Source organism: Phocoena sinus, chromosome 12 (assembly GCF_008692025.1).
Source record: "Phocoena sinus isolate mPhoSin1 chromosome 12, mPhoSin1.pri, whole genome shotgun sequence".
In the NCBI taxonomy this organism is placed as follows: Eukaryota; Metazoa; Chordata; class Mammalia; order Artiodactyla; family Phocoenidae; genus Phocoena; species Phocoena sinus.
Genome location: NC_045774.1, coordinates 14,578,395 through 14,635,419, shown reverse-complemented (window position 1 = coordinate 14,635,419; position 57,025 = coordinate 14,578,395). Strand labels below are relative to the sequence as shown.

Sequence of the window (57,025 nt, the reverse complement as noted above, 5' to 3'; positions counted from 1 at the left end):
AGGCATGTGGGTTTCAAACTTTTCCTGTTGAGATTCTAAAAAAAATATATTTTATTAAATGCTACCTGGTACTTATATGTAAAGTTGAAACAAAATTTTCAGGAAATAGTACTTGTTACTATGGGTATATACTCTGCTAACTTTTGTTCCATTTTTTAAAAAAAATTAGCTGATTGTGGTACCTTAAATTGATTTCATAAATCACAAATGGATCAGGATCCACAGTTTGAAAAAACTGGTATTTCAGTTTTTAGTATTAGTTGCTGTTACAAATTATCCCAACACTTAAGTGGTTTAAAACAGTGAACATTTGTTTATCTCTGAATTTCTGTGGGTCAGGAATCTGGAAGTAGCTTAGTTAGGTAGTTCTGGGTCAGAGTCTTTCATGAGGTGTTTTTTATGTCAAGATGTTGACTGAGTTAGGATCTGCTTCCAGGGCAGCTTACACTCCAGCGGGTTACTAGTTCTTGGTTCTTCTTTCTGGGGCTGCTTGAGTGTCCTCACAACATGGTGGTGGTTGGCTTCCCCCAGAGCAAGCGATCCAAGCAAGAGCGAGGAGGAAACATCACCATCCGCCACACGCTGTTAGTTAAAAGCAAGTTACTCAGTCCAGCCTGCAGCCAAGGGGAGAGGAATTAAGCTCCATGTCTTGAAGGGAAGAGTCTCAAAGAATTTATGACATTTTAATAACTACCACAGTTCTATATTTTTCCTGTTTATGGATGAATTAGGATTGAACCAGAATTCTTGCTGAAGTCAATCTGTAAGTAATTATCTTAATTAAGTCAGTTTTTTCTCTGAGGGCCTTTAGTCACACTCCTTCCTCTAAAATTTGAGAAGACAGGCTCAAAGAAGTTAGGTAATTAACTAGCCAAGCCCATTCAGTCTAGGAAAACGAAACAGATTTTCTGACTTTTTGTCATGAGAAAATAATAATCTGTGTGCTGATAGAGATGAGAAAATTGGCTGATTTTTTTAAAAAAATCTTTTCTGAAGAAGTTATAGTGTGGAACTTTTGTTCTCTAGTCTTGCAGCTTGTATTTTTACATGATCATAGTTATAGTGTCAATTTATTTGGTCTCTGGATAATGCTTGATGTCTTTATGAATTTGCAGACTCCTCATACCAGCACCCCCGTCCCAACTGATTTTTAGAGGAAACGGAAAATGTACTTATTAAATGAATTTTAACTACTTTATGGTTAGCTCCATGTGCTGCCTATATTACTGACCCTGAGATTGTACTGTAACGAATTGTACTGTAACTCTTCCAATTAGCACATTTCCAGGACCTAAAAGAAGATGTTACAACTAAAAGGTAATCAGGGTGTGCGTGTAAAGGAAACTATACCATGTTTTTCTGCTGTGAATTTTTCATGGAAACTTCGGATCTAGAAGGCTTTGTTATAAGCCTAGTTTTGGCTGACCGCTCCAAGGAGTGGGGTGAGTCCCTGGCATGGGTAGCGTGAGTGAGGCCAGGATGAGTTGCCAAGGCTCACCTTGATTGTGGTTTTTTTTTTTTCCATTAGGCTTTTCTGAGTAATAGATGGGGATACAGTAAATCGTGTTACACTTCTGCTGTTACAGAATTGGATAATGGCTGCTTTTTTCTTAGACTGCTTTCTAGTTTGTCTTACCACCGGGACACCTGACAGTTCTATTCTGCCCTAAAGCACTGATTGTACTTACTTATGTAATTACTTTTCTTGGTATTTATTTATATATGTTGTATCTCCTATCCCCCTGTAAGATCCTTACAGGGACTTACTTTCATATATACTGCTGGTACTCAAGTACTTGAAGAACTGAATTGAATTTGTAGTTGAAGGACCGAAGATGATAATTTCTACCACCACAACTGAATGGAGAAATGTTTATTTTTGAAGAAAGCCTCTGGATATATGTGGTAGGTGCAGCTGGTGTATGTGTTAATCACTATCTCTGTTCTTTAGATGCCCACAGTCCAGTGGGGGAGAACACAATCATATACTTAATACACAGTTTGTTCTGTACTACACATGTGCAAAATGGTGTGCTGGTACAATGAAGTTGGTGTTAGAACTGAATCTTGAAGGGTGAGTGGATAAGATAAGATGTGGTTTTGTGACATGTTTGGGGTTGTGCATTTCTCAGCTTTACTCCATTATGCATCTACCTTGAATTGTTTTACTGTTGGCAAGTGGCCATCATAGTTTGATAAGTTGCTTCTTTCTGTGGCATGCGTGCTCTTGGTATATTATTTCTCTAGAACTGTGCTGGTCCAGTTCAGTAGCTCCTAGCCACATGTGGCTATGTAAGTTAATGTCACACTAGCCACACGTGCTTCAGTATCCACATGGGGCCAAAGGCTACCATATTAGATGACACAGATACTGAACATTTCTCTTGTCACAGAAAGTTCTGTTGGACAGTGCTGCTCCCGAGTCAGTCTGCACATTTTCACATTATCTGTAGAGTGTTAAGTTAGGAATAGAGTGAGAAAACTTAACAGCTTCCTGGCATTAGGAGAGACAGAGTGGTTGGTGTTTATGAGTAGAGGGCAGAGAGTATATATTTACAGTGGTTAAGAATATAGGCTTTGGAGTCAGATCTGGGTTGGAATCATACTCTGTCCCTTAAGCTGTTTGGCTTTGGGCATGTTATTTAACCTCTGAACCTTAGTTTTTGTTTTGTTCAAATAGGGATAATATTTATCTCAAAGGGCTGTGTGAGTATTAAAAAAGTGTATGTTAAGGGGCTTAGCACAGTGCCTCAGTAAATGACAGGATCATTAATATATTTTTAAAATAGTCACTGATTTAAAGAAATCTTTAGAGTTATCTTAAAGTAAAATTAACTTTTTTTCCTTTTGGTGTACAGTTCTGTGAACTTGAATATAGGTGCACATTTATGTAACCCCAGTCAGGATACAGGACAGCTCTGTCATTTCAGAAAACTCCCTCATGCTGTCCTTTGGCATACTAACCTCCTCCCACTCCTCTCCCTGGCAGCCAGTGATTCCTTCTCCATCACTTTTTGTCTTTTCTAGCATGGTATATAAATGGAATCATATAATATGTAGTCTTTTGAGACTGGCTGCTTTCAGTCAGCTAAGTTGAGTGGAAGAGTCATAAAAAGTTGTAACATGTATTAATAGCACAACGGATTTTTAAAGATATAGTTGTGAAATATTAAACAAAAAAAGTGAGTCTGAAATTTTGCTTATAGAATTGTGTGTGACTGGAGTTTTTAATGTTTGAAAGTGAAATTAATGATGAAATATATAGGGGAAAACTACTCCCCCCAATTGATGACAGCTGTGTGTGTATCAACTTGTTTTTCTTTGTGAAGATAGTTGATCATTGGTAGGAGAGGATCCTGTTTTTAGTTTTATTAAAGATCTGTAGAGTTGCCAGCACAGTCCTGATTTGAAAAAGGTGGTTGTTTAAACATCATTAATTTCTAAAAATGTGGTCTGAAGATAACAGCTGGCTGCTTTGCCTAGACCTTCCCCAGCTTAACCCTGAAAGCCTGGCTGCTCCAGAAAAGCCCCCAGTGCCGGGAAACCCAGGATCTAAAAGGGCCACTTGAAGGAAATTGGAGGATTCCAGTTCATCAGATTTCATTAGTGAACCATCAGAGAGGTATTTGATACTAGTTTGTTGTCCTCTGTAAGTCTTCATTTGAGTGAGTTTAAGAAGCACTCTGGTCCATTTTCATTTTTTTCTTTCTCTTTGTTGGCTGCACTGCTGCAAGGAATCGTAGTTCCCCAGCCAGGGATCAGACCCGTGCCCCCCTGCAGTGGAAGGCGAGGAGTCTGAACCACTGGACGATCAGGGAAGTCCCAGGTCCATATTTTTATGTTAGCAATATATATATATTTTTTATTTTTATTTTTGGCTGCATTGGGTCTTTGTTGCTTTGCATGGGCTTTCTCTAGTTACTGTGAGTGGGGGCTGTTTGTTGTGGTGTGCGGGCTTCTCATTGCGGTGGCTTCTCTCGTTGTGGAGCACGGGCTCTAGGCGTACGGGCTTCAGTAGTTGTGGCACATGGGCTCAGTAGTTGTGGCTCGCGGGCTTAGTTGCTCTGCGGCATGTGGGATCTTTCTGGACCAGGGATCGAACACGTGTCCCGGGCATTGGCAGGCGGATTCTTAATCCCTGCGCCATCAGGGAAGCCCTCAGACATGTTTCTTAACTAAGGATTCAAAGGGGATCCTGGGGGTTTGATTCAGCCTTCATTTACTCTCAGAATCATATATGGGTTTTTACGCAGATGGACTGTACTAACAGTTAACTCGTAACTTCACATATGTTAATTCCATTAATCCTCACAGACATTTTGTTCTGAGAGAAGCTGTGATCTTGAAAAACTTTTACGTTTGTATTATACCTAAAATAATTTTTAAAACTATATATAAAGTTGAAGCTTTTATCATAAATTTAAATACTTGAAAAATGTGTAATTTCTGACATAAGTATTGATACCTTTAAAATATTTAAATTATATATAAACAATAAAATTATAATTTATATCTTTAATATATCTTAGTGGAATGTAATACAATAAGTTGATGTCCACCGTGATCCATTTAAACATAAGTAAACGATCCAAGTGTTACCTTCCTTTTTCTTCTTGAAAACTGTATTTGTTACATTTCCCCCACAAAACGTTATCCTAATAAATTTTTATGCTTGAAGGTCTCACTGTCTTTTTGTTCTTTGTTACGTGTTTGTGTATAAGTTGAAATGTTAAATTTTAATTTGCCATGACCATAAAGCACTAAATGTTCGTGTTCTTTTTGTTGTACTAAAATTTTATAATTACACAGTTGACCCAAACAGCAAATTGTACACATTGATACTTGGAGTAAAATTTTACTGGAAATGGCCCCTCTTATTAAAGAAGGCTCTGTTGACCAGTATTTCAAATTGTCCTTTGGCTTTCTAAAGATTTTGAAATGCAGGTTAAGTATATTTAAAGGTTTTAAAATATAGTGGACCAAACTAAAATTGAAGATGGGTGAGATGCCTTCTGTACATTGTGAGATTGGGAAAATGGGAAAGGAGAACAGGCTTGATACGCTGCTTACAGGTGACAATGCAGGCACAGCGATTTTATGAAAGTGCTGATGTGGAACTTGATCTAGAAAGCTTTTTTTTTAAAGGTAGAAATGAGTTTTCTTTTTTAAAAAACTTGTTTCTTGGCTGCGTTGGGTCTTTGTTGCTGCGTGCGGGCTTTCTCTAGTTGGGGCGACGGGAGCTACTCTTCGTTGCAGTGCACGGGCTTCTCATTGTGGTGGCTTCTCTTGCCACGGAGCACAGGCTCTAGGTGCGTGGGCTTCAGTAGTTGCAGCGCTCGAGCTTAGCTGCTCCGCGGCATGTGGGATCTTCCCGGACCAGGGCCTCGAACCCGTGTCCCCTGCATTAGCAAGCGGATTCTTAATCACTGCGCCACCAGGGAAGTCCCTAGAAAGCAATTTTTTTTTTTTTTTGTGGTACGTGGGCTTCTCACTGTTGTGGCTTCTCCCGTTGCGGAGCACAGGCTCTGGACGCGCAGGCTCAGCGGCCATGGCTCACGGGCCCAGCCGCTCCACGGTATGTGGGATCCTCCCGGATCTGGGCACGAACCTGTGTCCCCTGCATCGGCAGGCGGACTCCCAACCACTGTGCCACCAGGGAAGCCCTAGAAAGCAATTCTTAAATTATCTATGCCCACATGTTGCATAGTCCTTGGTATAGGTACCTGAAATAGAAGACCGGTACTCGAGAAGAACTCTTGCGGTGCACTGAAAGACACCAGGATGGGCAACTTCACACTATTCCAGCAAATATATACATGAATGTCATCAGTGAGGGTACAGATAAATGTGTATTCTCTTGGGAGTATACCATTTAGCAGTTAAACAAGCTATAAAGTGACTGACAGTGTCCCAATTTAGAACAGTAATACTCTGGATATGTATATAACTTATAAAAAAGTCATTGTGATGGCGAGAGGGTAGTAGGTCAGGGGGATATGTGTAAAAATAAGGCAAATGAAGATAAAAAGGACTTTTTTTTTTTTTTTGCGGTACGCGGGCCTCGCACTGTTGTGGCCTCTCCCGTTGTGGAGCACAGGCTCCGGACGCGCAGGCTCAGCGGCCATGGCTCATGGGCCCAGCCGCTCCGTGGCATGTGGGATCTTCCCGGACCGGGGCACGAACCTGTGTGCCCTGCATCGGCAGGCGGACTCTCAACCACTGCGCCACCAGGGAAGAAGCCCCAGGACTTTGTTTTTAAAAAGTTACTTATCAATTCAAGATGGTAAGCACATAAGTGTTAAATTCTTTGTACTTGGTATTTTTAAATTTTCCCTGAGTATGTGAGAAACTTAAAAAAAATACTCCTCTGTGGGAAGAATATTTTGACCCAACTTGGTAGTGAAAGGATGGAAAGTATTGATTAATAAAAGGAAAGTGCCCGTGAGCAGTCAGACTCAAATTACGCCACCTAAAAATAAACAGGTATACAAAGTTCGTTTTTGCCATTCAAGCCTACTTATTTTATAAATTTCAACACTTTGGAGTTCCTGTATGGTTTTCTTAGGGCCAAGCTTGGGATTCCCTGGGGAAAGGTTAGGAGCAATGCCCAAATTCCCCAGATGCCCAGATTATCCAAAGTTCTTTAAAATATAAAATGAACATTATCCTGTCAAACTGTCAGTGTTATAGACCCAAATGCCAGATTGTTTATAGTTTTTATTCAAGCAGCAATACATTTAGAAACTGAAAAAGATCACTGTGACAATTTCTTGATTAAAAAAATTAAATACCTATTAATCTCAACAGGTGAGCATTTATTTTTGATTGTAGAGCTTCAATATATCTTGCAATGACACTTTTCCTTTGGTCGTCACTTAATCAGAAAAATGCTCGTCCCAGCTCAAACATTACCTTACAAATAAAAAGTGAGAAGTATTAATAATTTCATGGCAAATCACTGGTACAAACTAAAATGACTTTTCTAAGGTCGTGATTAATGAAAAATGCTCCCGAAGTTAAGAATAACTTTTTTTGTTATTACAGGGCATTACAGGGCAAGCTGCAGATTTGAGGCACAGGTGCTTGATGTTGGGTTGAACATTATACATTTACAGCTAGAACTTGCCCTAAATGCCATCTTTAAAAACGTGGGACTTCCCAGGTTAGCGCAGTGGTTAAGAATCTGCCTGCCGATGCAGGGGACATCGGTTTGAGCCCTGGTCCAGGAAGATCCCACATGCTGCAAAGCAAATGAGCCTGTGCGCCACAACTACTGAGCCCACGCGCCACAACTACTGAAGCCCTCACGGTTAGAGCCAGTGCTCCGCAACAAGAGAAGCCACCGAACGAGAAGCCTGCGCACCACAATGAAGAGTAGCCCCCGCTCGCTGCAACTAGAGAAAGCCTGTACGCAACTAAGACCCAATGCAGCCAAAAATAAATTTATTTAATAAATAAATAAAAAGAGCAAATAATTTAAAAAAAAAACGTGGAGGGAATTCCCTGGTGGTCAAGCGGTTAGGATTTGGCACTTTCACTGCCATGGCCTGGGTTCAATCCCTGGTCAGGGAACTGGGATCCTGCAAGCTGCGCAGCATGGCCAAATAAAATAAATAAAAACATGGAACTTTTCCAAAAATCATACTTAATGCATTTTCAAAATATTACCACAGTCACTTGAAACCTGCCTCACTTCCAAATAGACTTAACGTTTAGAACAAAGTCATGCTCTTTCCTGCTATTGTTTTCTGTCAGGTTACTTTCATAAAAGTTACCTACCTCTATGGTGATAAGGATGACAATCATCCCTTCCAGGCGCAGCGTCCTCTTCTCAGTCAGGTGATTCCGCATCAGATCTGTTAGCTCCATGCAGTGCTGAAGCTTTTCATTCATGACCTGCATTAGAAAAATCTCGAAGTATCCTGTATATTTAAACATTCACTTACGATAACAGTCGCATGCTTCAAAATTATAAGTTTGAAATAGGTGTGCAGTGAAAAATCACTCCTTCAATTCTTGCTCCCCAGCCCTCCCCAAAGGCAGCCTACCAGTGCCACTTGTCTCCTTTCTGTGAATCCACCTAGAGACGTTCTGTAATGCACAGATCTGACTGCAAGAAATACTTTGCATACTGAAGCTCTTATATTCATAAGACTTTGATGGAAGATCTAAAAGTTCTTGATTTCTAGTTTTTCGTTGCTGCCCTTGGATTTTCAGCAGTTAATAAAAGCAAACCTGAAATACTCTTAGCATGGCCTTAAGATGACAATGATTACCTTCTACTAAAACTGTTCCAAGCCCCGCAAACACAAAACTTGACCTGCTGCACACTCGCCACTAGATGGCACTGGTTTTTTTTTTTTTTTTTCCCTTTTCCTCACTGTCATGGCCTCTGCCGTTGCGGAGCACAGGCTCCGGACGCGCAGGCTCAGCGGCCATGGCTCACTGGCCCAGCCGCTCCGCGGCATGTGGGATCTTCCCGAACCGGGGCATGAACCCGTGTCCCCCGCATCGGCACGCGGACTCAACCACTGCGCCACCAGGGAAGCCCGATGGCGCTGCTTTTAATGCTTAACTGCAGAGGTTCTGCATTCTGATGCCCCACAAGCTCGCTGAGGGGTTCATAGAAAACAGAATCTTTGAAGTTAAGACTTGAATATGACCACTGGCAAGTTATACTTCCTTAATCTCTCTGTATCTCACTTTCTTTTGGAAATTACACAGTCTGGAAACAAATTTTTAAAAAGTTTTTGGATTCCCCTTGATAACTTCTGGGGTACGCAGGCTGAGAATGCAGGTATGCTCAGTGGAAATCTGAGACAAATCACAGATGCATGTTTGGGGACTGACTGAAATGTGCTAGTGCACCATATTTACTATCATTTTGCACAGAGCATTGCTAACGAGAGCGAACACGTGGAAGCACACTGATAATACGTATTTGCCCACGCTTCCAGACTTCATGTAATCCTGTAGTCACCAATTTGTATAAATGTTTAGAACAGTGCCTCTTTCTTTTCTCCCTTTCTTCGTCTTCCTGTTTCTGTTGGCTGCTTGATCTTGGTCTAGAAACATACTCAGCCTTAAGCTTGCTTCTCTCTTCGAAATGCTGACACAACCCTTTTTTACATTTTCTTTCAAGTTTGACTAAAGAACAGACATTTTCTTTCTCCACTTCTCACCACCAACTTATTCCTTAGCCCTTAGAGGTTGTAGATATTACCTCTGCTCCCCCGAAACTTCCAGATGTCTCCTAAACAGTAACACCCTTTCTTGGTTAGATTCTGAAATCTCAATTAAGCATTTGACAACACCTTGAAATGCACACTTCCTTTGGCTTTTTCTCCCCTAGGGACTAAGTTCTGCCTCCGACCATCACTCTTTTTCTGAGTCTTCTCGGACCTCCCCTGGCCTGTGGATGACACTTTCCAGAGTCCTGATCTGGTCCCTCCTGTCCTCTAGCTCTGCATTCTCTCTGCACGATCCTGCCCATCTGGTTTGTGTAGGCGCTTCCTGAACTTCAGTCATTTCCATCCCACCGTCACTGCTTCTGTGATACACATGTGCCAATTGGATTTAAAGTCAAAAAGACTTACAAATGGGGACTTCCCTGGTGGCACAGTGGTTAAGAATCTGTGCTCCCAATGCAGGAGGCCCAGGTTCGATCCCTGGTCAGGGAGCTAGATTCCCACATGCATGCAGCAACGAAGAGTTTGCATGCCATAACCAGGGAGCTGGCAAGCCACAACTAAGGAGCCTGTGAGCTGCAAGTAAGATCTGGTGCAACCAAAAAAAAAAAAAAACCCCACAAAAACAACCTTAGAAATGTTTATTTTAAAAGGAAACTACATTGCCAAAATGGAAAACCAGTATGATGTGAAATGGTGTTGGATACACAAAGCTGAGCCTGGTGCCCGGGAATTTGGTAGATTATACATTAGAGGGCCGGTCAAGAGCCACTAAAGCCAAGCTAAGCATTTCTCCTCAACTCTGAACAGAAGTGTTACTTGCTTCAACGCTTACATGTTATTTCAGGGTCCATGTGTTACCTAAGTTGATCTCTTGTACAAGTGTATGTATTCCACATTTTGAGAAACACTGGTTTAAACTTTTTTGATAAGTCCCAAGTATTAACTGCTTAATCCCGATTTCTCCTCTGCCCGAATTTCTAACCGCCTATAAAACATCTTTTTACTATTTTCCTGCCGGCACCTTAAATTTAGCATTTCTCAAACAACAGTTGACATCCTGTTCAAGTCTATCCCTCTTCTTGGGTCCCTAGCTCAAAGCAGGTCACGCTATCTTCTCGGGCACCCAGCGTAGAAGCCTTTGATCTCTATCCTGCACTCCTGGATCCCTGGTACTTCAGTTGTCATTGCTGTATGGAGTTGAGTCTATCCTCTCCTTAGCATTTCTTAATACACCTAGTAGGCTTTCATCAACTATCTGTCACCTCTTCAGACTGGTCTGTTTGGTCGTTTTGGTGGTGGTGATGGGCTGGGGGGTTTCCAGGTTTCGTTTGCACGGGCCACCAGAGTTCTCATCCTAAATAGGATGGATCGTTTCACTCCCCTGCTCAGAAGCTTCGAACGTCTTGCTATTGCCTTCTCGATGACATGAAATGACCCCAGATGGTTTAGTCCAAGCACTCTTCAGTGGGTGGCGCCCTCTTCACACCTGAAGGCGAGGTCTCTGTGACCCTTCCTGACCTCCTGCTCGCTCAGCACTCCCACAGCACCTCGCTGTTTCCCTCGTTTAGAACTTAACCTCATTCTGCCTCATAGCCACCTGCCACCTGCCCGGCACCCTCCGCTCCTGCCCCCTTGCTTTGGAGAGTTACTCTTCCCTGTTTCCAACCACGTGATGCTGCCAATCTTAGTATCACTACCCACCTGACACCAACCCCTCTCCCCTCCCCCGAAAAGCCCAAGGGGGAGACGGGGTCAGTACAAGACCCAGGCTTGGCCAACTGTGAGGCCCAGTTGCCTCATCACACGGCTGGTCAAAGCACGGACACGTGGCCCAGTCCTTTGACGCTGCCAGGCAGAGTAAAATGTCGCTCGGATATTCCCTCTTCCCACACCCCTTCCCCCCATCGCCGAGAGAATGCCACCAAGAAGGAAAGGATGAGGCCAAATGGGTATGGAGGATGCTGAGGTAAGAAACAGTCCTGGTGACCCGTCTGGGTCTGTGCAACAGACATTCCCTGTTTCACACCTGCTCCCTGTTTCTCAGTCCCGTGAGCCAGTTACTTACAGGGATAAGTAAGGTCATTCCAATTGTCCTTCTGTCGTGTGCAAGCAAGGGAGCCCCAACTAACATATGCTTCCTATGTCCTTTGGTTACAGAATCAGACGTGTTTCATGCGCACAGATGATGGAGCAGAAGAAAACGGGGACAGGGTCACAGAGGTGGTAAATGTGAAGTAGGCTCTAAATAGGCAGGTGCCAGGAAGAAAAGGTGGGGCGCCAGGGGGACAGTATTTCTAGCAGAGGAAACAGCATGGAGGCAAGTACAGCTAGATAGCGAAAAACCTGAAAGTGCCTGGAGGTAAGGTTAAAAAAAGGTTAAGTACTGAATTGTGACAGGTACTACAGACCATAGGTGGTAGGCAGAGTAATGGTCCCCCAGATATTCACATTCTAATCCTTGGGACCCACGAGTATTACATAGCAAGGGATACTTAAGACTGTGCAGGAAGGAATTAAGCTTGTTAAGTCAGACGATCTTTAGATAAGGAGACAATCCTAGATTATCTGGGTGGGCCCAGGGCAATCACAAGGGTCCTTAAAAGTGGGAATGGCAGGCAGAAGAGCTCAGCGATGCGAGATGGAAGAGGGGCTCTGAGCAAGGGCAGTGGGTGGCCCCTCGGAGCTGGAACAGCCCAGGAAGTGGCTCCCACCCAGAGCCTCCGGAGTGGGACGCGGCCCTGCCAGCGCCTTGATTTTGGCTCAGTGACTCCCAGGTCAGACTTCGGACCTACAGAACTGTAAAATAATACATCTGTGTTAAGTCAGTCTGTGGTAATCTGTTGCAGCCGCAGTAGAAATGAATACATAGCACGGTCATGTTGCAACTTTCTTCTGCAGGTAAGGGAGTCCTTTGTTCACTCTTAAAATATCTGTTCAATGTTTACTACACTGTGCTGGGCAGAGGAGATGAAATGGTGAATAAGACAGATATGTCTCTGTCTTCTGGCTACAGGGCCCAGCCCAGAGGGTGGGAGACAAAGAAGAAGGTATTAGGGTGAACGGGGGTGGGAGATGCACATCAGCCGTCAGGGCGCAGGAGGCGGGTCGGTTTGGTATCCCTCCCTGTCTCACCAGCCCAGGGCCTATCGTAGAGACTTTCAATAAATATCTGGCAATGAATGCATGACACTTAGGAGAAAACGAAAGGATGCTCTGACTGCCTGTGGAAGATGAAGGAGAAAGAGGAAACCATGGTGAGTTTCAAGTTCCTGCTTGACTGACCAGGTGGTCGTGCTATTAGCTGAGACAGAAATAGAGAAGGTTCAACTGCATTTTCTGGGAGAAGACAGTGAGTTTCATTTTGAACTCTTAATCACTGATTAATTCTACAAATATCTATGGAGCACATATTCTATGTGAGGCCTTTGCCAAGAAGCGGGAAGGGAGCCAGGAAGAAGACGATCCTGTTCTCTGATTTCACGAAGCCTGCGTTCTAGAGGGGAGTGTACTCATCACATATTTACAGGGAAAGCAGCTTCTATCTCTTTCGCTGCTGTGTTTTAAGGAAGGAGAGGGGGAATCTCACGAGTGCAGCTCCCATTTCATATAAATCCCCTTTTCCCCTCTGAATACCTGCTACTTCTACTTTTAGCCACCTTGCCCCAGTTCCTACACAGATTCCAATAAGGATGTGGAAGAAATATGTAATTTATAAAAAACAATTTAAAAGAAACAAATTTTAGCTCATAAAGAAAATTTAAAGTGGATTTCCAGGGACTGCTTGGTAATATGGACAGAATGTTCGTGTTCCCCCAAAATTCATGTTGAAGTCCTAACCCCCAATGTGACGGTATCTGGAGATGAGGCCTTTGGGGGTGATTAGGTTTAGAGGAGGTCTAAATTAACATCCTTACAAGGAGAGGCAGAGACACCAGAGTGGGTGCTCTCTCCCCGCCTTGTGAGGAGGCTACACCGAGAAGGTGAGGAGAGGCTTCTCCAAAGGCACTGAATCCGTGGTGCCATCAGATCAATACGACGCGGTCCGTGAACTGCCGCCCCCAGGAGTGCGCACCACGTACTGCAGAAGCACACGGGCAAGTGGCGCCCGACTGAAACAGACCTTTATTTTTATTCTTCCACGCTTCTCAATGCTTTCAGACAGTTCTAACTGGATGTCTTCTTGCTACTCTACTCTCAACACATCCTAAATGTGGCTCCTCCCCTCCCCCCAACCTCTCTACGTTTTGCCATCTTTCTACCTGTCACCCACAACAAACGTCAGTCATCCTTATTCTTCCTTCTCCCTGGCCTCCCAGTACCAACCAGTTCATTTGTCTTAAAGGATTCTTTTAAAAATTCATTTCTGTTCTCACTGTCACCAGTAAAGTTCTGGACCCCATGAACTCTTGCTTGAAACTTGATGAGAAACTTCCTAACAGACCACCAGGCCTCCAAACTCTCACCAACCTTATCTAGTCTGTAGAGCAAATATCAGAATATCCTTTGACATGAAAGCTGAAAACTGTCTGTACACAGGAAAACTAGAACGGGAGATCTAGAGATCTGAGTAGAAGTCAAACAAGACATTTCCCCAAAAGCAGTTAAACACATTTACTTAATTAAAAACTTCTCTTCACACAGTCATACAACTTATAGGTGACACTGTGTCACTTTCAGTAGAAGTGCAAAATACATACCTTAACTCTACGCGTAATGCTGAGGAACCGACAGGTTTTATCATAAAGTTCTTCCAGATTTTCTCTGTCCCAGTAGAAATCAGGAGTCATCAAGAAGTCTGAACTCAAGTTTATATGGTGTCTTAAAAAAAGGAAAATCTTTAATTTTTATCTTAAATTAAAAAGCATGGTCTATTTTATTTCTTTTTTGAAGAAGATATTTATTGATTGATTTATTGATTGACTGAAGTATGGTTAATTTACAATGTTGTGTTAATTTCAAGTGTATGGCAAACTGATTCAGTTACACATATATATATTCTTTTTTAGATTCTTTTCCATTATAGGTTACTACAAGATATTGAGTACGGTTCCCTATGCTATACAGTAGGTCCCTGCTGTTTACCTATTTTATATATAGCAGTGTGGCTATATTAATCCCAAACTCCTAATTTATCTGCCCCCATCCCCTTTGGTAACCACAAATTTGTTTTCTATGTCTGTGAGTCTACTTCTGTTTTGTAAATAAGTTTATTTCTTGTTTACATGGTGCTTTATAAAAGTAGTTTATTTTTATTTTTTATTTTTTTTGCGGTACGCGGGCCTCTCACTGTTGTGGCCTCTCCCGTTGCGGAGCACAGGTTCCGGACGCGCAGGCTCAGCGGCCATGGCTCACAGGCCCAGCCGCTCTGCGGCATGTGGGATCTTCCCGGACCGGGGAACCCGTGTCCCCTGCATCGGCAGGCGGACTCTCAACCACTGCGCCACCAGGGAAGCCCAAAAATAGTTTTTAATGCTGATTCTTGTAATATTTCTGAGAAATATGTAAACAAAAAATTTTCAAAATGTGCAACCAAATTAATTCAATCTTTATATTAACATTTATGAAGTAGAGAGAAAAAACCCAATTAAAAAAATTTCTAGTGACTTCCCTGGTGGTGCAGTGGTTAAGAATCCACCTGCCAATGCAGAGGACACGGGTTTGAGCCCTGGTCTGGGAAGATCCTACAGGCCGCGGAGCAACTAAGTCCGTGCGCCACAACTACTGAGCCTGCGCGCCTAGAGCTTGTCCTCCGCAACAACAGAAGCCACCGCAATAAGAAGACTGCGCACCGCAACGAAGAGTAGTGCCCGCTTGCTGCAACTAGAGAAAGCCCGTGTACAGCAACGAAGACCCAACGCAGCCAAAATAAATAAACTTATTAAAAAAAAAATTTCTAAGCTTCTTTATTAAAATTTGTTACAATATACATGCACGTATATTTGTGTGTGTGTGTGTGTGGATAGGTAATCAGATGGCTCAAAAATAAAAAAGACAGAAAAAGGTAAAAATTGACCAATCTTACTCCTATTCTTATCCCCATTTTTCCCTTTCTCCCACTCCCTGCGGGTAGCCGCTGCTAGTTTCACACACACACACAAACACACACACTCTCTATTTCTACCTTTTTTACATATGAGGCCTGAGTTTGCTTTTAAACAAAAATTTATGTTATAGAAGTAACACATAAATAGCTGTTCACTATAAAAAAAAAAACCCTAGAGAAGAACTCAGAAAACACTGGTAGGCCCGTTACCCTAACAAGTCAAATCCTTTCGGCCCTGCCAATACTCTCCTGTGTCCTTCCAGATCTGCTTCCATGCACATACGTGCACGTGTGTGTGTGTGCGTGCACATACACCTACGTGTCTGGTAGTATGTATACGTATCAAGATAGAGATGAATATGTTGTTTGCTTACAAGTAGGATCATACCATGTATAAGCTGTGACTGCCACATTTCTACTTCTATTTCTCGTCATAGATTCGCCACATTCCTTTGAATAACACATAAGCACTCTTATTGTAAAGAGACGAAAACTTAGGATAACAACAGTAAGACTCTACGAAACTATTCACATACCTAAGTATATCAAGTCCTAATTTCTGAGTCCTAGAATTAATAATTTGCTATATCAAGTTCTGCTCGCATGACCAAGAGAAGAGGGGAGAGGAGTCTGTCTCCCCCATTTCTTAGCGAGCTCAAGGCTGTAGATGTGCTGTGGGACGCTCTCATGCAGGGCTTTTTATTTTTGTTGGTGCCCTGAGTTAGGGTCCCTGAGCTTTGAGAAGGGCCTAGATGACGCAACACTGGACCACTTCTCTCCAGGGCAAGTAACTAAGGAGAATGTGGAAAAGCAACTCTTAGGTAAACTATTGACAAGGAACTCCAGTAACTCACCCCACACACAAGGGCCGAAACACTGAGAATCCTGCCTAGTGAGAATAACACCAAGATTCAGGGTGTTTCATTCCATAAATCTTGGGAAAACTACAAGAATGAAATAAACTGAAGGCCTTTTAACTTAATTTTGAACGACGTACTATTATGTTTCATCAATTTTAAGACACTCTTCTTCCCATTTTAACATCTTTGAAAGTGGGAGGCATCTTTAAAATTGATGATGTCTTACAGGTGGCAGTTGAGACTTAGTTGTCATTGCCTTAGATGACTTATTTCTCTTATTCTTTCCTTTTTATGTGTGCCCAAGAGGAAATGTGATCAATCTACATCCAAATAAGACTGAGAGCTATTTCCGTAGTGCAAAATTAAAATTCTGTGATAAAAAAGCGTTGTCTCGTATGTTAGTGGGCAGCATTTTCACTTTCTTGTGGCGTCGTACGGTGTCTCAGAGTCAGTGAAATATGGTACATCACTTTTCCGTAGCAATGAGGTCTATTCAGCATTATGATGCAGTGATATACTTTTACTGAGAATCACCCTTGTCCAAATTCTAGAATGCATCTTTCCACCTTTGAATAACACCTACTACGCTCGCTGACGTAGGTTTAACGTCAGTAATTATGGTCTCTCTTGCACATGCACAGTTTCTTCCAGTACAGTCCTAATACAGCCCACCTGCTTCTAATGGGTAAGAGTTCTCCATGCTTATAGTGAATGAAATAAAAACAGCTGCAATTCCCATACAGATATAAATGTTCGCTCTTTACTGTAGAGCTACAGGGATATTTTCTGGAGATGGTTAAATATATGAAATATTTCATTTACAGAGAAAATTTACCTTAAGGCAAAGAGTTCACCCATTTTCTGCATAACTTCTTCATGAGATAGTTTCACTTTCTTCCCAGCTTTTAAAGCCTATTTGGGAGGGGGAAAATAGATACATACACAGCTCTCCCTTCTCACTAGCATTTTCTATGATGTACATTCCTAATCTCTTAATGAAAAACCAGGGGCTCTTTTCCCTAGTATAATTATTCTTTCACAGTAAAAACAAAGTTAATTACAGTAAGCATGATTTTTAATGTATTCTGAAGTTTTGATATAATTTTAGTTGCATTTTTCATGCCACTATTTTCCTTGTAATTTGTCAAGACACTTTTTAATCGAGAAAAGTGGTCATAATTTCCTTCCTTAGAGAGGAAACATTTCATTTCCCTTCAATTCAGTTACATTAAAAATACTATACCATTAGAGAAAAGTAATTTGAATTTTAAGTTTTAAAAGGTTTCTTATTTTATCATTTTATACGTAACCGGGTTTTTTTTTTTCCTGCTTAAATTCAGTGCAGCTTTCTTAATGTTTATTATTACTTTATTGTACTTCTAAATTCATCATTATAGTGGGAAATTTGTATTTTCCCCCAATAGAACTCAATCCTTGAAAACAAGCATAAAATTTGTATAATTACCTCTGGAATCGACTGAATAGATTCAACAAATTTATCCAGTGATGCTTCCCAGATAGCCAGTTTCACTGGGGGAAAAAAAATTAACAATAGAACATTTATCATCATATTCATGTTTCTACAAAATGTAAAACTGCACAGTACCTTCACTGCCATTTCAACAATAGTTTAAGAAGCAGATGTCCAAAAAATTTGAGACTGAAATTTAAGAGTCGTTACTTATTATTACAAAAGATGGCACTAGGTAGAAAGAGACAGAAGAAAATTGAGTGGATTTCCAAGCCCTGCTCGCAGACCAAAACTACACTGGGTAGAATCCCTGATTTTCTCCTACTGCATCTCAGAAGCTGAGAGGAACGAAGGGTGGCTCTGTAGAGGGGCAGAAATCAGGCCTTCCTGACCTTCCCTCCACTCCTCTGGGCTGTGGGTACAGCTCAGAAGTCCCGAAGCCTCCTGGGTGGTATATGCAGTCCACCACAGCAGCAGCCTAGTGCAGACTGGTGGCAGGAACATTTCTTAGAGAACTTCTACAGTTCTATTCAGGTGCGTGGATCTTGCCGAAGAAACTGAGAGCCACTGTGACTCTCTGTCCCATTCCTGTGAAAAACCAGAGTGTATTTTTCTACATAGAGGCCTGTGCCCAATCACAGAAGGCTGTGCTTTCTTTCTCTGCCTGGATTAGAGACAATCTAAGACTAAGAATCTCAGAGAGAAGGAGAGGGGAAAACAAAGGTAGTGATAATAATAATAACAGCAACAACATAAAAGAATATTTTTGGAGAGGTAAGCTTTATCAATACCAATAAGGAATGAATAACTATAGCACAGATACTATATATTATACTCTATACTACATATATTTTTCTCTTGGAGGGAAAAGAAAGGAAAAGGAATTATAAGGCTTTGCTGAGTGCTCTACGAAAACATGTCAAAGTCTTTACTAAATATTTCAGCTTCCCTCGATGAAATGAAAACTATGGGATACCGTCTCTGATAAGTAGTAGTAACTTACCTGAAAGGCAAAGAGCATTTGAGAAAGCAAATTTCTCTAGAATGACGTCATCTAAATCTAGCTCTGAATTTAACCTGATTTCCCCTCTGTGAAGTTTTGACTGTCCCCTAAGAAAAAAAAAAAAAAAGTAGTTTCTAAATCGCAAAAAGTACCTTTTTTCTTTTGAAAAATAATCTTTATAATCTTTCTAGAGGTCATTTTGGCAATCTGTATCAAGAGTCTTACAAATGTTCTTATACCATACGATCCAAGTAATTCCACTTCTAGGAATTTATCCTAAGGAAATAATCAAAGATGCAAGGAAAGATTTGTGTACAAAAAACTTTCTGTGGGGACTTCCCTGGTGGCGCAGTGGTTAAGAATCCGCCTGCCAATGCAGGGGACATGGATTCGAGCCCTGCTCCAGGAAGATCCCACATGCCGTGGAGCAACTAAGCCCGTGTGCCACAACTACTGAGCCTGCATGCCACAACTACTGAAGCCCATGCACCTAGATCCCGTGCTCTGCAACAAGAGAAGCCACCGCAATGAGAAGCCCGTGAACTGCCACAAAGAGTAGCCCCCGCTCACCGCAACTAGAGAAAGCCTGCGCACAGCAACGAAGGCCCAACGCAGCCATAAGTAAGTAAATAAATAAATGAATAAATAAATACCTTTATTAAAGAAAAAAGACAAATGAATAGAGATATACATTAAAAAAACTTTCTATGGTCAAGTGTCGAATAGTAAGAAATCAGGAAAGAAACTAAAAGTTCAACAGAAGAACGGTTCATTTATAGGAATTCACACAACAAAAATGAACAAGCATGTTTTGAAAGGATATTTAGTAGAAAAGGGAAAATGACTACAATAATTTGCTAAGTGAAAAAATGCTGAATATAAAACTATGTAACTATACACAGTATAATCTGAAATCACATGGACATGGTGAGTATGGGGAGGGAGATGAGGCAGCTGTGACAAACCAAGATGTATATGTAGAGAACTCTGGAGTGACTGGGGAGGAGGGGGAAGGGAGGGAATCTGGGAGTGTAAGTATCACAAGCAAATAGGAAAAGTAGAGGCTAAACCTTCACGAGAGACGTGAGACCAGAAGACATGGACAAAGGTTGGTGGACGAGAAGACGATACAGGAAAGCTCATTGCTGTCTATTATCACTTAGCTCTCATCCCAATTAGTCTTTCTATAGCTGGTGTCTCTTCCAAATTTCCCTAAAGCTCTGCTTGTGTCGCTTCCTTTCTCAATACAAAGACTTTTTTTCCTTCTCACATTCCACTAGACCAGTACCTCCCTGCGAGAAAAGACCTTCATTCTGCCTTCTCTCCCCACCCTAACATCCCTCCTCATTTTTGCACCCTTGCTGTGACATGGAAATTGGCCAGTACGTTGCCTACCCATACATTTGACCTGAGAGTGGTACAGCAGTGGTACCCCCATTTCCACAAGTGGTTCTCTTGGAGCACCCTGTCATTATACTTTATACTTTTTACACTCAAAGTCAATGGGAAAAAAGCAAAAAGGATTTACTTCAGAGAAGACTTTACTAGAATAACTGAACAGGTTCATTCTAACGAAGGCACACCGTATTACTGATTTTGGCCGCTTAGGAAACTTACTATTTTGGGGTTATACTATCTACTTGTTTTAATTTATGGGTAGCCTGAGAAGCTATAAAAAAAATATCTATCCACTAATATTTATTGTTTCAGCTCTGTATTTGTACCAATAACTTTTTTCTTAAAATTAGTCTCCAAATTAATAATTTATCTTCTCTACTGCTGTACCTAGTTATTCCAAGCACCCTTTTCATAAACTTGATAAAAAGCTGCTTACTCTGTTTTTGAGTAGTTAAGCTCTTCATTCTCCCAGTGCACCAATGCAATTTCATAGGGGTGAATTTCGTGTTTTTCAAGAACTTGCATCACATGCTTCATCTAGAAGAAAAGCAAGATCAACCTGAAATTATAACCGACTCCCTCAGTACAGGATAATGTTATAGAGTTAATGCTTATAACATTTTTAAAATTACATTTGATACCATTTCTTCTCTTCTTTAGGTTTTAAGGAGAAAGCAAATTCATGGTGATACTAAACTAATTGGAACGATATATTCACTTGTTTTTACATTTGGAAAACACAGACAAGCTTAAGGAGGAGAACAAAACCTCCCATTATCCCACGACCAAAAGAAAACCCCTAATAACATTATGGTTTGTATTCTTTAAATCTTCAAAACAAAAAGTTTAAGTAACACACTTGTAAAAATTTAAACACAGAGGTATAGAAACTGATTCTCTCTCTGTTCTCCTGAATTTTTTTTTCACACACACACACTGTATTTTATTTTTACAAGAGATAAACTGACACCAAGCATTGTAACTGGATGACCACAACAAAAGCAACAATGATTGCAATTACCAAACACGAAACACACTCACACTGTGTCATAATATTGACATTCAGTCCAGGAATCCTCCACTGTAACAGCTCCTTTACTTTGCAGTGAAAATTGATTTGTGTATTTTTTGCCTCTGAGTCCTTGTGGGATTTTTAAAATTCAAACAGAAAGTCACAAAAATTATAATCCTCCTCATCAGTTCACTCAGTCCCATGTAATTAATTTTTTTTTCATCTTGATCTTTTGTTAACACTTTTATGAATTCATCAGTTTTCCATTAGAGTTCTGAAAATGCTTATTCATTCAGTTCAGCAGTATAGTCAGTCTCCTGAATTTCTAATCCTCTAATGTAACCACCATTAAACTTGGTGCATACCCTTCCAGACTTTTCCCTATTTGTATATGTATGTACATTTAGTTTGCTTTCTATATAAATGGGATGATACTGTACATATGAACATTTTCAATGCGATTCTCCTTCATGGAGGAAACGTAATTGATTTAACCGTCTTAAATGTCCATCCATGGGTTTTTTTCCCCATTCTCTACTATCCCGATGTCACATGTGCCAGCCTTATGCGTGTATCTTCAAGGACTTGTGGGAATATTTCTTTAGGATTTGTTGGAACAAAAGACATGCACACTTATAATTTTGATAAATGTTTCTAAAATGCTCTCCAAAACAGTTTTTCCAGCTTTAGAATCCAAAGATTTACGAGAGCATTCTTTTTTTTTGAACATTATTCATTTTTTTATATAGCAGGTTCTTATTAGTTATCTATTTTATACATATCAGTGTATATATGTCAATCCCAATCTCCCAGTTCATCCCACTGCCCCCCCTTCCCCGCCTTGGTGTCCATATGTTTGTTCTCTACATCTGTGCCTATGAGAGCATTCTTTTATTTATTTTTTTAATGAGAGCATTCTTAAAAAACACTGGGTATTGTCAGCCTTTTACATCTTTGCAAATTCAAATAGCCAATTTGTACATTTTTCTTACATTTATTGCTCATTTATATTTCCTTTTCTCCAGGAAACCACTCCCCAGTCTCCCTCCCCCTGCTCCCTATGTGTGTATCTCCTTTCAGTAAAACTGGGTTTGTATGAGGCATATTTTTTTACCAGCTCTGGTATTATATTGCTTATATTTTGTAACCTGCTCTTTTAATTTAACTGTATCATATACACAGGCAATTCCTCAGGAATTGGTTTCTTCCCACGTGACTTTTAAGAGCTGTAATACGTACATCCTAAATACATGCTATGGATGTATTTAACAAACTTCCTATTATGTGTTTTGGTTATTTCTCATTTTTGCTATTGTAAATAATGTATTGATGAACATTTCTATACATCATTCATCATATATAACTGTGATTATTTCCTTTGGATAACTTTCTAGATGTAAAATTGCTGAGTTAAATATAAAGCTTTGATATGTATTACCAAACTGCCTCTGAAAAGGTTGTATTAAACAAATCATGATTGGGATATTGAAGAAATTATTTCCAGTGAGCTAAAAAGTTCTAGAAAACTTGATCTAAAATAAGACTCAGTGCAGCCAGCTTCCAGTGAACTGTGTGTACATTACTCATTTTGTAGGTTATCACATGAGAAGTATACTTCCTTCTGTCTGCAGTGTAGCTAGGATTGTTCTGATTTTCCACAAATTATTGTGTGCTCAGAGAATGGAAAATGTAGGAAACTTCTAAGTCAAAAAGAAAATTTTGGAAGATGACAGTGCTAGAATCAACATCACATAATGCAGAGCAAATAAACTGAGGGTTATCTGTTAATTTATCTTCCAATTGCTCAGATTATTAAGTGCCAATTAACAATTTATTCTCAGAAAACTAAATTTTAATACTTTCACACTTTATTTATACTTACAGTTTTGTCTGTCACATTCCAGAAGACAGCAGCTCCTTCCCTGATTTAAAAGAATAAACTAAGTTAAAGGTGGAATACATTCTTTAGGGCCACACATAAAGCCATGCTTAGGTAGCTTCTAGAATGCATCTAGAAGGCCAATTTTAAAAAATATGATTTATTATTGATTTGACATGATGGTCCCTGGATGGATATGATAAACAAAAGCTATTTTTTGAATTTCTGATAAAAAACCTGATCCCTCAAAAATTCATGGATTTCTCCTGTGGTTTGCAGAATAAACAACTATTATTGTAAAACCATGTAACTTCAGGTATCTAGACTCTTTCATACCTGATGCAATTCTTTTTTGTTTTTTTAAATTAATTAATTTCTTTTTGGCTGCACTGGGACTTTGTTGCTGCATGCGGGCTTTCTCTAGTTGCAGTGAGCGGGGGCTACTCATCGTTGCGGTGTGCGGGCTTCTCATTGCGGTGGCTTCTCTTGTTGTGGAGCACGGGCTCTAGAGCGCAGGCTCAGTAGTTGTGGCACACGGGCTTAGCTGCTCTGCGGCATGTGGGATCTTCCCAGACCAGGGCTTGAACCCGTGTCCCCTGCATTGGCAGGCGGACTCCCAACCACTGCGCACCACAGAAGTACCCTGATTCAATTCTGGTGTACAGATATCAGAATAAGGAAATTTTTGAGACCTGTCTCATTAGCTCTCATTAGGCAGATTCTGCTATCAGAAAAGAATAAAGGGTCATGCTTTTAATATCTGTGGAATAAAGAGACTGAGATAAATTAAAGCCTCAGATGGTAAAGGCACCTATGAAATCATGCCAGCCATCCCTACAGTGCTCAGAGTAGACCTGCAACAAAGCCACAGGAAGCCCTCACAATCCAAGTCTGCCTTTGACAAAATTTAAGTCTAAAAACTGTTAGGGAACTTGTTTTGATTTCTGAAGTCTGATGTGTTGAGCTGTTATAGGTAGTAAATTGAAAAAAAAAAAAAAAAGAAAAAGGAGTTACAGCTCTGGGTCATTGCACCAGAGGAAGGAAGGGTAGAAATGAAAGAAAGGTAGGGGCTTCCCTGGTGGTGCAGTGGTTAAGAATCTGCCTGCCAATGCAAGGGACACGGGTTCGAGTTCTAGTCCGGGAAGATCCCACATGCCGCAGAGCAACTAAGCCCATGCGCCACAACTTTTGAGCCTGCGCTCTAGAGCCCACGAGCCACAACTACTGAGCCCACGTGCCACAACTACTGAAGCCTGCGTGCCTAGAGCCCATGCTCCGCAACGAGAAGCCACTGCAGTGAGAAGCCTACGCACCGCAACCAAGAGTAGCCCCTGCTCGCCGCAACTACAGAAAGCCCGCACGCAGCAACGAAGACCCAACGCCATCCATCTATCCATCCATCCATCCATCCATCAACAACTGGTAAAAATATGATGTTCCCATTACCATTCTTCAAACCATCTTGAGCAATGTGCTTAGTATGTGTGTGGGTCTGTGCTTAGCATCTGGGATGCAAAGATGAGTATTGTCTAGATCCTCTGCTCAAGGAAGTCCCAATCCAGAGAACACTGATCCACGGACCACCAATTACAATAGTGTGATCCACACTCTAACAGAGTTACGCAGAATCTAGGTGGAGGTACACAGGAGGGACACAGTTCCTAAAGGACTAGCAGAGCCAAATGAGAAAACGAGGAAATACCCCTGGGGAAATAGCCCAGGCTCCAGGAAAAGGTGCGAGGGGGGCAGGCAACGTCTCAGAATAAAGAGCCAGTAGTTTGAATGGCTGCGGATGAGGGCAAGTGGAGGGCACTCAGGTCAGAGGTGGGGAAGAGCCAACCCCTGAAAGAACTTCGTGCTGTGATAAGGCATTTGGTCATATTCCATAGAATTTTAAGGATACTATAGTGATCAGAATTACCCACTGAAAAATTGCTCTGCCTACAAACAGACAGACAGACTGCTGGTGGGGTGAGAAGACAGGCAGGGAGACCAAGCAGTGAGTGTGGCAAAAGGCCAGGGTGGGGTCTCAGGATATGGATTTGGGAGGTGTTTAAGGCCACAGCCAGAGCGCTGGTTCAGAGAAGCACCTCAAGGCAGATGAGAGATCCCAGGAACTCTGCAGTATGGCGCTCAAGCCACATGTGACTGTCGGGTACCTGAAACAGGCCTGGTCCAAACTGAGAGCTCCTATAACTGGAAAATATACGCCGGGTTTCAGAGACTTAGTATGAAAAGGAGAATGTAAATCTCACTAATTGTTGACTGATTACATGCTGAAATGATAATAGTTTAGATATGTTGGGTTAAATAAAATATACCAGTAAAATTAATTTCAGGCAATATATGATGTTATTATTAGTGTTGGTCAAAATTAAATTCATCTTTTTTTAAATTAAAAGTGCGGCTATAAGAAAATATATTATTACATTCGCGGCTTGCATTTGTGCCTTGCGTTGTATTTCTACTGGATGCTGCTGATCTGGAGGACCTCAGAAATCCAAATTCCTTACTCAAGTCAAAAGGGGTGTTTCTCTACCGGCACTAAATGTTGAACTCTTGATTATGTCCAAGGAAAGTAAGGCATCCACAGGAACAAAGACAGAGCTTCCAGTTATCATCAACTGTAAGAACTAAGACCAGAGAAACTTCATCAAAGTCTGGATTCTTATGGATGTTCCATGTATTTCTGTTCTGCCACTTATTAGTCCTTTGGGTAATTCACTTAATCCCTCTGACCCTTGGGAATAAAAGATCTTCCTCAAATGTTGTGAGGATGAGATTATTTTAAATGGTTTCTATTATCATTCCCACTTCCACTCAGCTACTCTGGAGTATCTGGTATTAAAACAACCTTAAAAAAAAAAAAAAACCTTTAAATAAAAGGAATAAATGTATGTGGATCAGGGTCCCAGTCTGAAGTCTCCAGAGAGGTAAGGTGATCTAAAACTTTAGCTTCAGAGGGCGAAGATGGAAAAGGAAGAAAGACAGCGGGGCAGGTAGCACGCACCTGATGAGGGGCACTGAAGATGAATGGGAAATAAGATGCTTACATATTCTTAGTAAGTGAAAACCCACATTTACCAATAAAGGCAAGTACACACCAAGTTACCCGAATGGGCCTCTGTTAATGACCTCAGCCTGAGCTTCCTTCAGTCTCTTGCTCTCAGGAAGGCCGGAAGCTGGGGGGAGTCCACTCGGTTCCTTAAATCCCTGCGTTCTTCAGGGCACCATTATTTCCACCAGTGGTTCCTGACCTTAGCGTTGTCCAATGCTCTCTCTTTTTTTTTTTTTTTTTGCGGTACGCGGGCCTCTCACTGTTGTGGCCTCTCCCATTGCAGAGCAAAGGCTCCGGACGCACAGGCTCAGCGGCCATGGCTCACGGGCCCAGCTGCTCCGCGGCATGTGGGATCTTCCCGCACCGGGGCACGAACCCGCATCCCCTGCATCCCCTGCAGGCGGACTCTCAACCACTGCGCCACCAGGGAAGCCCCCCAATGCTCTCTTTTTATAACGTGTTAAGTGCACCCTTTACTGTCATGAATTATGAGCGGTGCGAAAAACTTGCATATATGATACAAAGATGACATAATGCTTAAAGTTAATTTAGAACAAAATGAATAAAAAATCCCTAATCTTTTCCCTAGGGGGGAAAACTCTTTATTTCACAAGAGGATTTACCAGCAGATGCCTAAAAGTGACAAACTCTCCTATTCAAATAAGAACCAAAGGATAAATTTAAATCACAAATAAATTTTGAAACATCTTCTGTTAAGAGAGAAGGTACACCTGCATCTTTAAGGAACACACTACCTGGCCACAGCCCATCTTCCAATGGAGTTGCTTTCTTGTCTTACCTGAAAAAGAATATTGTTCCAGGATCACCTTCTTTTGCAGAATTTTCCATACCTATCACCAAAATATTTGCTGCATCTGTGATAAATAAGCAAAAAGCTATGTCACAAGGTGACACAAGATTTAAGTCACCTATAAACTTTTAACAAAGTATTTGTGATCATTGCTTCATATACCATGAAGTGCTCTACAACATACTGTCCATTTTTCTACTAAGGTTTCTAAAAGTATTTAATATATGAAAATGAAAAGACCATAAGAAATTACTTGAACAAAATATTCAACAACCTGTGACACTATTATTAGTGCTATTTAAAACTCATTCACGCCCATTTTGATTCAGTAATCGCTAGTCCAATTGATAATTATTAAAGTCTTAGTATCAGTACAACTAAGGTTCAAGAATTTGGGGGGTGGGGGAGGGATGCACTGGGAGTTTGGGGTTAGCAGATGCAAACTATTGTATAGAGAACATATAAACAACAAGGTCCTACTGTATAGCACAGGGAACTATATCCAATATCCTGTGATAAACCATATGGAAAAGAATATAAAAAAGAATGTATCTATATAAAGGAATGTATATGTATAACTGAATCACTTTGTTGTACAGCAGAAATTAACACACTGTAAATCAACTATAGTTCAATTAAAAAAAGAAAAAAGAATTACACTTCTTTCTGTAAAAGTAATTTAAAATAAAATTTGAAGAGCCATTAATATATTCTCTTCCTTTAAATATCATTTTATTAATAATATAATTTTAATATTCTCAAACTACTCTTTCCACTGAATTTTAAATTATATTGTATAAAGTGTGGAAAATAGAAAACATACAGAAACAAAGATACAGTCCATTTCAAAACATATCTGATTTCAAAGTTAATCATGAGAACTACCATGATAGTCACCTGTAACTATTTAAATATTTTAACATTTTAAATATTAAATACATACATATACAAATATTCACCAGTAAGTAGTTACTTTGTATATTAGTTTAGTAGTATTTATTATAAGTATATAAATATTCTATAATGTAAACTATAAATAACATGTTAGTCAATTAATAAATATACTAATATTAGTATGTAAAATGTTACATAATTTCTTTTTTGAAACTAGATACATTTTAATAGAAAACAAAATACAAAATAACCCTTTTCAGAAAACAGAAATATTTAATCCTTTTCCCACAAATTAGAAGTTGCTATATCCTCAGAGCATAGTTTTCGATGCATGTGTTTGTATTTAAGATTTGTTTCACAGACTGTTCATTAAACCGCTACTGCAAAGCAGGAGGTGGGAGGGACGATCTCAGGAGAAAAAGACACTGGAAAAGCCGCACCTCGGAATCATTTGGAAATTCAACATTTTCTAATTCTATCTTTTGATGTTTCACTTCCAATTATTTTCATTTCTTTACCACAATCTGTCCTTTTAGGGGAGAGAATTGTTGAATAGAAGTGCAGCCACAAAAAGAATCTTTCTTTCCCACCAACATAATTTCTTAACATAAAATTAGGATCCTCAAAGCTTCAGAGCTCCTAATAGAGGTTGGGGAATGGGGGATTCAGAAAAAGACCAACTCCTAAACTCCTTTTCTTTGGTGAAATCACACTTCCTTGAGTTCTACATCTATAGAGGGCAAGGGTCACCCATATAGCCAAGAACACCACAAGTGAAGTGGGAAAAATCCAGGCCAGTGAGAATAGTACGAGAAGCCCCCAAGTGTGTGATGCACAGGGACACCCTGCCGACAGCCTCTGGAATCAGCCAAGAATACCGCAGGGCAATTTTCCTTCTTAGAGGCCCTGGACATAGCTCTGTTTTTCTAAGTCAATTATGTTCGTTTTTTGCCACCAAATAGTACTACAAAATAGTTCAGATCATCAAGGCTGAGAAAGCACAATGACATTTCGATTGTTTCTTACAGGGTCAGTGACTCTTTTAAGAATTTTCTCTGTAGCAGAGAGGTTTTCAACCTACTGTTTTTTGCTACTTTGAGGTAAATTCATGAATCTTCCATCAAAGTGTTCCAAGTCATTTTTTAAACATAAAGCAGGTGATTTCTCAAGAAGCCTTCCTCACACTATCCTAAAATCTTCTCAGTTTAATTCTCTTTTAAAATATTCATTGAGCTTATCTTTTAACTAATTCTGTTAGTTTTAAAGTGTTGGACTGTACTGGTAAATTTTTCTTTAAAGGCTCTCCCCAACATTTCTATCAATTATATGGTTCTTCTGTAATACTAAAATAACTTTTTAACGTGACAGAAATGAAGTGTCATGGCCTTTGATCATCCCAAGTAAGAGTGATCCTATAAATACAGCTGAATAAACCATATTGATTTTAATCTTTGAACAAAGTTCTCTGTGAATATGTTTTAAATTTCCTATCTTTGTATGTCATTTGTATAAAGAGATTCAACGCCACTTTTATGATATAATCCTTCAAATAGAAAATGAGAGGCTTCCCTGGTAGCTCAGTGTTTAAGAACCCACCTGCCAATGCAGGGACACGGGTTTGAGCCCTGGTCTGGGAAGATCCCACATGCTGCGGAGCAACTAAGCCCGTGCATCACAGCTACTGAGCCTGTGCTCTAGAGCCTGTGAGCCACAACTACTGAGCCCACGTGCCACAACTACTGAAGCCCGCGTGCCTAGACCCCGTGCTCCGCAACAAGAGAAGCCACCACAATGAGAAGCCCGTGCACCTCAAAGAAGAGTAGCCCCTGCTCACCGCAACTAGAGAAAGCCCGTGTGCAGCAACGAAGACCCAACACAGCCAAAAGTAAAAATAAATAAATTTATAAAAGAAAGAGAAAATGAAAACTAAACAAATGCATATTTAAGACAGTTATCATAGGAAAATTATTTTCCAATACATTTTAACATACTTGGCCCCAGGTTCAAGAAGATGTACCTCTAGGCAAGCTTGTTACTTCAACATATCCATGGGAGGCCAGATCTTGAGAGAGACTTCCAAGATGGTATTCATCTGCGGTTGCAAACGCAGTACAGCGCATCAGGTCCTGTGCCAGAGAGAGGAGAATGAGATGGGTTACCAAGAGGTGCCTGTGATGGTTGTCTCTTTACAGGGAGGATGGCGTGCTGCAAAGCTGGCACTCGAGAGTTTTCTCCAAACATTTCAACGGTTCAGACAAAGGATGTGAGAAGGATGCAGAGAAAGAAGTTACAAGGAGGTGGATTTCAGCTCAATCTATGCAAGAACTTTCTCTTAATAGCCAAAGAGACGGAATGGGCTATCAGAACGGGGAGCCACACCTGCTGGCTGTGCTTCAAGCACAGACTGATCAAAAAATAGAGAGGATTTAGGCACCATACAAGGCGCCTGGATGAGATGCTAGCTAAAGTCTGTCCAACCTTGCGTTTCCATGGCTCTTTTTCACAGCAGCAGTATTATTTGAGGTCATTTGATAATTTGCCACTAGCCTTGTACAGGCAGAGACTACTTTGAATCTACTAAGGAATTACAGAAATTTTTACTCTAGTTAATTGTACTCTGGTTAAAGGTTCTGTGAATCTGTCCAGGTTCGGTGAGTGCTTTGGATTTCTGCACTAGGAGTCTTACCTGTGTGTACATGCATACATTTATATTGTGTGTAGCTATACAGTATACATACGGTAAGCATATGGTACAGCACACAGTGTTTTTGTCAAACTGTAGGTCACAAGCCGTTAGCGAGTCCTGATATCAATTTAGTCGGCCCAAACCAGTTTAAAAAAAAAATAAACTAGGGGCTTTCCTGGTGGCACAGTGGTTGAGAGTCTGCCTGCCGATGCAGGGGGTGCGGGTTCGTGCCCTGGTCTGGGAGGATCCCACGTGCGTGGAGCGGCTGGGCCCGTGAGCCATGGCCGCTGGGCCTGTGCGTCCAGAGCCTGTGCTCTGCAACGGGAAAGGCCACAGCAGTCAGAGGCCTGCGTACCGCAAAAAATAAATAAATAAACAGAATAAAACAGAAAATATTAGAGTACATAATTCATAGTAAGGGTAAATTTTATTTTATGACATTTTCTGTCACATATATGTCTATATAGGTATACCGGGTCACTACATATACACTGTAATGTAAAATAAATTTCTCACTATGGAATACGGTCAATAAAGTTCAAAAGCTATCAGCAGAGGTGTTAAGAGTTCAGGCACAGAATTAGATTCATTAAAAAAAAAATCAGAATAACAATAATGCCTACTTGATAGGGTTGTTGTGAAGTTTAAACAAGCTGATGAATGTCAAGTGCTCAGAACCATGATTAGCACAAATGTTCAACATTTTTTAGATAATACTTATTATTACGGCACATGCAGGTATGTTTAAACCATCAAAATTTATGGGAGGCTAAAAAGTTTATCAAAAGTTTATCAGATTTACATCTGAATTTTCATTTGTTCGTAATTTTATATTTTAGTGTCTATTAATCAGAACATTAGTGGTTCTACTGTCTTTGATACATATGGTGCTTTGGCCCATATGTATCAAAAGAGGTATATGAGTCACTAAATCAAAATTTATTCCTAGGATTTACTCATCTTGGCTCCTAAATTCTTTCCCTTTCTGCTACATTCCTAGTATGAAATTCAAGAAAAGTAGTACATAAATTTCTTCCTTCCTCCCACTTTTGTTACCTAACTCCTGGCTCTTTCTCAAGAGATGACCTAACTCTGCTTTGCTTTTTCTTCCATCTGTTACACAGTTCTAATGTGTGGTTTAAAAAGTAGCAGAGGAATAAATGGAGGACCTGAAAAACCTAAAATCCGTAAAATATCCACTCATAAACAAAACATTCAATTGTCTAATTGATTTTAATTCAATTAGAGGAAAAATTAAAAGTCAGACAAGCAAGCTGAAATTGTCACTGAATGTGAGCTAAACGGATACAGGATCCTCCCGTTGCAGATATCTGATATGCTGATCCCCGTATTCATTATGAAGGTAAGAACACGTTAATTTACAAAAACATACGGATCCACACAGTCAAAGTAAAGCTGGTTACTGGAGTACAGGAATCAGTTATGTGCTTAAGGTTTAGAAGTGCCAGCACTAGTTGTTCTTTTAAGGCTCCGTGGAGTTAAAAAGAGCTGGCAGGATGTGAGATTAAGCTGGCTGAAAGAAAGGAATCCTGGAAAGAAGCATCAGGTAAGGCCATAGCAGGCAGGCTCTACCCTGCAAGAGCTGACAAACTTACTCAAGTTTGCTAAGCAAAATCCCAGTGCACTAGGTTGCATGTCAGAGTGACTCTGGGGCTGCTAGAGCTGACATGCTTAGTTTAGGCTGGAGTGGGAAGAGAAGGCGGCACGAAGGAGAAGACAGGAGAAAAGGAGAAGGTCGACAGCTAGTCCAGCGGAAGGTTTTCCCAGAACTGTACTAGAAACAGCATTGCCGACTGTTTCTACAATCATTGCCGTAAACTGGCAGCCCAGACAACTATCCAACTCAAGAGCTGACCCACATAGTGTTTTCAAGATTTGAACAAACTATCAACAATAAACGGCCATTTGACGCACAATCCAGATTTCCACCATCTTTCGCTCCAGTGGAAGATCTAGCAGTAATTGACCAGGGTCGGTGGGGGGCGGGGAGGGGGGGCGTGATTCTCCAGCCGATGCAGTCCCTCCCACTCCCTGGCTCGTGCCTGCTTCACCATCATCTTTCTTACTGACCAGGCCCATCTGTGCTAAAAAAACGTATACTATTTTACCTTCTCAAAAATGGAACAAGTCGGGCTTCCCTGGTGGCGCAGCGGTTAAGAATCCGCCTGCCAATGCAGGGGACACGGGTTCGAGCCCTCGTCCGGGAAGATCCCACATGCCGCGGAGCAACTAAGCCCGTGCGCCACAACTACTGAGCCCACCTGCCACAGCTACTGAAGCCCGTGTGCCTAGAGCCCGTGCTCCGCAACAAGAGAAGCCACCGCAATGAGAAGCCCGCGCACCGCAACAAAGAGCAGCCCCTGCTTGCCACAACTAGAGAAAGCCCGCGCACAGCAGCGAAGACCCAACATAGCTAAAAATAAATAGATAAAATAAATTTTAAAAAAAAGTGGGACAAGTCAAAGCATTCAACCACTACTTCCATGAGAAAATATATGCTGAGCTCCAAAGAGTCAGGTTATGAATTTTTAAACACAATTTGTTTTTAACTTAGTCATTCCAAGGATCTTTGCATTTTCTGAAGATGGTCACCTTTCCTTCTCACACCATCTCCTGTTTAGTTTGGCTCAGAGTCCTAGCCAATGTCTCACAGCTTATTTGGTTTAGCCTACGTTACATAACTTACATGGCTCGCCACACTACTTTCTGTATCCTCCTTAAACATCTGGGATGTGAGTCTCTGTTTAAGTTATGAATCTTCTGTGAATAGATGATTCACAAGGTTTTCCAATTTGACTTGTTAGAAATATCTTTTTTGGGTTTTATTCCCTTTGTTTTTCAATTTCAAGATTGTATTTAAATCCACTTGGTAAAGGGAAAGAGTGTGTGTCATCTTTGCATGTTTTCCCCCTATTATTTAAAGATGTTGTTATTCTGCAAGAAGCTTTCATCTTCAGACATGTCTTTTTCTGGATTTCTATAATGAACCATTATTTTTTGAGCATTAAATATAAGTATATACCAAATTTCAGGTTCTAGCATGGGGATCAACAACTTGTTCTTAAATAAATGTGCCAAACCAGCCTAAAATAGTTATTGGATTTAAGACTTAAATTTAGGCCTTTCTATTTTAAAATGTTAAAAGAAAACCACCCAAACCCAAACAAAACAAAACCAAAGCCAAGAAAACCACCATGTTTCAGTATGTTTCATTTTTCTGGCCACAGAAAACGTATTCCAGCAGATGGGGCTAGAAATTTATATATGATTCTTGTTTTAGAGCATCACATACTCTGACAGAATACTTTTCCTGAAAAAGAAAGTTTATTTTTATTCGTGTTCTTTTACTAAAACAAGAAATTACTGCATTACAGTAATGTTGCTCCTATATTACTAAGGGGAAAAAATGCATGTTTTTCCTGTTATGTACAGATTATAGGCAAAAGTTAGAAAACACAGATGCATTTTACATTACTAGTATAAAGCTTTAGCTTTTAACCTTTCTGACTACAACCCATGGTGAGAAACCCTTTCACATACACGGTACCTACACACACACAGACACCCACACCAATAATGGACACAAAAGCTTCACAGAACAATATTTACCTTTATCATGAGTAATGCATCGATACTTTCTATTCTGTTTCATCAAACACACCAAAAAAACCCCAAACCTATTAACAACCCACTGGTTAATTTTACTACACACTGTGGTGTGAGCCTGCAAACTACTGCTGGGCGTCCCAGCACCCTGCCTTCTCTGCCAGCCTCCATGCTGCTCAGAGGTTGGTCCTTACCCTCGGGCATCGTCCTCCTCAAAGACAGGACAGACCAACAAGCAGCACTGGCCCTGCCATGATAAGTGATGAGCCAACGGTATGTGGGCCGAATATCTCAGCAGGTTATGATCTCTACAAATGCAATCAGGTGAAGACTTGATTCTAATATAGAGGGTGAGTGGCCTCACCCCGTCAATTCCAGGCGCATGCCATGTGGCAGAGGTAAGAGGGTGAGCTCAGGCACACATGTGGGGAATGAGACAAAGGGTACCTCTTTCTGGTACAAAGTAGAGTCCTTTCCTGACTCAGTCCAGAGGGGAGGAAAGGGCTTTACCACCAAAGGGGACTCGCCAGCCCCATGATGCCCACGTGGAAATGGAGGGGCCCTCTATTCGGGACAGATAAAAGCCAGTCTTCAGCCCTGGGCATATATTACCTCGTTATACCTCAAGACTGTGTTCTCCTGTAAGATCATTAGAAAATAATGTTCCAAAAATCATACTCCCGCAGGTCACTTTCAAAATGCCTTCAGAAATAGAAAAGATTGTCTATTATTTTCCTGTACTTCCAGAGAAACAACATACTGTTTCTGTTTTCGTGGAATTCCAACTGAAGTCACAGCTATTACGTTACATAACATGTCCTATGTCAGGACCCAGGAAATAAATGACTCCTTAAGTTTGGTGATAGAAAAAGTTATTTCTTATAAGACATTCTTATGTTTTTCTTTTCTTCTTGTTAGACAACAAGAAGTGTACAACCCAGGAGTATTCCTGCCTTTCTTTAATCATTGGGCTTCGCGGAACTAAATATTCAACCAGATTACTCGTATCAGATATCTGATAATATTTACTTCGCTGTTCATATCAACTGCTTGTTCTATTTTAAATGTAATGCTTTTATTATCTCATTTGAAACTTATTAAATTTTGACAGTCTACTTCAAATCCTTTCCTGGAAGCAGAAAGGAAAAAAGTCCTGAAGAAAAATAAAAAACGGAATCCAGGAACACTGCTTTCAAGTCTACAGACAGCCCAAAGCAATAATGCCTCTTCGACAGTTTACAACCTACAACTACAAAAACAAGTGCCATTTCTGACCTCACCAGCCTTTCATAAGAAACTTGCTTCTGCTCTGCGCTGCTAGATGTAACGGAAGAAAAAAGGGACTTGGTCCTCCTCTTTTTTGGATCTGCTGTGAATTCAGGTTTTTACACTTAATTTCATCTCAGTCACTTAAATACTAAATTTCCCAGATGATCACAACACTAAACAACATAATTAAACACTCAAGAGCTAGAAAGGGGTGAGAGCAGAATGCATCCAAAACTCCCATCCTTCATATCGTGGGTTCAAGGAAACCAAACAAGAATGTAAACAAAGCTAGAATCCAAAACAAGTCATTAACCAACTCCTAGCTTCACAACCTGAGGACAAGACGTGAAGGCCTGTACAGCTTTTTAAAGGAAGTCAACCACGTAGTAAACAAAAACAAAAACAGAACAAGTTAAACGCTCTCAAGGTCTACTTCTCAGAATCGAGATTGTAAGATAGACAGTATAACCTGTTTTCTGATAGATTCAGAAGGCTTCATCAAGTGTTAAATATTCGACATTCCTACTTTTAATGTTGATGGTTACAGACATCAAAGGTCCCTTTGCTTCTCTTCTATCCTTTCCTGTTTAATAAACATTTATTAAGTATAAGGCACAGTTTCAAGTAACATGCGAGATACACAGGTTACCAAAGGGCTTGATCCTGACCTTAAATATTTATCATTTAGTGGGCAAATGCGAACTGTAGTTGAGAAATTCCCATAAACCTCTTAACAGTGAATGAAAACAACCACTTCAACCTTCAAATGATAAAAAAAAGCAAAAACCTTCACTCTGCTTTTTGGATTCCACCTTGCCATGTCCTTTCACCACCCCCTCCCATGCAGTCACCATTGGCTAATGAATGTATACCTGTCTGCATACTTAATGAAACAAATTTTTTTTAAATTTAATACAGAATTTCTACAGTTTGATTTTTTTTTTTTTTAAATGGGGGCTTTTTATAGCACTGTTCCTAGAATGGACTTACTACTAGTCTTTTTCAAAATTTCCTTAGGCCACTAATCCTTTCATAAACTATATTTTTATATTTAATTGCCTCTATTTTGCCTTTATATGTACCACTAATTCCTAAAATTAAGATGTTGATTCCCTTTGGAGATGACAGGTTTTACTCTTAGGCTTCAAAGATCCTGAAAGAAGTGCTGAGCTGATGGCTGGCTCTCCTATGTTGGTAGTAACGCTGAGGTGGGATCCACAGGGGTTCAGAGTGATTATTAGGGAACAGAGGTGCCACCACCACAAGTGTTTTTACCTTGTTCACAGGCAGAACTGGAAGGTTGGTCCTGGATGGCTGCCTGGTCCTTGATGCTTTCAGTGGTCTCTTGATTTGTGGAAAGTCTTGTTTAGAAACAAGTGTTTCCGTTGACACAGATGAGGAATGTCTCTTCAGTATTTTTATAAACCACTTAAAACCTAACAGATTTGGTTTGTGAATCACTTTCCTATGAGTACCAAGGGAGTTCCTGGTTGGAAGGTGCTCTTTTTCATCTTGGTAACGTGTGGTGTTTAATGGAGAGAGTACATTTGTATTTGATATTTTCCGGTTCATTTCCAGGACCTGGGACTTATTCAAACCAACAGCTGCTGTATCAGGAAAGAACAAATTCACCTTCTGACTTCTTGTCAGGGTGTTGCATGTTGTGGTCTCAAATTCCTTAAGTGGGTTTAATGTTCGATGAACAAGTCTTTGGCACTGACACGCTTCTGATAAAATATAGTGAGATCTGGCCAAGGATCTGAGAAGTCTGGCTGACATTACCACATCTCAAGCTAAAAGAAAAAGAATTCAAAGTTCAAGTTTTTTAATAAAAAATATTTAAAAAGTATATAGTGTTTTCCCAGGTAACAGGTATATTTCTGTAAAACAATTTGCAAAATAGATACATCTTAACTTAAGCCTAGTAAAAGAATGAGGTTAAAAAAATACATACAAGTGTTTTCACCACCTCTCTTTTAGTCAACCTTTAGCCTTCTTTCTGGAAGGTTATAAGACTATAAAGCTATTGAGGGACTTCCCTGGCGGTCCAGTAGTTAATACTCTGCGCTCCCAATGCAGGGGGCAAGGGTTCGATCCCTGGTCTGGGAACTAAGATCCCACATGCCGCACGGCGTGGCCAAACCAAAAAAAAAAGTAGTTTATTTGTCCTTTAAACACATATCATTTTTTTAGCACCTTAAAGCAACAGACAATTATTGGTGCCTATCAGAGGTGATGTTTGAATCGGGTTTCAAAAGGGCAGAGGGATCAGCAAGTCGAACACCGCAGGTAAACAGTATTGTTCACCTGACAAACAGGATGCAACTTCAGGGGAGCCGGGCGTGAGCTGCAGCCAGCAGCTGAGAGCTGAACAGGAGCCTGTGGCTGCATCCTAAGCACTGGTCCTAAAGAGTTTCTATAGGAGAGGGAAGTCGGAGCTCTTCATGTGAGACTCAGATGGTCAAAAGTACATTCAAGAAACATATCCTTGGTTAAAACTTAGAGGAGGAACTGAGAGACACTAAGACATTGCTTTCTGAGTACTTTGTACCCAGCAAGCGCTCTGCTTCACCTCACGACAATCCTGTGAGGTACTTCACAGGGGAAACTGAGGCTTAGGGAGGCTGACTGCTTACAATCAGTGATGCAGAGACAGAAGGAAATCCCAGGCGTTTCCAGTTCTAGAGACAACACTGTAACCACTGCATATATATTATCTCCCTTTAAAAGGATGAGGGCAGGGGGTTTCCCTGGTGGTGCAGTGGTTGAGAGTCCGCCTGCCGATGCAGGAGACATGGGTTCATGCCCCAGTCCGGGAAGATCCCACGTGCCGCGGAGCGGCTGGGCCCATGAGCCATGGCCACTGAGCCTGCGCGTCCGGAGCCTGTGCTCCGCAACGGGAGTGGCCACGGCGGTGAGAGGCCCGTGTACCGCAAAAAAATAAAAATAAAAAAATAAATAAAATAAAAGGGTAAGGGCAAGGATGAGTCACTGCGATATTTAGGAGGTAGAACCTGCTGCTTTCAAAATATCTTCAAAAGTTGGAATTCTCTGTTTAGTTACAGTCCAACTAGCTATTTTAGTTCACCTTTAGTTAGTACTATTACCTGCCAGTTGAACCAGTGGGTTTTGCAGAACCTAATTATACAATATTTTAGGAATCTGTTTACACAGACCTGGATTCTTCCATTCTCTTCTAGGAAATTCTTACCTCCAAGCTCTAAATCTTGCCTTCACACAGAGGCTGGGACAAAGAATGTAAAAGCTACAGGACAAACAAGTGTGCTTTCTATCTTTGCTGAGAAAAAACAGAGGGGTAGCATTTAAGGTATCCGACACACACACAAAATTATTTAGGCTTTGTTAAAAACTGGAACACATCTCAGAAAAGTGAAATTTTAATTGCACAAACTAAATTTAAAGATAAAAATACACTACACTTTTAATTACACTAAGAGCTTTATATAACATTTTGGGTACCGAATTTCCGTGCTCTGCATTGCCCTTGTCATATTTCTTGATGGTTTCTACATCCGTGCAGATTGGTGGGGGGCATGATCCCCGGCCCCCCACCGAGTGATCTCATCTTCCTTCCTCCCTTAGCCACTCACTCCCAGGGTCTTATGCTCCGAGCTATATCCTGGCCATTAGGCACCTAGGGCTATTGAGTACTTGAAATGTGGCTCAATAAAATTTTAAAAATAATTTTTTTGGTACCTTGTATTTTATACTTAATATAAAAAGTAAAATATCTCAATAATTTTTATATTGATTACTTGTTGAAATAATATTTTTAGATATATTGGGCTAAATAAAATTAACCTCACCTCTTAATTTTTACTTTTAAAGTGTCTAGAAAACTTAAAATGCCGTGTGTGGCTTGTATCGTATTCCTGTTGGAGGGTCCTGCTCTAGACCTGTCATTACCAATATCTGCAACCTCATGTTCTCAATTTCAAGCATTCTACTCTCCAAACACCACCTCTGATCTTTCAGCCTCACTCCTTCTATCTCCCAATTCCAATAGTTCTTCAACCCCAACAGGACCTACAATTCAATGATCCAACCACTTTTTCACTGTCCCTCACTCCCCACATCACTTCCTCCACACTTAGTTATATTCCATGGACCTCAAATCCCTTGTACCCCACTCTACCACATACCCACGTGGCAAAACCTCAACGTGAATTAAATATAATTCACCCAATTTATGCCTGGACTCCTGCACCTCAACGTGGCTGGAGATGGACAACCAACCAACAACCATCTGGTCTCACTTTAAAATCATGACCACTCAGTTCGGGTGGGCCTTTCATGCTGCTCAACGATCTTAAATACTGTACTTCCATACTATATTTTTCTTTTTGCTCTCTCCTCACACCTTCAATGCCTCCTCCTTTCTCATTCTCAATAACGACCTTGCTTCCTCTTTGGTTGACAAAACAGAAATAATCAGGAGAGAACTTCCACCAGCTCTTGCCATCATCCACCTGCCCACCTATTGCTTTTGTGCCCATATACTTTGTCTTCCCTTCTGAGGCTACAGATGAGGTGCCCGTGGTCCCATCTACAGCCAAGTCCTCTGTCTGCACACCAAGTCTCTTCCCTCCCTGCCTACAGAAGACATAGTTAAGCCCTTCTCCCCTCTCTCCCCCATGCTATTTATTTTTCCCTTTTTACTGACACATTCCTATTAGCATACAACTAGGCTCTGATTTCTCCCACCTTATAAAAACAACTCTTCCCCGACCCCCATCTTCCCTTCCATATACTACACTTGTTCTCTGAGCTCCTTTCCTTTTAGAGTTTTATTGCCTCTCTCCATCTCCTCTTCTCTGATTTTTTTTGAACCCACTCCAATTGGGCTTTCATCTCTGTCACTTCACCAAAGCCTGTTTGTCAAGGCCAGCAAGGACCACCACATTTATAAGTCCTGTGGTCACTTCTCAGTATTCATTTTACCTGACTGACCAGCAACATGTGATACAGCTGATCACTCCACCCTACTCCCTCACTCGTTTCTGGGATACCACACTGGCCATTTTCATCCTACCTCACGGGTAGGATGTCTCTTTTGCTCGTCTCCCATCCCAAGAATGTAATGTACCAAGGCTCAGTATTTGGGCCACCTTTCTTCTCTATTCTCAGCTCTTGGTGATCTCACCCAATCTCATAGTTTTATATAGTACCTACAATTGATGAATAGCAAATATTTATCCCTAAACTACTCTGATGAGCGTGAAAAATGTAACATGCTCAAAACTGAGCTTCTGAAATCTTCCTGCAAATCCTATTCTTCCCAGTCTCCCCCACTCATAAAATAGCAATTACATCCTTCCCTTTGCCAAGGCCCCAAACCTGCAGTCCACCTTATTCTTCTCTTCCTTCTCCATACCCAATCTGTCAGCAAATCCCACTGGCTTTGTTCGGACTGGTCCTCACCACCAACACTGCCACCACCCTGGTCCAAGCTGCTGTCCTTCCCAGGGATTATTGTCGCAGCCTCCGAATTGGTTTCCCAGCTTTTGTTCTTCAGATTCTTCTGAACACAGCAACCAAACTCAAATCGGATTACATCTTCCCTCTTCATAAAATTTGATGATGGCCTCACATTTCACTTGAAATAAAAGCCCAACACCTTAAGATAGACTGCATGGCCCTCCATTCTCTGCCCTTTATTACCACTCTGACATCTCCAGCTTTTTCCCCTCGCTCATTTTGCTCCAGTCACTCTGGTCTCTGGATCTCTGCACTTACTATCCCTTATACTCTTCTCTCGGGTGTCTGTAAGCCTCATTCCCTCACCTCCTTCAGACCTTTGCTCAAATGGTTCCTTCACAGTGAAGTCTTCCCTGACCACTTCATTTAAAACGCACACCAGCACCCACACTCTAGCTTCCTCCACTATTTCTCCATTGCATTTAACATCACTTGCAAACACGTTGTGTTCTTAATTTATTAACTCACACAACAAATTATGAACTGAGTGCCTACCATGTGACAGAAATTGTCCTACTTGCTAATACAGCTGAAAATAAAATAGACGAAAATCCCTACCTTTTGAAAGTTACATCACAGTGGGGGTGAGAGATAATACACGTGGTAAACCACTAAAATATACATTAAATAGTCACAACGCTACAGGGAAAAAAACAAGAGGAAAGGAGACTTTGTCTCGCTCCTGTAGCACCTAAGCTCCTTGAGGATAAAGATTTGCCTCTTGTTCATGCTATGTCTCCTGTAACCAGAGTGCCCAGCAAACATCAGGTATTCAACTCGTATTTTTTGAATGAAATACAAGGCAGCTACTCAGTTCTTGGACACATTTTCTACTTTTTAAGAACATACCAACTAAGAAATCTGTATCAACTAGGCTATAAATCAATGGATAAGTGGCGCTAATCCCTGGAGCACACCTTCCAATTCCTTAAGCTGCTCAAAATTATTTTATCTTTGCAGTTACCGCTATGCACTGGCTCAAAGGGTTCAGTACGTGGGTATGGACGGAGTGCTTTTCACTCCCAGCTAAATCGACCAAAGATCACTGTAATAGGCAGGGGGCCTCCGCTGTACTGGGGAAACACGTGAGACGTTCAGGGTGGCGGGGAGCAAAGGGCGGACCGCTGTGGGAGACCATACAAGCTCCCAGAACAAGGTAGTTCACTAACCTCTCCGCGGGAAGAAAAGACAGACGCGCCAAAGGCGCACGCTCCTGCGCCTCCGCCGCAGGCAAGAGACAGAGTACCGGCTGCAGTCCTGCGGTCCCGCAGCCAGTCCCAACACCGACCCAGCGCCCCGCCCAGCGCCCGACACTGCGCAGGCGCACAGGACTCCTGGCCCAGCGGAGCGTAAGCCGCCCGGTCCACGTGACCGTCGGAGCACGTGACCCGTGGTGCCGCGACCTTATCCGCTCCCTGGTCCCTGCGACGTCCCGGTCCCTGGTTGCTTCCGCCTTCCGCCCACTTCCTTATTCCGCTTCTCTCGTCGCCCTCAGCTGTCCCCGCCTTCGTCCCCGGAAGATCTCCGCGTCCTCGGCCATTGTTTTTCTCTTCTACGGGCACCAAATAAAGTTTCTTCATTCAAAAGCAGTTTTTTAATCCACGTCCCACCCTTTCTCAGCTCCTCCCCCGCGCCTGCACCGCCTCCTTTCCTGCGGCGAGTGAAACCCGAGCGTTGGCGTGGGGAGCGCGGAAGGTGATGGCGGGGCCTCCGGTGTCTCTCTCGGCGCGGGACGTAGGGTTCGTGTCGCTTTCCTCACCCGCTCCGCTCCTTTTCCTCCTCCCCACCTTTGCGGAGAGCTGGGCCTCGTCGGGAACCTGTGGGTACCAGCGGGGAAGCAGCGGCGGGCCGGAGGCGCCTGCTCCCCGCCGCCAGCGAGTTCCATCCCGCTGTCCAGGCTCCGCTTCCCGGGGGCGGTGCCTCGGTTTCTAACGGCTCGCGGGGAGGCGAGGGCTAGGCGGCTGCTCTCCGAGCTCTAGGCTCGGATCGGCTTTGCAGCTTCTTCCTTAAGCTGATTCGTGGTTTCTTCCCTGCCTACACGGGAACGGACTGCGAACCCCGACTGAAAATCTCCGCTTACCCCCACCTCTCTCTACAATGGTGGTTCAGGGGTTTTGATAGTCTTCTATTAATGTGAATCAGTTAACGCGTCTTTCAAGTGGTTCGATACGGTTTTTTTTTTTGGTTTTTTTTTTTTTTTAACTTACGCATGACTGTCTTGAGACTGTATGCTTCCTTTCAGAGTGTTGCAGCGCGTGCCTTTAATCATATTTTAATTAATAAACCTACTTTGGGGGGGTTAAAGTTGTCTGCAAAAGTTAGGGGTCTGAGATATATCGAGAAATGTGTTTCTTCTTATTGCTGACCAGATTAATTCATAATCCCAGTATAACAAGTGCCTGTACTTTCTTGCGTTTTAGGCGTCATGTTATAGATTCTATAAAATTATTATATCTCTCTGTATAAATTGAGAGGCCCAATTTATATTTGAAATATGTCCTTACTGCGAAAGATGGCAAAACACAAGAGCACTTGGAAGAAATTGACTGTACTGGCAGTAGATTGAGGCCAGAGAGGCCAATGTCCCAAAATTTAAGCGTGTGCTCACCTTCAGGCAAATATAGGGAGTGTCTGCGTCCTTAAATTTTGAGTCCTAAGCATCTCTGCTCTCGCCCAAGTCCTAGACCTGAGACCTTACCCTTAGAGATGGAAGCCTCTGAGGAAATTTACTAGCTGGAAAAATAGAATAATTTTCCAGTTAAGTAAAATCTCAAAGGACTGGCACTTCTTTTCGTATCTGCTGCCTTGGAAAATTCGAGTGTCAATTGATTTAATATTCTTTCTCTTCTCCCAAGGAATTAGTAGTAATTGTTAAAAGTTAAATTCTGATCAGAGCAGTTACTATGCATATTAAAACCTACTCACTGTAAAACACCACAGAATCAGAAAGCACTTTTCCTATTTTTTTGCTATTTTTTTGAGTTTTATGGTTAACATTTGAGGAAGCCTCTTGAAAAAATACTCAGGGTATATAACCCTATATTTAAAAATTGCAATAAGGTCTTTGAATTTTTAGTAGTGTGATGATCCCACATTAAAGTTAGAATAGGAGATTTGGGCAGAAGTATTCCAACTTTCTTCATTTTTACTTTGTCTCTGGTGATCTGAAGATATACATGAACTGATCAGTTAAGTTTTGTGCTTTCTATCTAAAAACTGCACAGTACTAAAGTCTTTTTTCTAACCGAACCATGTATGTCCTTAAACTAAACATACAGTGATAATCTGTAACCCTTGATTTTTGCATGTCTAAAGTCAGGAATATCTTTAATTTTTGATTCAGGTATACTCAAGTTTTGTTCCTCTCCAGGTTTCTTCATTCTTCGACACTTTTTGAAAATCTCTCATTTTCTGGTTGGGAGAGCAAGATGGAAATCTGCCTTAATTTTGTTTAGGGGCAGAGAGGATGGAAGGAGTTATTAGGCAGGTAAAGAAGGCAGCAAGAAAAACCTTAGAAAAGAATTCAGTTGGCTAAGAGTATAGACAAAGAAGCAGGTTCATAAATATTTTTCATTATATTTTTCTAGCACAGTAAAGTCTTTCAGGCAGTTTTCCATCCATTGCCTCATTCATCTTTCTAAGTAGAAGTCGCTTAGTAAGTAATAGACCTAGGGGGAAAGGCTGTTTGATTTTTAGGATAACTCTTTTTCTGTCCTATCACATTGTTAAACTGGTTTCCGATTAAGGAAAATAAAAGGAATACAATGAGAAAGATAAGAAAGAGGACTCCAGGGTAGAGCCTGGAATTTGAGGCACAGAGAGTGCTTAGCTTTTACGATATACCAGAGAGGTTTTCAGATTTTCCTGTGTTACTGTAGGAGTTGGGCAATGCTGGTTTACTTTACAGGGCTTGTATGAGAAGGAATTTGAATTTAAATGAGGTGTTCCAGAAATTGAAAGATGACCAGCCTTCTAATGTTAATGCTACTAAGTAATATATTGTGTATATGACTCTTTTCTAGGTCATTTGCATATCTTACAGTTAAAGACAGATTACCACAGATCTTAACCAAGGCTATTGATACATTGCATCGACATAAAAGTGAATTTTTCGAGAAACATGGAGAGGTAAGAATTGTGTTTTAACATTAATTCTTTTTTGGTTAACTCTAATAGAAACACAATAAACAGTTTTCCCTCTGTGGTAATGGTCATTCCACCTGGAGATAAGTTCATATGGTGAAACGTAAAAAAATAAAGGCAGGCTAGATAAGGCAACATAATGTTGATATGAGATCTGTGTTGTTCTTTGATTTTTCAACTTAAGAAATCTAAATTTAAATGTTTATAATAGTTTTTGAAAGACATAAAATTTAGTTTTGAAATGTATTCGTTTTTTCCTTCTTAAATTTAGATACATAAAAATTTGCTACCCTAGAGGAATTAATGTATATATGTGTGTACATATATACTTATATTTGTAGATGAAATACTTATATATAAATTAATTACATGTAAACTAATGTGTGTGTGTGTGTGTGTGTGTGTGTGTGTGTGTGTTTTCCCCCTGTATTTCTGCAGAAAGGCCTGGAAGCTGAAAAGAAAGCAATTTCTCTTCTTTCTAAATTACGGAATGAATTGCAAACAGATAAACCAATTGTTCCTTTGGTTGAGAAGTTTGTTGATACTGACCTATGGAATCAGTACCTAGAATATCAACAGAGCCTTTTAAATGAAAGTAATGGAAAACCAAGGTGGTTTCTCTCACCGTGGTTGTTTGTAGAATGCTACATGTATCGAAGAATTCATGAAGCAATTATCCAAAGGTAAGTATATAGCCATCAAATAACAAATGTTTTAGATTATTTGTGCTTTTTTAAAAATTATAAAATGGTAAGTTTTAAAATAAAAACCAGTAGAAGCCTGTATTCAGTTCAACAGATATTAGTGGCACTATTGGAAATTTCTGCAAATGTTACTGCTGTAATACATTCTTGGCAATTACAATCCACTTGCCCAGAAGAGACCTAAGATTGAATATCTGAATAGGATATTTGGATATAAAAATCCTTATAAAAACTTACTTATTTGTAGAGTAAAACAAAATGTACTTATTGAGCAGAAAATGTTAATTTGAAATAATTATTTATATAAAAAATCAAGACAGGACAAAGTAAGCATATGTTTTGTTTATAAAAATAGATAATATGTTAGAATTATTTGGTGAAAGGAGTCACTATATTGTTTTACGCACTATCTTAATAATTTTTAGCTCTTTTTTTAACAGCTAGATTAGAAAAAAATAATTTTTTAAAATTAATTAATTTGTTTTTTCTTTTTGTCTGCGTCGGGTCTTAGTTGCGGCACATAGGATCTTCGTTGTGGCGCGCAGACTTCTCTCTAGTTGTGGCGTGCGGGTTTTCTCTTCTCTAGTTGTGGCGCACGGGCTCCAAAGTGGGTGAGATTAGTAGTTGGGACACACGGACTTAGTTGCCCCACGGCATGTGGGATCTTAATCCCCTGACCAGGGATCGAACTTGCATCCCCTGCATTGGAAGGCGAATTCTTTACCACTGGACCACCAGGGAAGTCCCCCAAATAATTTTTTATAGGTTTGTTTATACTAATTTAATTTTTCCTAGGAAAATTCTGACAGAGAACTGACCTGTAGAGCAGAAGAAAGTGTAATATGGATCATTCTTTTAGCTCACAGTTTACAGAAATACAGGTTTGCTGAATAAGAGGAATCCTTTGGTATCTGTTCCTAAACATAGCATAGGATAATTGTAAACAATTGATTAAACCAGCACTACTATTAAAATAAAAAGATGACTTTGGGGCTTCCTTGGTGGCGCAGTGGTTGAGAGTCCGCCTGCTGATGCAGGGGACATGGGTTCGTGCCCCACTCTGGGAAGATCCCGCATGACGCGGAGCGGCTGGGCCCGTGAGCCGTGGCCGCTGAGCCTGCACGTCTGGAGCCTGTGCTCCGCAACGGGAGAGGCTGCGGCGGTGGGAGGCCCGCATACTGCCAAAACAAAAAAAAAGATGACTTTGGGGAACATGTGTAAATTTGAGTCTATTCACTATTTTTTTTCTGTCTTCATCTTTATAAATTATTTTATCATCTTTATAAATTACTTTAAAGTCAAAAGTCTTTGTATTTGCTGAATAAGTATGTTTTAGGTCTTGTGCTTTAAAAGCAGAATACAATGTTAAAAGGATAGCACATTTTCTGGCTCACAGATCCAAGCAAAGGACTATAGCAAACACTAGGCACTGTCATATATTGAACACCAGCTCCGTTCTAGTTACTTTGCAGCCCAGTGAAGTATAGGTATTATGATTTCCATTTTACAGTGGAGGAAACTGAGGCTCAAAGAGATTAGTAACTTGCCCAGGGCTGCATGGTTAGTAAATGGTAGAGCCAATATTTGAGCCTGGTCTGTGTAAATTGGATTAGAGCCCTCAAACAAGTAGTACATTTGGATATCTTTCCAGGACTAAGGTTAGTCTGACGTTCTGGGTGATGGTTTCATAACTTTGGAAAATATCCATGGTATTAGACAAGGCTGCTGAAGTGCTGAAATGCTGAGTGGCACCCTGAACAGGCTTAGTGGAGTTAGGAAGTTGGAAAGGTAAAAGGAATGCTGTTTCTGAGTTTGATTTTAGAGGCGGATCAGGTTCAGAGAATGAAAACTCAAAGGCAGGAGCTTACAAACCTGACTGCACATTTGTCACCCAGTTGGGGAAAAGTTTTTTGTTTTGTTTTTAAACATACAGATTTGGAAATTGTTACATTAAATCCTGATGATTTAATTTGTCTGTGGTGGGGCCTGCATATCAGTTTTTCTTTCCAGGCCCCAAGGAGACTCTGCCCAGCCTGTGCTGCTCAACCCATTGGTCCAAGAATAGCTTGATAAAAGGGGTAGAGGCAAAATTCAGCTTTAAGTTCCAGGAATGAGAGTATTAGTCAGCCATGGATGTGGAACTCTCCTAAGGTGACCTCTGTGGCAGATATTTGAAGGTCCGGGGATTTGTCTGATACTGTACCATACTCCGGTGTCAGGTCGGTGCAAAGAAAGGCTGTCCTACAGCAGAACTAGCACTGAAGTAGTTTGTTTTAATTGAAGTACAGTGGTTTACAATATTGTGTTAGTTTCAGGTGTACAGCAGAGTGATTCAGATAAATATATATGTGTGTGTATATATATTTTAGATTATTTTCCATTATAGGTTATTACAAGATACTGAATATAGTTCTTTGTGCTATGTAGTAAATCCTTGTTGCTTATCTATTTTATGTATAGTAGTTTGTATCTGTTAATCCCATACTCCTAATTTATCACTACCCCTGAGGTAGTTTTTAAGTGTCCAATTTGTTAGGGCTCTTATGGGAAGAATTCCTATCCTGTGTCAGTGACGCCTCCAGAGTGACCAAAGAATGGTCTTCCTAACTTTTGCAGGATCCCAAAGCACACATTAGCTTTAAGATACGTTTCTGTTGATTTTGCCCCTTACACTGAAACATACTTCTAATTTTCTTTGTCAAGATGTATATTTTGTTTTTTTTAGAGTTAAATGGTTGAAAATCTAAATTAAGATTCAAAGTTTTAGCCATATGTAAAATTTAAATATATTAAGTAAATATACTTCAGATATTGAAAGATGAAAGTACGGAGAAAATGGCAGACATTTTTAAGCTTTTATTAAAGTGTGATATACATGCAGAACAGTGCACATGTCTTAAGTGTTCAGCAGTCTTTACCAGAACATGCTGTGTCCCCAGTGCCTGGATCAAGAGGTAGAATTTAGGCCCCTTTGGGTCCACTTCTAGTCGCCACCATCACTGCCCCTTAAGGGTAACCACTATCCTGACCTGCATTAGTTTTGCCTGTTTTTAAACTTCATTTAAATGAAATTTTATGGAAGTAGTTCTGTGTCTGTTTTCTTTTACTTAGCATGACATTGGTGAGACTCATCCATACTGTTGCGTATAATTGTAAACCATTAGCTTTCATTGCTGTATAGCATTGCTTGATATGAATACATGACAATCTGTTGACCTGTTCTATTGTTGATGGATATTTGAGTAGTTTCCAGTTTCGGGTTATTATGAAGAGTGCTGCTACAAATACTCGAACACATATTCTTGGTGAACATACGTGTGTGTTTCTGTTGCGTATATACCTAGGAGAGAACCCCTGGGTCATTGTGTACACATATACAGCTATAGTAGATTCTAAACTAGCAAACGTTTTAAAATCTGAAATCATTTATAGCTATGTGAGTTTGCTCTCTTAAATATAAGGAACAAGTCTCATTCTTAACATGAGGTGTGACTTTAAATTAATGAAGGATTTGTTAATAAAGCACTAGAACAAGGGTCCACAAACTTTATGTGAAGGGCCAGATAGCCAATCTTTTAGGCTTTGGAAGACACATGGTCTTTGTTGCAGCTCCTCAGCTGTAGCGGTGCCAAAGCAGCCATTGGCAGTATGTAAATGAGCATGGCTGTGTTCCAATAGAACATCAGTTATAGACCCTGAAATTTGAATTTCATGTGTCACAAAATCTTCTTTTTTAATTTTTTTCGACTCTTCAGGAATGTGCAAACCATTCTGAGCTTGCAGATCGTACAGAACAGGTGGTGGGCCAGAGGGAGTCTGCAAGCTGCAGTCTGCTGACCCCTGCAGTTGAACCCACGCACCCAAATAATTTTTGTCCTTTTAAGTCACCTCGAGAGACTGATTCACTTCAGCAATGCTGCCATTGCTAAAAACGTCTTTTAATTCTTTGGAACTTCTTTCAGAGCCAGTTTACAAACCTCAAAAAAAGATTAGTCTCATTATTTTTTAGTCACTCCTCATTTTTGATCAAAAATATTTTATTCCATTTGATTTACATGCCTCATTCTACTGAAATTGCTCTGAGTGACTTTTGGCTGTTTCCAAAAACAAATTAAACTCCAAAGGATGAAGGTATACTGTCACTGATAGGACGTTTAATAATGTGCCACAGGTTCTGAAGAAAATCCCCAGAGAGGAATTCCAAAAGTGCTTTCAGCAATGGCAACATTCTTGGACTAAGGGTGTAGCTTCCCAAGGTGACTGACTGAGAAGGGAGGCAGCCATCATTTGGATGTGTAAATTCTGGTATGTTTTTAGTTTTGATTTTAATCAATCCCATTGCATCAGCCATATTGCCTTTTTACCCTAAAGTAGAAGACCCATGGAAAAAGTAGCTAATTTTGAAGAGCAGATGATCTGAATGTTGTTGACATTTGATTCTGTAAAGTCTTTTATGTTAGTATTTCTGTCTTCTGAGTTGTGTTTTTCTTAGGCCAGTATTAATATTATTTGATCTCTCAATGGACAACATGAAGATGTAGCCATGGCACATACATCACCATTGGTCAAAGTCAACTTGGGAGTAAAAGTTGCTAAAACATTAAGAATCTACACATAAATGATCAAAATTTGTCATTATAATAAAATTTACATTAATATTGTCTGATCTATCTCAAGTAGTCATTGGGTTCCCATAATCTGTATTTGACTCTATTAGTAATCACTACATTGTATTCAACTATTCTGTTTATATGTTTGTTACTTGGAACCTGGCCACCCTGAGCACCCAAAAGAATGTTTGTCGAACTAAAGTAATTGTCTTGAAATTTTGTTTCTTTTTCTCTTTTTGCCCTGAAAACCCACTGGGTAAGTAATTATAGATACAGTCCTTATAATTATTTAATGCTTCCGGTAAAATATTTGATTAAGGAACATTTGACAATTAGTTAAAATGAGTGTGGGGATTTACTTTTGCATAATTTGTTTAATTTGATTTATTTTGTGTAACTTGATCTATGTTATACCTAGTAAAGATTACCAGTGAGTTTTTAGATGGGCTGCTACTATTCTCTTTCCTTTAATAAACTGCAATTACCCAAATATTAAAAAAAAAGGTACAGTTATATAAATGTTCACTTATGCTTTTTTCCTACTTTAGTCCACCAATCGATGACTTTGATATATTTAAAGAATTAAAAGACCAAAATTTCTTTGAGTCTCAGGAATCTATCATTGCTTTATGTACTCACCTGCAAGAGTTGATGAAAACTATTGAAGACCTAGATGAAAATCAGCTGAAAAATGAGTTTTTTAAAGTTCTTCAGGTAAATGTAATAATTAATCTCCTGAGTTTATTTAAATAGTTGAAAAATAAACTGGTCCACGTTTAACAGCAAAGCATGTTTACATATTGTCATTTAAGTTATCAGTGATCGTTTTTTATCATTTTAATAATTATCTATTCGAGAGATGAAAATCCATTTAATCTCTGAAAAGGGGTTTTGAAGTTTCTTCTCCTCCCACTGGAGGTTTTAGTGGCACAGGAGTCATCTGGCTTCATAGCTCTGTCATTGTGGAGAGATACTGAAGTCCACAGTCATCTGATTGGCCCAGCCTGACTTGGCTTCGAATGTTGGCCGTGTCACTTACTTGTGTTTGGACCTGAAGCAAGGTACTTGATGTTTCTGAGCTTCAGTTTCCTCATCGGTTAACTGAGGGTGGTACTATGTGCCTCGTGATTTGACCTGAGAATGAAACTGGCTTCGTTCCTGTAAGTGTTGGGCACAGAGTGGAGCACAGGTGTTGTGCAGTTGTCATCAGCAGGTGGAAACAATCGGGTGGCCCATGGCCTATTTCATATGCTTTTATTACATTTCTTCATCTATCTTGTCTTAAGTTTAGTTTTGAATTCTCATTCAAAACATCCTAAAATTTAAAATATATCATTATAATCAGAACTATTGGAAAGTATGTGGTTTTACACAGCAGTTTCCCCAGCCCTTATTTCCCGAAAGACGTTCGAAACATTTCCATAAAGAGATGTTTGAAAGTGCTCGGAAGAGACATAAAGCGGGGAAGGGGGACCTGGAGTGGTGGGGGAGGGGTGCGGAGCTCAGTTTTAAGCCTGGCCCCCAGGGAAGGGCCTGCTAAGGAGGGGGGCGGGCCCCGAGGCAGGTGAAGGAGGGGGTCCCCTCACGTCTGGGTGGAGCTTCCTGCGGAGCCCTGAGTGGGGAGCCTGCCAGGTGTGTGGGAAACCCTGCTGGGAAGGCCTCAGGGAATGGGGAGCAGAGGTGAGAGGGCCTGCGGGCTGCACAGAAGCCAAGCTGCCTCCAGAGCAAAGGCGAGATCTTTGGTTTTTACTCACAATGAAGCGGGAAGCTGTTAGAGGGTTTTGCTCAGAAGAGTAACTTTTTTTAAAAATAAATTTATTTATTTTATTTACTTTTGGCTGCGTTGGGTCTTCCTTGCTGCAATTGGGCTTTCTCCAGTTGCAGCGAGCGGGGGCTACTCTTCGTTACGGTGCGCGGGCTTCTCACCGCGGTGGCTTCTCTTGTTGCGGAGAACGGGCTCTAGTGCGCGGGCTTCAGTAGTTGCAGCACGGGGCCTCTAGAGCGCAGGCTCGGTAGTTGTGGTGCACGGGCTCAGTAGTTGTGGCTCGCGGGCTGTAGAGCGCAGGCTCAGTAGTTGTGGCGCACGGGCTTAATTGCAGCACAGCATGTGGGATCTTCCCAGACCAGGGCTCGAACCCGTGTCCCCTGCATTGGCAGGTGGATGGATTCACAACCACTGCACCACCAGGGAAGCCCAGAGGAGTAACATTAAATGACTTATTTCAAGGATTACTTCCGAGGACAGGCCGAAGGCACAAGGGTGGGAATGGGGAGATTTGTTACTACAGTGACTCAGGTGAGGGCAGACTGGACCAAGTTGGTAGCATCAGAGATGGTAAATGTCACCAGATTCTGGATGTACCTTGAAAGTAGAGGCTACCGAATGTGCTGATAGTTGTGGGATGTGATAAAGTCCTGATGAAACTTGGAGGGCGAGCAGAGTAAGCTGAATAATGAAGCAGGATAGGCATATTTTGAGTTTGGAAGAAAAGTGGTCATGGTTCTGTTAACTAATAAACCGGAGTATTATTTCCCCCTCTCACTATTATACTTAGCTTAGAATTAGAAAAGAAAAGAAAAAAAAAATCAGCCTGTCACTCGCTGCCCCTAGCCAGCCCATTCTTTTGGGAAATCATCTTCTTTGAATATGTTCTTTGTCCCGTAAGTATAATAAACTGTGAAGAAGAAAGCGTACTGATCTATCTTCTGTCATCTAGTTCAGCCAGCTACCCCAAACTGCCCCTCTTCTCCCACGTAAAGGAAGCCAAAGTTGTCCCCATTAGTGCTCACAATGACCAGCAGGTTACCTCCCTACAGGAAGCCTGAAGGTGTCTTAGTTTCTAGGGAATTATTGATGCTTTTAAAAGCCACAGCACTCCACCGCTGTTCACACAAATATTTCAGTGTCAACTTAATCAAACACTGTTCTAGATGCCGGGCATGTGGTGGTGAGGAAAACAGACTAGTCCTTGTTGCCACTGAACTTGTAATCCTGAAGGAATATAAACGAATAATGGCACAAATAAATACAGAATTACACACTGGAAGATGATCTGAAGGAAATGTGCCGTAGGCCAGCAGAGACCCTGACCTCCGCTGGAGATGCCGTCATGTGTGCCGTTGTATGTTTCTTCATCAAATTTGGACGCTTGAGTTATCTTTCTTTTTAAAATAATATTCTTGGTTGGAACATGCACTTTCCTCTTATTTTGAATCACAGAATACTAGAGCCTGTTTGGGCTAACATTTATTGAATACTTCTGTATGCCAGCTTTTGGGTACATTACTTACATGCATTATGTCAAATACTCAGAATGACTCTACGAGCTAAGTGCTATTATCTCATTTTTCAGTTGTGGAATTTGAGCCTTAGAGCTTAATTTACCAGTGGTTGTTTATTGGAGATGCTAGGATTTGAACCCAGGTCTGTCTGATTCTAGAGCCTATAGTTCTAAACGTGTAATTTTAGTTAGAGCTTAAAAAAATGGGGCTACATACCATTTCCTACAAAATAAACTTGAGTATTTCAAAGTGGAATAATAGATTATTCGAGTTGGAAGAATCTTTGGTTATCACCGTGTTCAATTTCTTTATTTTACAAGTGAGAGAACTAAATCCCAGAAAAGTTGCCAGGTCCTAAGGATTGGGGGAATTTTTATTTTCTCTTGACTCTGGATTTTTATAAAATAAAATAAACTTTGTAGCCTCATTTTTACAGCATCTGATCATGTTCTAGTAATATCTGCAAGATGCAGAAACTTTCACTCTGATTAAACAATGTGAGTGCTAAAATCATTCAAACTGTGTTTTTTTCTTAAGTTCATTGCATACTGGCTAAAGTTTCATTGTTTTACCTTTTTTATACAGTATACTTAGAGAAAATGTAGATTGGGTGGACATTTTATATTAAGAATTTTATGAATACTTTTAGCAACCCCACCTCCCATTACATCCTACGTAATAGAGTTTTTGTTGGTTATTCAAAAGAAGGGTAAATGATTTGTGCTTTTTCTTTTTCAGATTTCACTGTGGGGAAATAAGTGTGATCTGTCTCTATCAGGTGGGAAAACTATTTCTCAGAAGATCAATTTAATAAATTCTTTGGAAGACCTAAAACCTTTCATTTTAGTGAATGACATGGAACATCTTTGGTCATTGCTTAGCAATTGCAAAAAAAAAAGAGGAAAAGCATCTATTACTCGAGTGGATATTGTTCTGGATAATTCTGGGTTTGAACTTGTTACAGATTTAGTATTAGCTGACTTACTGTTGTCCTCTAAACTGGCTACTGAGATCCATTTTTATGGGAAAACGATTCCATGGTTTGTTTCTGATACTACTCTACATGATTTTAACTGGGTAATCGAACAACTAAAACATTCTAATCATAAGTGGGTGTCCAAGTGTGGGGTTGACTGGGAAAACCATATTAGAATGGGCAGATGGGTTTACCTTGATCACATGTTTTGGACTCTACCTCATGAATTCAGTGCAATGCCTCACGTCGCCCCTGACTTATATGCTACACTACAAAAGGCACATTTGATTTTATTTAAGGGTGATTTGAATTACAGGAAGTTGACGGGGGACAGAAGATGGGAATTTACCATTCCATTTCATGAGGCTTTGAATGGCTTCCACCCTGCACCTGTCTGCAGTATAAGAACATTAAAAGCTGAAGTTCAGGTTGGTCTGCAGCCTGGGCAAGGTGAACAGCTCACAGCTTCTGTGCCCGACTGGCTGACCATTGGGAAATACGGAATATTTCAGTTTGATGGTCCACTTTGACTTGCTGTAGGAACTCTCAGTTGGGTAGGAAGATCTGACAGTCACTCTTCATCCCCAGAAAAGCTCTGGGAAGTTTGGCTTCTCAGTGCTCTTTGACACACACACTGATGCTTTCTCCTTTGAACGTTTTGCCCTGCTACATTGTTTTGGGGATAGGTGGATTACACTGGTTACAGATAGTTACATTTATGTTGGAATTTTAGTAACTTATTTCAAGTTAAATGCATCATTTCAAATGGTTTCAATGAACTTATTTTCAATTGGGCAGAAATATAAGTGAATTCTGCTTTAAAAGTTAACATTTTAAAAAATACTATGCTGCATGGTATTTAATATTCTAGGAGGCATGGAGTTTTACTCAACTTGATTTTGGGCTCTAGAGATAAGGGCTCAGTGAAGATATAATATATTTACATGTTAAATATGCTTTGTAAAGAGAGGCATTTCTTAACAACTGTGATATCTGAACACACGAAAGTAAAACTTACCTCATAAGTTAATTCTTAATTTTGTTCTCCTTGAATTTTATTTCATTTCAATAACCTGTATTATTTGCACGCATTTGTATTTTGATTGACCTGTAGAATGGATGGTAGGAAACACAAAACTGAACAGAATGAAACAAATAGTACTTGAAGAAATGTAATATCTTTTACAGTAATTCTATTTGTGATGTCCATAATCAACTGAAGTATATTATTTTAACACATAGATGTTTTAAATGAATGGGATTGCTCACAGTTTAAAAAAAATGCTTTAGGTAGGAAAGATTCTTCTGCATTGACTTTGTACTACCAACGAGTTAATTCACCTTTTATAATCTTACACATTTATTGGTGATCACAGCTATTAAAGACTAAGTTTCAGGTCAGTTTGTTTTGAAACTGAAATTGGAAATAAACCTGGGAATGTTTTCTTGCACCAGAATAATAAAATGAATTGTAAATTGTACTGAAAATCTCACTGGTTTTATCTTCCAGTGGGGGAAGGTCAAGAAGGGAAGATTAAAAATGAGGTCTTTATGATGAAGAAACTCATAATGTATATTATAGATGTCCAAGCAGTTGTTAAATTATGTCACTTAAATGAAGTGATAGTCTGTGCCCTTGCTAAGTGCTTAAAATTGTTTTGGTAAAATGTTTATATAAAGCTGCACATTTTGGATTTACTCATTTCCTTATCTACATGTGTTCCTGTTTTAAACATTGTTACTAAAATACTGAGCACATGAGAATTACTTGTAGACACTTGCCATAAACTAGAAGACAATTGTATATTTGTATTGACTTCATAGCCACAGCGGGAGCTATGGTATAATACATTACTTTTTTCCAAAGCATGGGATTTTTTTCTATGTTCATGTTTTATTAAGAACATGAGATTTATGAGGAAGTAGTTCACCCTCTCCTACAAGAAAGAGAGCAAGGAAGCAAACTAGAGCAAGCAAGAAGATGGCACCATGGAAGAGGAAGTCAAGGCGGCACTTTTAAAAATGCTTATTTAGCAGGAGGGAGGGGCCTCTTGGAGTTTCACCAGTTGATTTTTTTAAAATAATTTTTATTTTTTATCTATTTACTTACTTTTGGCTGCTTTTGGGTCTTCGTTGCTGCACGTGGGCTTTCTCTGGTTGCGGCGAGCGGAGGCTACTCTTCCTTGTGGTGCACGGGCTTCTCATTGTGGTGGCTTCTCTTGTTGTGGAACATGGGCTCTAGGCATGCAGGCTCAGTAGTTGTGGCTCGCGGGCTCAGTAGTTGTGGCTTGGGGACTCTAGAGTGCAGGCTCAGTAGTTGTGGCACACGGGGTTAGTTGCTCCATGGCATGTAGAATCTTCCCAGACCAGGGCTTGAACCCGTGTCCCCTGCATTGTCAGGTGGATTCTCAACCACTGCGCCATGACAGAAGCCCTTAACCAGCATTCCTGAGATAAAATTCACACACAATTCATCCATTTAAAGTGTACAGTATTTTAGTACAGTATGTTCACAGAGTTGTGCCCCCATGACCACAGTCTAATTTTGCAAAGTTTTACCCTCTCTAAAAGAAACCCTGCACCCATTGGCAGTCACTCCCCAGCCCCCT

At 40.6% G+C, this 57,025-nt stretch overlaps 2 protein-coding genes across 5 annotated transcripts; one reads left to right on the top strand and one right to left on the bottom strand.

Annotated features, from left to right (window-relative positions):
• Nucleotides 1-6,697: 6,697 nt before the first annotated feature.
• On the bottom strand, nt 6,698-42,308 carry RMND1 (required for meiotic nuclear division 1 homolog). 3 transcript variants are annotated; one of them, XM_032650981.1, is made up of 12 exons: nt 41,871-42,006; nt 36,478-36,995; nt 29,638-29,746; nt 26,715-26,790; nt 22,861-22,900; nt 20,403-20,503; nt 18,569-18,675; nt 17,560-17,624; nt 16,930-17,006; nt 13,889-14,009; nt 7,780-7,896; nt 6,698-6,912 (listed from the first exon to the last, which is right to left on the bottom strand). In XM_032650981.1, the coding sequence occupies exons 2-12, from the start codon at nt 36,979-36,981 to the stop codon at nt 6,880-6,882; spliced, it is 1,350 nt and encodes a 449-aa protein (XP_032506872.1). In that variant the 5' UTR covers nt 36,982-36,995; nt 41,871-42,006; the 3' UTR covers nt 6,698-6,879. The 3 variants fall into 3 exon arrangements, 2 of the variants coding, with proteins under 2 accessions (XP_032506872.1, XP_032506873.1); XR_004352498.1 differs by lacking the exon at nt 6,698-6,912 and adding an exon at nt 15,623-15,684 and having other exon boundaries at nt 7,877-7,896; nt 41,871-41,998; XM_032650982.1 differs by lacking the exon at nt 36,478-36,995 and having other exon boundaries at nt 6,701-6,912; nt 41,871-42,308.
• Nucleotides 42,309-42,314: 6 nt separating this feature from the next.
• ARMT1 (acidic residue methyltransferase 1) lies at nt 42,315-56,285 on the top strand. 2 transcript variants are annotated; one of them, XM_032650984.1, is made up of 6 exons: nt 42,381-42,396; nt 44,072-44,132; nt 44,724-44,829; nt 45,283-45,527; nt 50,707-50,872; nt 54,179-56,285. In XM_032650984.1, exons 4-6 carry the CDS (start codon nt 45,493-45,495, stop codon nt 54,944-54,946), a joined length of 969 nt encoding a protein of 322 aa, XP_032506875.1. In that variant the 5' UTR covers nt 42,381-42,396; nt 44,072-44,132; nt 44,724-44,829; nt 45,283-45,492; the 3' UTR covers nt 54,947-56,285. The 2 variants fall into 2 exon arrangements, with proteins under 2 accessions (XP_032506874.1, XP_032506875.1); XM_032650983.1 differs by lacking the exon at nt 44,072-44,132 and having other exon boundaries at nt 42,315-42,440.
• Nucleotides 56,286-57,025: the final 740 nt, after the last annotated feature.

Excerpts from the sequence above, each read along its gene's own strand:
- RMND1 (XM_032650981.1), bottom strand. The coding sequence starts at position 36,981 with ATGTCAGCCAGACTTCTCAGATCCTTGGCCAGATCTCACTATATTTTA. Across the intron at positions 29,747-36,477 it reads CAGTTCTGCCTGTGAACAAG|GACCTGATGCGCTGTACTGC; the intron begins GTAAAAACACTT and ends TCTCTGGCACAG. Across the intron at positions 22,901-26,714 it reads GGAACAATATTCTTTTTCAG|GGAAGGAGCTGCTGTCTTCT; the intron begins GTAAGACAAGAA and ends CTTTTAAATCAG.
- ARMT1 (XM_032650983.1), top strand. The coding sequence starts at position 42,400 with ATGGCGGGGCCTCCGGTGTCTCTCTCGGCGCGGGACGTAGG. Across the intron at positions 45,528-50,706 it reads CATGAAGCAATTATCCAAAG|TCCACCAATCGATGACTTTG; the intron begins GTAAGTATATAG and ends TTCCTACTTTAG. Across the intron at positions 50,873-54,178 it reads AGTTTTTTAAAGTTCTTCAG|ATTTCACTGTGGGGAAATAA; the intron begins GTAAATGTAATA and ends TTTCTTTTTCAG.